This window comes from Falco peregrinus, chromosome Z, assembly GCF_023634155.1.
Source record: "Falco peregrinus isolate bFalPer1 chromosome Z, bFalPer1.pri, whole genome shotgun sequence".
Lineage (NCBI taxonomy): Eukaryota > Metazoa > Chordata > Aves > Falconiformes > Falconidae > Falco > Falco peregrinus.
This window is the reverse complement of record NC_073739.1, coordinates 65542376-65614464: the sequence shown is the minus strand read 5'-3', so window position 1 is coordinate 65614464 and position 72089 is coordinate 65542376. Positions and strand designations below refer to the sequence as shown.

General features: G+C 42.6%; 2 long non-coding RNA genes across 3 annotated transcripts; one reads left to right on the top strand and one right to left on the bottom strand.

The window, feature by feature from the left end:
* Nucleotides 1–17524: 17524 nt before the first annotated feature.
* On the bottom strand, nucleotides 17525–60937 carry LOC114013440 (uncharacterized). Its single transcript, XR_003556397.2, has 3 exons — nucleotides 60270–60937; nucleotides 58236–58380; nucleotides 17525–17962 (listed from the first exon to the last, which is right to left on the bottom strand). It is a non-coding gene; the product is annotated as an uncharacterized LOC114013440 (long non-coding RNA).
* A 2084-nt stretch (nucleotides 60938–63021) lies between these two features.
* On the top strand, nucleotides 63022–71817 carry LOC129782780 (uncharacterized). Of its 2 annotated transcripts, XR_008744890.1 has the most exons (4): nucleotides 63022–63532; nucleotides 65547–65651; nucleotides 65918–66248; nucleotides 66695–71817. It is a non-coding gene; the product is annotated as an uncharacterized LOC129782780 (long non-coding RNA). The 2 variants fall into 2 exon arrangements; XR_008744889.1 differs by lacking the exon at nucleotides 66695–71817 and having other exon boundaries at nucleotides 65918–66685.
* Nucleotides 71818–72089: the final 272 nt, after the last annotated feature.

Below are 72089 nucleotides of genomic sequence, written 5' to 3'. Positions count from 1 at the left end.
TTTAGGTTGATGACCCACAGAGCAGTGTTAGAGCACCCAAACTAGTCTCCCCTTAGGGAAAAAGCAAATTGCCTGATGCACTCCAGGACTGCATCAGAGTGCCTTCCAGCTGCTCTGAGGTCTTCAGTCCCTTGTCTCTAGTTTGAGTAGAATTTCAGGCTCCTTTTTTTTTTTTGTTTGGTTTTTTTTGGTTTTTTTGGTTTGTTTTTTTTTTTTTTTTTTTTGTAGAAATGCCATAGGAAGTAAATATATCATGCATGTGTAATGTTTGGTGTGTACTCAAAGATACCTCCCTCTTACTTTCTGTAGTCCTTCTGCATGAGGTAACCACACTCTTCCCTCAGTGCAGCGCTCACTTTAGCTCTTGTGGTTTCCTTGTATTTGGCTATTTCTGTCTGAAATCACACTGCCTCAGTTGAGGTTGCTTACTTATTAGACAATGGCCTGCAGAGAGCCTGGACCATCATTTTCCCAGCTCCTCCAGCTCCCTGAAGGTTAAATTGGTTTCCTGCAGCAGTTTGTACTTCATTATGTATTCCACATATAAGGCTATTTTTTCTCATTATGAAGAGTCATTTAGGTCTCCAAATTCACATGGTTGAGTTTTAATCTTTAAATCAGTCACACATGCATCAAACTTGAATGGTTCAAATTATGCTGGACTGCACACTGGAAAACAAAACAAGACTGCTAAAAGAATTTCTACCCCCATGCCTGCCCTGTCCTCCTCCCCCTCAAAACAGGGCTCATCAACTTTGACCACTAGATTTTCATATCAGAATCTCTTTATATCAGATTTTTTTCTTCTTCTGGTTTCTCTGTCAAGCATCATGACAGCTGCAACATTGCTGAAGCTGATAGTAGACTAGTTACAAAGTAGATAGTAGACGGAGTTACAAAAAAGAAACAAACTGTAACTATTTCTGATTATTCCTTCAAAGAATGCTTTTTTTTGCAAACTCCTCTTGCAAATCCAGAAGAGTGAGAGACTCTATAAGGTTCATACTTCTGTCATACATATTGCTTAATAGGTCCTCAGGGGAAGGGTGATTACTACAGCCATAGATTTGGTTGCACAGCTAGAAATGTATTTGGAAAACATCATATCAAAACATAAATTCACCAGGATTTTGGCACAAAGAAAAATTCCACAAAATTTCATTTTTATATCTACCTATTCCCTATAAATACATTTAAGTTAATGTCCTGTTCTTCAACATTTTTGCTAATCTTTAGTTTCAATTCAAGATTAAAATGCAAAAAAAATTTTTTTTAAAATAACATAGTTAAAAATGTCAAAAAATGCCATCTATCCCATAGTTTTCAAGGTTTCCATATCAGGATTGCTGAAGAAATACTCACACATTTATAACTGTGTGCCTAGTGAGGCATCTAGATTAATCAGTTTGAGGGTGTAGAAAAACCTGCAGAAATATCACCTAAGTCTGCTTTGTGTTACTGCCTGAGCCATTGTTTCTGAAAAATGAATACAAAATGAGACTATATGCATGAAAAAGCATGCCCAGCAGGCCAAATCTGGATGTTGATAGCACAGTTAATTTTACACTAAGGTTACAACATCTGATTAGCATACTGTCTATCTCATACCAATCCATATGCAGAGACAGCCATACCATGAATCCCACAGCACAATTTGCATCAATTAGCCACGTTGCCCACAAGCCTCGTTGAGAAACCAAAGACTGAACAGATTTGGAGAGTGAACTGTCTCTAGTCATCAAGGTGGTCCCACAAAAGCTGGCATGGCAGAAAGGTGTTCTGTGGAGGATCCTATATGCCTGCTGCTTTCTGCATTAAACAAGGATGCTGTGTCTGCCTTTGCTAGGCAAGAGCCTGTTACTGGTATACACACATCCTCTGAATATTTTAGTGACTGGCATTTCTGCTTTAGAGCCCACTTTATGAGGATGTTGCAGGAAATTTGCAGAAATGAGATTTCAGAGTAAGAGTTGCAGAAATGTACTACAGAAACCCTATTGCCAGACCGCCGTTTGTCTGATCAGGAAATATATATAGCAGGGTTGTGCAGTTTGAACAGCTTGCTTTTCAGTGCTCCCAAAGAACCGGTTACAGAAATAGCTATGGCTTCACAGCTATTTGCCACAAACTAGTTAGCCAGTAATTTAAATACCAACTGAATTAGTGAAAATCATTACCTGTGCAGTGCAGAAAGGTAACATTTCCAAGATTAATAATTTCCTACAAATTATTTGGTCTACATTAGTCTGTTATTGAACCACTGCAGTTATCTTTTCCTTCCAGGCTAGTTGCTCCCTAATTGCAAGCTGACCTTGAGGTATAGAAGCTAATGGCATCAGCTACACAAAAGCTAACACAGGCGCCCAGAGTGGTGCATCACCAGCAAAACAGAGCTGTGGTTATTACTCAGCTACCGCATCTCAGCCCTGCTCTCCTGACCGCAAGTCCATTCTAGCACCTTTGCATTGGAAACAGCTACTGCTCTTTATTGATCGAGTTTCTATTTTGGCTGCACATGAGGAAGCATTAGAAATTACATGGCAGAGGTAGTGTTTCATTAGCCGGTGGAAGTTCAGTGTGAATCTCTCTTGGCTCAACGATTAGCCAGCCACATTCCTCACTCAGCTTTAGGCTCTCTTTTCTCCAAGATGTGACCTTTATTTAGGTCAAAGTAAGAAGTGAGAGTGCCCAGTACCATGACTCAGACACAGGCAACCTGAATCTCACTCAGATGTGGCCAGGAAGTGTTACCTAAGTATTATTAGGGAAAGCCTTAGCTTTTATTGTCCGTGACCACAGACTGATCTGGTGGCATTAGCTGTTGCCTGGGGAAATGGTTATTCAGTAGAAAGTGTGACTGTCTGCCCCTTAACCTGCATGTCTGCCAGTCACTGAAGACCTTTGGACAGCCAAGTTCCTGTGCAGGTGGATGAGAGACTTCATCCTGCATGGATTTGAAACCTGAGGTCAGGCTTTGCAGATGAGAGCCTGGCAAGGAGAAGAAGCTCTGGTACACATCTCCACAGGTCCGTCCGTCCTCCCCAGGCACTGGAAAGGGTCATGATGACAGTCTGACAAGGAAGGGAACTCGGGTCTGATGAGAGTCCAGCAAAGCCATGTCAACAGGCGCCAGGGGAAGCACGGAGGAAACGGGAGCCAGGGCAGGAGAGGGGAGCCAAAGGCTTTGCTTTCCTTTGCAGAGGGAGTGGATATTTGGCACAGTCCAGGGAACAACTGGCTTTGGAGTTACCCTTTTCTGGGTTTTTGTGCACAAGGGAGTGAGTTAGACCATTTCCTTGTTTATCAGTGCCTCCTATTTCTTTCTTCTTCTGTACAGATAGAGCATTACAACAGAAAATACAAATTGTTGTGGAAACTCGTTTTTGAAAGATGAATTCTGGAAACTTGAGTAAGAACTGGATTATATTTTCAATTACTGGGGCCAAATCCTCTCAGTTCCTTCCCATAAATCCAGAGTAACTACCCAGTACAAGCAGAGATATTTCAGATACCCCTAGTGTGACAGGAAAAGTTGTGTCTGATGACATTCAGAGTCACAGCATTTCCCTAATAACTTTCAGTTGCATTTAAATGACTTTTCTAGTAGTCTAACAGGATGGATGTTGTTCAGGGAGTGATAAGTCGGTAAATATTTTCTTTGTTAGAATGAAATACTAGCCCTAGTGTTGTCCTCTGGGAATGTGGCACTGACAGGTGTTAGGGTTCAAAGATCAGAAAACAATAGCATTAACTTTGGAATGGACATGGGTTCCTGACCTGTGGTGTAGTGAGTGGAAAATTCACTCATCAAAGCCCTGGGAAATTAAACACCCCCAACTCTTCTGACTCTTTCATATTGTATTAGCTTTCCTTCAAAAGGCTCACTTATCCTTGCTTACTTTGAGGCAGTTCTGAAAATTTTGTTCTTGTTATTGCATCATATGGCTGCTTCTGTACGGGTTACTGTGGAACTGGGCTGTTCAGAACCTGAACAGATAATGTCCTGAAGGGTTACACTCGCAAACTAAGAAGCTTGTGTATGTATATGTGTGTGTGTACATGCTCATGTATGTGTGTGTGCATGTGGGAAGAAGTCATTCTATATTAAGACAACACACATGCTTTTTTCCTCCTTAATCCTGGTCTTGTTGCATATTTATGACCATCTGCCTGTACTCACGCAGTGAAGCTGTTCTATGATATCAAGATTATGACAACTCATCTCAACAGATGACTAGTCCATATATCACTGAAAGAAGGCAATCCTCACAATGTGGGAGCTGCACTGTCTGGTCATCACTGTTTCAGGCATTATACTTGTCCTCTAGTTCTTTGAGTTTTGCAAAAGGAGCACTAGTTATATGTTATTTATACACTCCAGTGTGACAACTTGAGGCATATCATGTGGTTCTGCTTTACGTACAACCCATATTTATCCCCAAATAGTGCCTTTGTATTTAAAGGCTATAATTTAGTCACCAGCATTTCTTTATCTGCAGCTGGAGTTTTCTCTTTTCCCTTGCAAGTGCGGCAAACTTATCCCTTGAAGGGACAGAGCGGTCTGAGATTTGAGTGCATGCATTTGTGTGTGTGGGTGAGCAGACAAAGTTCCCACCAACTCTAAAGACTGTACTCAACATGCTGTACATAGTCCAAACTTGCCTCCTTCCTGGCCTTTATTTGCAATTCAAGCAACAACAATAATAAAACAAACCTCAGTCAGTTTTCTCTCCAAACTTGGCTAGGGTTTCTCTGCATGAATCTCCTCTGTCCTAGCCCCTTGTTTGTTCTCTTTCAAAGAAACAAACTCTCGCATCCTAGCTGGAGCTAACAAGATCCACCTGTCAGCATGAGGCAGCTCTGTTTTGGTGCAGAACTGCAGTACCTGAGCAGAGTACAACTAAGCAAAGTTGTTCTCTTTGTGCAGGAAAGGGCCACCCAGTTACAGAGTTGAATCCAGTCCCTGTGTCTGGAGATATAGATACAGATACAGATACAGATATAGATATAGATATAGATATATAGATATAGATATCGATGTAGATATAGATATAGATATATATGTAGGTATAGATACACATACACACAAAGACACAGAGAGACATAAAAGGACAATATACAATATCAGAAAAAGCGTTAAGTGAACTAAGAATACCTCTTTGAGAGACAAATATGGAGAACTAATAAAATTTTTTTAGTTTATGGAAAAGGACTTCAGCAAGTGTGAGGATCACAGTTTGTAAGGCACTGTACAGAGAGAGGGTATTAGGTGCCATGGAGATATTTAATCAGGCAGAGTCTTAAGAAGATTTAGTGTCTAGGTGTTGAGGCTAGACAGATTTACACTGGAAGTAAAATGCTTATTTTTAATAGCAGGATTAACATATTCTCAGTTTAATTTACTAACTTGTGTGGTAAATGCCCTATCATATAAAAACTTCTAGCTCCTCAAGAAGCTGTGTGTCTTTCATGCAGAAATTTCCCAGAAAATGCTGTGTAGAAAGTAGAAATCCAAACCAGACAGTTCAGAAGTGCTGCCCCTTGCATTTGAAATGACAGCAGGTCTTCCCCACCACACTCCAGAGCCAGTAACATGGAATATCCAACCAGCAATATGACATTGCTCCTTTATTCCAGCCCACACCCAGTATTTTTATTACTGAACCTGCTCATTAGCCATATCATACTCCTGATGATATGATAGGACAAAAAGGCTGAGGTCAGTATGTTAATATGCTTCAAGGACAGGTGCCCCGGTGCTGCCCCCACTTTGAGTGTGGTTTAGAAGTGAGCATTCCCAGAAAACACCAAAGAAAGATCAAAGGTCTTCCTTATCAGCTGGAATGCTTGGTGGCTTGTGTTAGCATTTTACAACTTTAACCCAACAGTGAGGGATGAAGTGACAGGTCCTGTCATTGCACCCAGGCATTTTCACTCTGTGACAGAGTTTTGACATACAATATGGACAAGGCGGTAGGGAATGAGGGAGCTGCGTGCACTGACCCCTTTTCTGAGAGATTCATTCCTCTCAGTGCTTTAAAAAAAAAGAAAAAGAAAAAAAAAGATAAATCCTGACTTTACACAAGGTATCGTGAGCATGCCTTCCCACTGCAGGTGTCCTGGGCAGCCTTATTTCATGCTCTGTCAGAAGGACGTGAGGCTTGTAGGAATCGGGACGTGTGTGTGAAGTGATTCCTGCCTGGCTGGACTCTCCAGGACAGGGAACTCTCTTCCCATAAAAAAGACTGTTCATTACACATTAAGCTTTAATTTAGCAGAACAATTGCTTGCTTTTTTCAGAGGAGAAGAACATGTTCCACGAACAAAGACTGCCTATAACCATTAACTTTGGCCCCACTAAGCAAGAGGTCAGGTTTATTTTCCATACACTGCCTGCGAGACCTTTTTTCCCTTGTTCCATTCTTCTGCTTTTCATGAGGTTACTCATTATAATTCATCCAAGAAAAAAAAAGAAGAAACAAATAATTTATTTGAAGCAAAGTTACATCAACATGGAAGAAGGAAATCAAACAACAGCAATCAAATTAAGGAATAAACTTCCTTCTTTGACCAAGCAGAATATGTTCCACGGCTATAACAGGACAGGATTGAATATCTGTCTAAGATCCTAGCAATTAGCAACAAAAAAGTATGAGAAATTCAGATTTGAGTTAGCTACAACTTGCTTTCAATATAGTATAGTCACAGGCAAGGGAAGGACAGAGGGTATAATTCAAAATTTTTGTCACAAAATTTTGCACTGAACAGCCTAGATTTTGGCATTAGATCGAATGACGAGTCCATTAATCACATTTTAAATAATCTTTGTGTTTACATTTTCCTTTTTTGATGAACATTTTGTCAATGACAAAGATATAAAGTCCTACATGAAGATTCACTCAGCAAAAGAAATCCCATAGACAGACTGATAAAGGTACTTGTGTCCAATGGACTGCAGTCTCGAGATTCCTGAGAAAACCTGTGGAAGGAATGATTATCTCACACCTGAGTATCTCCAACATCTGTAAAGACCAAGCTGGGCCAGTTTTGGTGTTGGGGCATATGAGTAGCAGCTCTAACTAAGCTCAGAGGCAGAAGGGCTCCAGAGGTCACCTTGATCTCTGGCAAACTTGACTCAAAAACCTCACTGCGATTACTAGAAAGACGGTAACATCTCAGAAACTCTAGTGTAAGTGAACCTGGGCAGCTACCTGGTTGGCTCAGACCTGTGCAGCCTGCAGGAGCTGATGCTCCATTGGTGGGTGAACTGTTTTATGGCATCCTCAGGGATAAGAAACATCCAGCTGTGGACATGAAAATGTGCTCGACTGAGGTGCTGACTGAAGCTTCCTCCTCACCTGGCTGGGAGACAGCCATACCAATGGCATTGCTCTTGTCAGAGAGCAGCATCTGGCCCCAGAGAGAAGAAGACAAGTGAAAGGCAAAGCAAGCTCCAGCCCTTTGCTTAGGCACACAAGCCTTTCCTTGTGTTAAGCTCACCTGAAAGAAGAAACATAGCACCTCTGCACCAAATAGTAGTTCATCTGTGCTAAACCACAAGCAAAGCCACAAAGAGAAGGCTGGGATAATGAAAGGCAATTCACCCATCACAAAAATCAGATATAGCAGTGGCAGTGAGAAGGTTGTTTTCTCAGCAAATAAACCATAACGCCCCAGCACACATCTTCCCCCCCAGAAATAGGTTCCCCTCAGCCATGGGGCTGTTATTACCAAGTTCAGTTTGTTCAGTTTTGTTTGTTTCTGTGGTTTGTTCGCAGTTTTTCTGAAAAGGATGTTAGCACATAGACATGTACAAAGTGGAAAAAAAAAAGTTTTGCTTGCTGGAAACCCCATGGCTAAGAAGAGCTAAAATGTCAGCTGCCAGTTTATTTGGACTTGACAAGGCATATGGCTAGACATGGGACACAGCTGAGACCAATCCTACTCCTTTCTTGTTATTATATAGATGCCTTTAAAAAAAGAAGAAGAAAATTGGCAGGGGATTGAACTGGGGAGGCCTAGAATTTCTAGACCTAGTCCTCTCTTGCCATTTCCTTTCCACATTTATCTTCTCCCTACAATCGAATTTGGGGTTTGCCTATAAACTCTTTTCCTCTACATTTTACAACTGGTTAAAATAATTTGGATTATTCCTTCTTCCCTCCCTGTAGCAATGTTATTCAAAAAGACTGGGTGGGGAGAAAGAGGAGAGGTCTGCCCAGTCCTTTGGTCATCTCACATCCCAAACCCACTTGTAGCAAACCCCGCTGTGTTCCAGTGGACATGGAGATGGTAACTTCAGCTCCTATTTCCCTACTCCTTGACTTGTGTTTATAGGCCTGGCTGGCTGGAAGCAGGGAGTGCCCTGGAAGGCAAGCTCTGTGCACTCAGAGGGACATGCCTGCAAGCAAACCCCAGGCTGGAGCACATTTTGTCATTGCTCACTGACATTATCTTAACTTCTTATGAGATCCATTACAGGAGAGACTCAGTGGGAAGAAGATGCTGAAGACCCTTAGGCCAATACAGATGGGGAATCCCATCTGCTAACAGTTATCAGGGCATTACTTTTCTCTTCCTAGATCCTCCACCACTGTGGCAGGACTAGGTTAGCTGCCTGGCTGCTGCTACCTTCCATGGGGTAAAGTCCTTAGCCATCACAATGACTGGAGCAAGGGTGGCTCTTTAGCTGGTGTTTGCCCAAACACCTGTGGAAGGAAGAGGCAGTTTCTGCCCCTGAAGAGTGCAGGACACAGCAAAGGTTCCCTGTATGTGGCTTCCACTAAAATGCAGGAGGAGATGGCGCCAAGGGGCTGTGGCAAGAAGGTTCCTCAAAACACTGGCCACCACAGAGTCCAAACAGGTACAGGAATTACAGGAGACCACCAGTTATCAGAGGCTGTGTACCTCAGTGGCAGTCCCTTGAAATTCACAAGGAAAGTTATTCTGTCCCAGATGTGAAAGTGAATAAAGAAATACAGCATTTCCCAGCAATATCCCCTTTTTCTGTGTGTACTAAACCAGCACTACCACACGAAGAGAGGAAAACATACTGTGTCTTTTTGAAGGATGTATCCAGGTGCCAAAGAGCTGCTGGCTTTCAGAGCCTCAGACTGTGCTACAGTTGGTCGCCTCTGCCACAGAGGAGCGCAGGGCTGGAGGCTGGGAAAGCATGGCTGAAGCAGTGCAGCAGGCAGCTGGTGTGTGACCTCTAATTCCTCAGTTAGAGGAAACTGCCTGCAAGAATGTGGGAGAAATTAGAGGAATTAAATTTGTTCTGTTAATGCTAGATCTGTTGATCTGGTTCTTTCAGGAAAGTGCATGGCAATTCCTGTAAACAACTGATGGTTTTAAAGGCCTTTAGCTAGAAGTTTGGTCAGCTTCCATCCCACGTTGCCTGACCTTGAGCCTTAATCAGAAGACCTGTGATTCATGACTAAACAGCATAATTGCATAAAGCAGAGGAGAAAGGCATCCAGACATAACTGGATTTACTCTAAATGTGAATGTTTGTGCATGTACTGATCAGCACCAGGATAATAAGGTGGTACATTCCAGATCTCTGTATACATTAGTGCAAAGCAAATGGCCCCAGGTGGTTTCTGACACGAACAAAATCCTGCTCTCAGTCTGGAACTGTTAATTGTTAACTACTCAGATAGGCTTACATTCCTCTTACTTCACAAATTAAACCCACTTGTCATCTGTTATTGATTTCATAGCCTTAACATTCAGGGAAGGAAAACAGACTGGGGAACAGAAAAAATGAAATCTGTGTCAGGATGTGCTCTGCTGTGTGTGCCATGTAATAAAAGAGCTACAAACATGCGATTCTTTTGGCATTGTCCAGCCTCCTTGTCCTTCCCTTTGGCTGCAAAACAGCAGAGGAAAAAAGGGTTGTATTTTGCAGAGGCAGATGAGCTCTGATGGGAAAGCCTTCCTCCCATGGTCCCCTGAGTGCACTTCCACTCTTTCTAAGCAACACATATGCTGTTGCTGAATAACATGGCATAAATCTCAGTGCAAGTTTTAGTTTGGCACTGGGATCCACCCTTCTGCTTCTCCATGCACTGCTCATGTCAGGAAGGGAACAGGGGGTTTATTTCCCGGTAATTCCCCCCACTTACAGAGCAGCCTTCACTGCTGGGTGTGCTCTCTCTGGACCCTGGGGACATTCCGCAGATATCTGGCTTCTTCAAGCAGAAAGTTTTGACTACAACACAGATGCTGCTTTTCTGCCAAGTGCTGCAACATCTGAGAGTCAGGATCCAGCCCATGATTTCCTTCAGCACATTTTTTTTGAACATTTTTGGACACATGTAACTACAGAGTTTCTGCATTCAGGTGTAATCCAACAACCTGCCACCCAGCAAGTGCAGACATCCCCCCTGAATCAATTGATGGACACAGTAATGCCCACCACTTTTTTACTTTCATGAAGTCCAAGGACCAACGTTCAAGTCCTCAGTCCTTTACAGCAAAGAGGTAGGACATCTGCCTCCTGATGGTGCAGCAATTTGAAGCATGGCCTCTCCTCTCTGCCCTTATGCTATTGTAATTTCAAGAAATGCAGGCTTTACTCCTTAAAATCCTATTTCTGTAGGGAGAGTGGACCCAAAAATGCATGCTACCTTATGTGCTAATTACAGTGTGTTATTAGCTGCAACAGTTTGGAGACAGCTTCTGAGGTTGCATTTGGTGTGTCATTACGATTCGTTGGAATGCAGCATTTATCAAACCTAAATTCAGTAGGAATATCCCTCTTTTGACGAAGCAGGTAAAATTTTAAGGTACTGTGTACACATCCCAGCCAGTACAGCATCAAGGGAGGAGGGATAAACAAAGTCAAGTCAAAGAGCTAAGCAAAAGTGAAACCAACACTTCAACCACAGCCATCACAGTAAATGTAAAGGCAGCAGAAGTGCATGATCAGAGAAAAAGACACAATTATATGCATAATACTACCTGGCTGCTTAAGCTAACTTAGTAGCTACAATGCCATCTGCAGGGTTTCTTGTAATATATGGGGTCAATTTTTTTGCAGACCTTCCTCCTTCTTTGAGGAGCCTTGGTATGGGCTCATATGTGACCTCCTCCAGTCTGCCTTGGGGGGCAGAGGCCCCAGGAGGAGGGCAGGACTAAATCACAGGTCCAAACTGGGGGTCCCTGCCCTGGGGTTGCCTGTGTACGCCCCTGATGTAACCACAGGGCTTTCAGTAACAAAACTAGCAAGTAAAACATCACTGTAACAATGCTTTAATATTTTGAAAATAATTTACCTCTGAAAGGAACTAAATTAATGACATGGAGAGGGTGTTGCCTTCTCTGCAGCAGGAGACCCTGCATACCTATGCAGCATCAGATGCAAATGAGTAATGATAAACTGTTGAAGAAGAGGAGAATTGGAAGTTTTCAGGATAGTTCAGGGAACTAAAATCTCTCTTTCAGTTGTGAACTATTTCAGATACTCACTGCTTTGGATAAATTAAATTGGAACCAAATTTATTTGGTTCAAGATCACTGACCAAACCTGACAAAAGTCATGTATCTTTCTGAATGCCTGCCATCCACAAGGAATTGTTATTTGGATTTGAACCTGGCAGCACATATCAGACTATCTGGTAATATTACATCGGGAATGAGATCAACGTGTTCGTATTCAGGCACACACAATGATGCCACCATTTCCTCCTCTGCCCTGCTGTCAGGGTCTGGTGAATGGCAAAACAGACGCACAAATGGCTCATAATAAGGGTCCATTACTATCTGGCAGACATCCTTATTTCTGCCTTCATTGTACATTGCAGGAGCAAGGTGTCAGCGCAGAGTTCTCAAGAGAAGAGGACTGCAGAGAAAGGTTATTAACCTCTATTGTGTCCTCCAAAGAGCTCCTCCCTCCTGAAGGTTAATTCACTGATTTCACTGTTTTGCACTTGCTCTGCTCCCAAAGGGGAAGCACACAGATGGCTTCCTAAATCAACAGGAACCTCATGAAAGTATGCATACCTTTGGAGACATGTCTGTGTTGCTCACAACTCCCAGCCATGCAACATGCAAATCTAAAGCAACCTCAATGTTGCCAATGTATAAAGTCCTTGACCTGTAAAGCTGGTAAATTTCACCAACTGCCAGAGAGCATCCAAAACTTAGATTTACCATGGCTTTGGACCGGTGACCTTGCCAGGCAGGAGAGTTTGCCATGTTGCTTTCTTTCCCAGGAGCAAACAATGAGAAAACAACTTGGACGTATCTTTTCTTCACCAGTGAAACCACTCTGTTGGTTTGGTCTGGGAGATGAAAGCTTCAGCAGTTTACTGTGGTAGGACTATAAAGTTTTATTAATTTATATTTTTTAACACACATTTACTAGCTGCTTCCTATATTTGCATGTGTTTGTATTTTCATACCACAGTCAAAGGGTTTTAGAATCTGCTTTATCTACTCTGATGTGCTGAACAAGGAAGAGGCGCTGGCATTTTTGTGGTGACACTTGTGAAGGCAGTAGGTGTACTGATGAACTTCTCCATGTACCTCTGACTCAGTTATTGTACAAGATGCACAGGGTTCACAAAACAACTTCGACTCCTTGTGTCAAGTGACCTGCTTCATTTGTTGCAATAAAAATAAATGCCACAGGAAGCTGCAGTGAGTGGTCTTGAGGCTGATGTGCCCAAATGTTTTGTTTAACAACAGGGCTCCTTTTTGGCCACAAAATTAATGTAGGCAAGTAGCTTATTCTGGTTTCTAGCTGTGAGTCCCTCACTCCTTGTGCCTGATTTAAGGCAGAGCCTGGATGCAGGACTGCCAGACATCCACTCCTGTAATTATTTTCACAGATGTTTACATTATCACGCAAGCCAGCTTTAGAACAGGCTGAAGCTAAAAGTGGCAGTGCCACCTCCACTTCTCTGGCTCCATGTTCCTGCCCTCTGCTCTGTGCCTAGAAAGTTCACTGAGGCAGAGTTATGTCTCTGCCAACCTCTGAACAACTTCAGATGCCAGCTGCCAGTTTTGCTGTACTCTACCAGTGATGTTGCTACTCCTCTTGATTTTTCAAGACAACAACCACTTAACAGGAAGCTTAATGATGCTGAAACAGAAAAGTCAGACAACAGAAATTAGGAGTTAGGACCCAAATTCAGTCTTTTTCAATCTTAATCCCCTCTGCACTTACAAGTCCCTTTTGTAGTGCTAACCTAAAGCGCAGTGACAGCTAGTGATCAGCAGGAAAATGATCCTGTGAAATGTAACATCAAAAAGTGTAAAAGTGTCATCATTGATCAAAGACAGAAGAAAAAGGGATCAAATCAAGACTGTAAAAGAAACCTGGTTTCTGACATTTCCTAAAATACCTGTGTTATATTTTATAATATTTTATAAGTTTATCTTTCTTTAAGCATTCACTTGTATTTTGTATAAGTCTGTTTAAGGAAGGATATGCTGAGAAAATACACATGAAACACCTACCGGTTTAGTCCGTTCTACATGCAGTGTCAGGGAATATGAAAAGTAAATACAGAAGAGTGTTAACCTAAAAGCAAGGGAGTTCACTCCTCCTGAGGCCTGTAGAGGCAAGATCACCTTCTGAGTCAAGGTAAAACTGCAATTATAAGGATTCTCCAGCACAAGATAGTTATTTTGGTTTTGGTCAATGCTGATTTTATTGCTAAAAATGTCTGGACTGGATTATGAAAGGCTGCATGCACTCACATGTGCATGTAAGTGTGTGTCCTCATACATGTGCGTATAGAAAGACCAGGAGAGAGTGAGCTTTCTCCTGTTTGCAAAGGAGTGAGTCACCGCCCAGAGAGGGTGGGAAAGGTGGAACCACTGCCCCAGCTATCACTGGAAATGGTGGGATGCCACATGAGTGTATCCTGCCCCAGCTGACTGTGGTGTGGCTCAGCTGCACTGTCCTGAGGAAGGCTGGTCTCGTGCACATACACACACATATACAAAAATAAACACACACACACTCAGTGCATGCCCGCTCTGGTCCAGGTCATGTCTTAAAGCCACAGTAGAGCTCTAGATTGCTAAGATGATTTAAAAAGTTAGTCAGCTGAATTTTTCCTAACAATCGCAGCTTATTCACTTGCTTCCCTTATTCACTGCCTGACAGCTGCCCAGACATGCGGAATGCTTAAGACTGTATGACTGTCACTTCCCTGCTTGGAAAAAGAAGTCCTGAGGAAAAGCTCTCTTGCAGGCTTGCTCCTCAGCCACAGTGCTGTCTGTGCTGGGAGAGGCACATCCCTGGGGAGGGAATGCCCTTACAACTTACTTTTGCTGTCTGTGCTGAACAACAGTCATAGAAAATACTAGCCTGGTCTGCAAGGATGCGACAGTACTCTGAGCCTTACTCTTTTCCTCGTACTCAGTGCAGGTGGAGTTTTATTTGTTGGTGCTGGTTTGTAATATCTGACCCATTTTCTCTCTGATGACTACCTACCTCCCCCCTACAAAAAGTGGGGTTGTTTGGTTTGGTTTTTTTTTTTTGTTATATCCTGAAGGCAACAACCAGCAGAGCCCTGCTCTGTGAAAATAGACCCAGGTTTCAACATGCATTACTTCTGTCCCATTTCAGAACAGTTCGCCTTCAGCCTACTGACTTGCAGCAGCTAGCCTGGGTTTGTCCAGTCATTTATTTAGATCTTAAAATGACAAGACCCCAAACACATTTATTGATTCAAGAGCTGCAAAACTTTGCCATCCAGGAAGGAGCTGCTGTTAAATGACTACTATTGCTGTACCTGTGTGGTGGTTTGGTTTCCATCTTGTTTTGATCAACCCCAAAGCCCAGTCCATCGCTTTTAGCCCTACACCAGACACTCTGCTCACTTGTGCCAATTTATGGGCATAACACTAGTGGCTTCATGGTGAAAAGCTATTCTGAGAGTTTTTGAAACAAAGCCTCAATGATATATGGCTGCCAAAGTTAGCTGTTTCGCAGCTGTAATAGCACACTGTAGGCTGCGTGGCAGCCAAGCTGTCTTTGTTACTGTATTAAGTGAGGTGTGAGTGCCTGGAATGCTACAGGCAGCAAGAGCCCATCGTGGGTGGCAGCTGCCTTCAGAGTCCTTGAAAGGATATGCTGTGATAACTTGATAAGGTGTTTGCATGTGTTAGAGGGCATGACATCCACACAAGGCTGGGTGATTAGAGCACAATTTTCTTTGGATGCAAGGTGTTCCAAACTGCATAGAAATTGGCGGAAAATATGAAGCACACTGTGTTTTTTCCACAGGGCTCTAATTATTTAATGAGAAGTAGTTTTTCTGCTAATGTCTGATTCAGTTAATGTGATTATACATGCTTTTAGACTGCACCTCAGCTTCCCCAGTCAGGATATACTGTGTTTTGTTAGAGAACCTGACAATCATGACATTGGGATGTGGGTGACATCCCCAGTCTGGGGGCTGGTCTCTGTAAAGCTGGTGTAAATCAGCAAGGATTTATTTTGATGTGTATTTGAAGTTATTTTGGTGTGAATAGGGGGTAGGTAAGATGAGTCTTAGACATGCTGTTCTTATTCTCTGCAGCTATGTCGACCCAAACACTCCAGATACCATGACAATTTGATCATGGCAAATGGCATTCTTCTGGTTCTCCCTGCTCAAAACTTGTCCGTATGTTTCTGGAACAGAGTTTGCACTTCTGCCAACCACAAGTAAACCCTTTTATATAAAGAAAACACACACAAAAAAGTCTTCTTGTAATAAGATGTCCCACTTCTGCTTGTCAGCAGCAGAAAGCCCCATCAGACTCAGGTTCCACTCCACGACTCTTGTCAGGTTGTTATGGTTCTAGTTCATTGCTACCAAGCAGGGAAGGTCTCTTTTACACAGTGCATAGGATCCTCTGTCTAAGGGTTTATGTTAGCGTGCATGAGGGTGATTCTCCCCTTTGTCACATCAGTCTGTGGAGCTATGTTAGCACAGGGGGGTGAGGCACAGGACCCATATATAGTGTGAATAGTGGCATTCCCTGGAGAGGGGTAAATGGCAAAGCCAGCTTCTTTAAATTGCCTGTAGTCAGTCAGAGGTACTGTGGCTGCATTTTCTAAATAACTGAGAAAGCTGATTTTAACATGGGTCTGTTTTTCAGAAATGAGGATTACACCATATGACTGACTGGCATGCCTAAATGAGATGTGTATCCCATAGTGATAGAGTATTTTAAGACTGCATCCTGCCCTTGATGAACAAACTCAATACACATGACGAACAGCGTTTGGCCCCATTTCCTCTTGGTGAAACCTCACACCGTACGAATACAAGTTCTCAACGTTTTTTCCCCTTATGATTCATTTGTCTAAATTCCACTGAAGTTTTTGAGTTATGAAAGCTTAGCAAAGAAGAAAATGAGCTCTCAGTGATTCTCTTATTATGAAGGATTAAATGACTTAATTTTGTAATTAAACCAAGGATACAAGCCAAGTATGTCTGGTTCTGAGATAAACACAGATGCTGAACAAGTTATCGATGTCAGTGAACCATTTCCATGGTAGGAACCTGAGGTGAGTGATTTGAACTGCAGTACATGTACCTCATACCAAAATCTGCAGTGCTTAACCTTGACAAGGCAAAAGCATATAGTATCTTGCACGTGACTTCATTTACGTTTCCGATTATATTAAGCAAACAGAAAATACAAAATCCTTCTCTCCCTTCCAAGAAGTCCCCAGTAAGAGAGAAAACTGTAAATCCCAACCACTGGTAAATTTCCCTTTTTGTCTAGCAAAATTTACAAAACATTTCTTTCTGTAGGACAGGTCGATCAGGACCAGACCAACTGCAACTAGACTAAATGTGCTTCAGGAGGTCTTAGTAAGATACCAGTAGAGATCCTTGGTCTGCAGTGTGGCACCCAAATAAGTTATTGCAAGGTGAGGCAGGGTGTGAAGTAGACTCACAGGAGTGCACACGTCCATGTGTACAGCCCACCGTGAACACAGAGCACTTTACTCTTTTCTCACTCAGAGCAGGAAAAACTGCTTCACATTTACTGTAGGCTTTTATGGCACATGAAGCAAGTGGTGTGCTATAAATTCATGTCTTTTCTTATCTTCCAGCACCTTGTTCTTATGCCCATAACTTGAATGCCTTTCCTAGCAGTCCCCTAATCTCATTACTGAGTAACGTGGTGTATTGGGTCCCTGACCCCCAGGTTATTTCAGGATGCTGCAGAGTGGTTGCAGCTGGAGATCTTGAGCTGCAAAAGTGAATAGATATTGAACTGAGGTTCGATATAGATTAGAGGTCAAGGAACATAGGGCTAGATTTCAAAAATTCATTCTAAAGAATGCTGGAATTCAGCATTTCTTTGGACCAATGATTCCATTCTGCATAATCAAATGGATTGTAGTTGTTCAGTTGCCCTTAATGAAACTGTTTTCATGCTTCATGAAATTGCTTTTGTTTTATATGTGGATAACCTGGTAGAGAAAAGAGGTATGTTCCACTAGCATCTTCACATCATAAGCACAACAGATGTGCTGAAGGTTCAGATGAGCTGAGAGCAAGTTAACTTTTAACAGGTGGTTTCTAAATAGACTATAGACTTAAAAGTTACACCAATGCTGGTCTATTGATACACATTGGAACTTGCAACTCCGGTATAATATACCTCAAGAATTGAAAAATCAGGGTGTACTGAATTCCATCTCTTTTAATAGCTTCCTGAACTGTGCATTTTTCTTGTGTTTCTAGCTGAATGCCACATATTTTCAAGTTATTTCTATTTCTACTTGAACAGAAAACCTGAGCTTGTAGGCTTTGTTGCACAGTCTTGCCTGTTGCATGCAGAGTGAACGAGTGGGTCAGAACTACATCAAAACTCACATGGTTGGTTGTCTTTTATTTCTTTTTTCAGTAGCCAGGAGTATGATGGCACAGGCAGATGCTGAGTTTCATTTCAGAATCCAGGGTCACTGGCTGGCAGCTCTTCTAGGGCATTCATCCTTGAATTAATGAAACACCAAGACATGAAGTGGTATTTTTGTTCACTGCAGCTGTTGCATCATCATCATCATAATCTATTGTTGTTGTTGTTGTTATGATTATTATTATTATTATCAACACACAGGAGCAGTTAGTTTTCTTCTTAGTAACAGGAAGAGATGGTCTGAGGAACAGCAGTTCAATGAAAGTTCAAGTGGTTACTCACCTAACATGCACAAAAGATCTGAGATGTGGAACCACTTAGATATAGTAGTTAGACCAAGAAATCAATGAGGAGGTGATGAATCTTGGATGAATATTAGATTTATGTGTTAAGCTAGCCATCCGGGAGCTATTTAAACAAATTCAAATCATTTTGTCAACAGATGAAGATAGCAAGTAATCATTCATGGTATGGCTGCTATTCAGAGAGCAGTTGGGTTCCTGTCCTGCCTGTTTCCCCTGTCACATGGAAAACTTCATTCTGAATTTGTGTGGGGAGGCGTGAGCAGAAAAATCAGCCTCCTGGGAATTTACGTTTTTTAATAGCCTGTGAAAAGGGGCTGCTGGAGCCCCTTTTGTGACCCTCCACTTGTCTCCTCTGATGGCTTTCCCTTGGCCTTGTTCCCTGACTAAGCCAGGTGGCTGTGGGAAAGACGGTTTCATGCAGCTCCAGTCTACATTTAGACATGGGTACAGAGCAGAAGTGATACTATAAAAAGTTTCAACTCCAGTGAGAAGTTCAAATCTGCCGCTCATCCTGTAGAACCCTCTAGAGTGCTGCCCTTCCTCCTAAGCCCCCTTTTCCCCTCACACACAGGCAGGAAACATTTGCAGACTCTGAAACTGAGGTCACACCTAAGCCCCAGTGACTTTATTTTGCAGGCCCTTCATGGGCAGTAAATAAAGTGCTAATTATAGTTTTTACCTCCAGCTTTGTCAGAAAAGCACATGAAAGGACAGGTGGGGTCTGTGCTACAGAGGGACATCAGAGCTGGGCAGCTGGGGGATCAGCAGAGTGAACCTGTGGAAGTCACTGTCTCAGTGCTCAAGTGGTACAGTTCTTGCATATAGGGAAGAAGCAGTAAAAAAAATCTCATACACTGGGAAAGGACTTCAGAAGGGATACTCTTTGTTTCCCACTCCCCACAACTGCTTCTTCAAAAGGAGGAGAAAGGCTCTGGATATGACTGGCTTGCCCAGACTCTGCTGCTCAGTAGGTTCCTGCTAGATTCATTTCCCCCTCATTCAGCAAGTGCCACATCTACAATCTACACGTCTTTTAAATATCTCCAGGGACTTCCCTGGGCAGCCTGTCCCAATACTTGACAATCCTTTCAGTGAAGAAATTTTTCCTAATAACCAATCTAAATCTCCCCTGGCACAACTTGAGGCCATTTCCTCTCATCCCGTCACTTCTTACCTGGGAGAAGAGATTGACACCCACCTCAACACAACCTCCTGTCAGGTAGTTGTAGAGAGCAATGAAGCCTCCTCTCAGCCTCCTCTTCTACAGGCTAAACAACCCCAGTTCAAGCTGCTCCTCATAAGACCTGTGCTCTGGACCCTTCACCAGCCCCACTGCCCATCTCTGGACACACTCCAGCACCTCAGTGTCCCTCTTGCAGTCTGGCCTCACCAGTGCTCAGTACAGGGGGAGAATCACTTCATAGGTATCATAGAATCACAGAATGGACCTTAAAGAGCATCTAGTTCCAACTCCCTGCCATGGGCAGGGACACTTTCCACTAGACCAGGTTGCTCAAAGCCCCATCCAGCCTGGCCGTGAACACTGCCAGGGATGGAACATCCACAACTTCTCTGGGCAACCTGTGCCAGTGCCTCACCACCCTCATAGTAAAGAATTTCTTTCTAATAGCTCATGTAAATCTGTCCTCTTTCAGCTTAAAGCCATTACCCCTATCACTACATGTCATTGTAAAAAGTCCCTCTCCAGCTTTCTTGTAGGCCCCTGTAAGGTACTGGAAGGCTGTTATAAGGTCTCCTTGGAGCCTTCTCTTCTCCAGACTGAATGACCCCAACTGTGTCAGCCTGTCTTTATCTTTGTAGCGGAGATGCTCCAGCCCTCTGATCATCTTCATGGCCCTCCTCTAGACCTGCTCCCACAGGTTCACACCCTTCTTATGTTGGGGGCCTCCAAGCTGAATGCAGTACTCCAAGTGAGGCTTCATGAGAGCAGAGCAGAAGGGGAAAGTCATCCCCCTTGACCTGCTGGCCATGCTTCTTTTGATGCAGCGCAGGATACAGTCAGCTTTCTGGGCTACAAGCACACATTACTGGGAGATGTTGAGCTTCTCATCCACCAACGCCCCAAAGTCTTTCTCCTCAAGGCAGCTCTCAATCCATTCTCCACCCACCCTGTATTTGTTCTTGGGGTTGCCTTGGCCCAGGTGCAGGACCTTGCACTTGACCTTGTTGAACTTCATGAGTTTCACATGAGCCCACCTTTCAAGCCTGTTGGGGTCCCTCTGGATGGCATCCCTTCACTCCAGTGTGTTCACTGCACCACACAGCTTGGTGTCATTGGAAAACATCCTGAGGGTGCACTCGATCCCAGTGTCCATGTTGCCAACAAAGATGTTAAACAGCACTGGTACCAGAACTGACCCTTGAGGAGCACCACTTGTCACCGCTCTCCACTTCCCTAGTCCTGCTTGCCACACGGTTTCTCCTACAAGCCAGGATGCTGTTGGCTTTATTGGCCACCTGGGCACACTGCTGCCTCATGTTCAGCTGGCCACCAACCAGCAACCCCAGGTCCTATTCCACTGGGCAGCTTTCTGGCTGCTCTTCCCCAGGCCTGTAGCTTTACATGGAGTTGTTGTGACCCAAGTGCAGGACCTGAGACTTCACCTTGTTGCATCTCAAGATAGCATAACATTGGCCTTTACATAATCTATCCGGTGTCTGCCATAATGGTGGGATATATCTTGGAGAGCTGTGAACAGAGTGGGCAAACAGAGCATGGCATGCTAGCCAAGACATGGCATGGCAGTTTGTGCAGCAGTTCACGAAGAAAAAACAGTCACCCCACCAACTAAAGAGGTGAGTTCAGTTGGTGGTCATGAGCCCTTCAGAAGGAGCTTAGCTGTGGTATCCACTTGGCAGAAAGCTATGTGCTCTGCACTTGCCAGAATGGATGTGGCAATCCAGACAGAGGAGGACAGTATTGGGCTTCCCTGTGACAAGCTGTGGGATGACATGGGGTGCTAGCAAGAGCCTTCAGCCTGTTGATCTGGGATATTCTCGGTACACTGCAGCACACTTGAAATCTTACAGAGAAAAGTCAGGGGCTCCTGAGGGGCCAACAGGGAACCACCAGTGAAATACCTCGAAGGAATTAAGGGGTGTTCCTCTAAGAAGGTGATACAGCTGACAGCCCAGCTTGAAGTGCCTCTACACCAATGCACACAGCATGGACAACAAACAGGAGGAGCAGGAAGCTACCACACTGCTAGAAAACTATGACTGAATTGCCATTACAGAAACTTGGTGGGACAAATCTGATGACTGCAGTGTAGCTATTGATGGCTACAGGATGTTCAGAAGGAACAGGTGAGAAGAAGGGGTGGAGGGGTTATCTTCTACATCAAAAAATGGACAGAGTGTCTCTGAAGAATAGTTATGAGCAGGCTGGAAGCTTATGAGTAAGAATTGGAGACCAGAGAAACAAAAGGAATCTTGTGGATGGTGTTTGCTACAGATCGTCTGATCAAGGGGAGCCTGTTAATGAAACCTTCTTACTCCAGCAACAGGAGGCATTGCTCTCACAGCCTCTCACCCTGCTGTGGGACTTCAACCACGCCGACATCTGCTGGAAAAGTAGCATGGCAAGTTGTAGGCAATCCAGGAGACTCCTGGAGTCCATTGAGGATACTTTCTTAAGCCATGTAATAGACAGACCTGCAAGAAGGGATGTGATACTGGACCTATTGGTCACCAACACAAGGGAGCTAATTGGTGATGTCAAGATCAGAGGCAGCCTGAGCTGCAGTGATCATGCATTGGTAGATTTCACAGTCCTGAGGGATACGGATCAGGCAAAGGAAAAAGTCAGGACCCTGAATTTCAAGAAAAAAACTTTCAGCTGTTCAAGGAGTTAGTTAAGAAGACCAAGTTACTCTACAGCTTATTTGCCTCAGTCTTCACTGGCAATCTCTCCACACTTCTCGAGTGGATGGACTACAATGCAGGGTCTTCAGAGTCCCTCCCACTGTAAAAGAAGGTCAGGTTCTTGACCACCTGAGGAACATGAACATACACAAGTTTATGGGACCTGATGAGACGCATCCCAGAGTCATGAAGGAATGTTAGTTGCCAAGCCACTTGCCATTGTATTTGAAAATTCCTGACAGTCAGGTGAAGCCCCTGGTGGCTGCAAAAAGGGAAACATTGCTCCCATTTTTAAGAAGGGTAGAAAGGACAACCCTGGGAATTACCAACCTGTCAGCCTCAACTCTGTGCCTGGGCAGATCATGGAACAGACCCTCCTAGAAGATACACAAAAGCACATGGAAGACAGAGAGGTGATTCAAGACAGTCAGCATGGCTTCACCAAGTGTAAGCCTTGCCTGACCAATTTACTGGCCTTCTATGATGGAGTGACTACATCAGTGGAGAAGGGAAGAGCTATGGCTGTCATCTATCTGGACTTCTGTAAGGCCTTTGACACAGTCCACCACAACATCCTTCTTTCTAAATTGGAGAGACAACTTTGATGGATGAGAAACTATTTGGATGGTTACATCCAGAGAGTAGCGGTCAATGGCTCTGTCCAGATGGAGATCGGTGACAAGTTGTGTCCCTCAGGGGTCCATACTGGGGCAAGTACTGTTTAATAGCTTCACCAGTTACATAGACAGTGGAATCAAGTGCACCCTCAGCTGATTTGCAGATGACACCAAGCTGAGTGGTGCAGTTGACATGCCTGAGGGATGGGATGCCATTCAGAGGGACCTGGACAAGCTTAAGAGGTGAGCCCATATGAACCTCATGAGGTTCAACAACGCCAAGTGCAAGGTCCTGTACCTGCAACCCCTGGTATTAATACAGGCTGGGGGGTGAAGGAATTGAGAGCAGCCCAGTGGAGAAGGACTTGGGGGTACTGGTGGATGAAAAGCTGGACATGAGCTAGCAATGTGTGCTCGCAGCCCAGAAAGCCAACCGTATCCTGAGTGCATCGAAAGAAGTGTGGCCAGCAGGTCAAGGGAAGTGGTTCTGACCCTCTACTCCACTGTCGTGAGACCCTCACCTGGAGCACTGCACCCAGCTTTGGAGTCCCCAGAACATGGCAGACTGTTGGAACAGATCCAGAGGAGGGTCATGAAAATGATCACAGGAATGGAGCGCATCTCCTGTGGCACAAGGTGTAATGGTTTTAAACTAAAGTAGTTTCAGACTAGAAATAAGGAAGAAATTATTTACTGGGAGGGTCATGAAACACTGAAACATGTTGCCTAGAAAGGCTGTGGATGCCCCATCCCTGGAAAGATTCAACATCAGATTGGATGGGGCTCTGATCTAGTTGAAGATGTCCCTGCTCACTGCAGGAGCAGTTGGACTAGATGACCTTTAAAGATTACTACATGACCTTTAAAGGTCCCTTCTGGCCCAAACCATTCTGTGATTCTGTGATTGTAAATATTACTTTTTGTAGCAAAGATGGTACCTTTTGTGTGCCTGCCAGAACTGGTGGTTGATCACAACTGTAATGATGCATACAGACCAGGATGCTGAATTTGCTGCTACACGCTACAACTTTTTTGAGTTGTGCTGCAAAGCCACTTGAGTTGTGTGCCCATAATTTTTAATTTAGCTCAGATGAATGTGGATTTGTTTCTAACTGCAGAATTAAACATGATGCATTATGAGCTCTTTAGTAATACAAATGTGTTAAATGGTCTCTGTAACCCAGAAGGTTAAACACTTGCCACCCTCTTGACTGGAAGAGGACAATGCTGAGAACTTTCAGAGGTATCAGGATTTAAAAGACTTAATCCAGAAATATTGAAGGGGTTATTTGGAAGATCTGCTTTGGTTAATTCAATGTGTATGGCATTGTTGCTTATCCAGCATCTCCCTGTACCTCACCTTCTTCTGCAGCATGGCCACCACTGGTATTAATCTTTTCCATCTCGTGGGTGAGTGTTAAAGAATGTGGTCAGGGGTGAAGGACTGCCAACATGAATGAGGCTGTAGAAGTTTTACTGTTCAGTTGCAGACTGACTTTTAAACTGACTTTGTAAGTGTGTGGGTGGTCCTGGCTCTGAACGTGTCTAAGAAAAAAATGTTCCTGTTCAGAGGCAGAATGAACTTGCATCCTTGTTTTTCCTAACACATTTCAGATATGTGGCATCAAGCACCACAAGCCAGCTACTTTCAGATGTCACTGTAGCATAATTTACAATAATGCAGCCAGACTGATTTTGCTATAATCATTAATTGTGTAGGACTGTTTGCTACCTTCCCTGTGGACCTCAATTATTTAAATATTAGAGGCTCAGACTGCATTCTAGATTGCAATTTTGTCTTTCAAACAACAGAGAGACCAAAATCAGTTTTAAGATTCATCATTAAATATGGTGAATTATTTTTAAAGCAGCTGCTATCACCAGAAGACACTTAATGGGAGAACATCCAAGCAATGGTGATCTAGGCAGATCTGTAGGACACAGATCTATAAATTCAGCAAAAGTGTTTCAGTCTGTTTGTACTAACAACTGGTCTAACACTGATCTTGTATAGGCTGATACAAATACATGAATCCTTATGGCTATGAACAGTAAGGCTTTAATACTAAAATGTATTTAGCTCTCCAATTGTAATTGGTTATTTCCAGCTTTCCTTTCCTTTTTTGAAAACCTTATATATGAGAAAATAGCAAAGCTGGCAACAAAGTTTGGTGTCTTTGCCTTTGGAAATACGAATATTGAAGTGTAGTCTTCTGTGTGAGTCCTGGCACCAGTAATGGTAACAGGCATTTCAGGCAGCTATGACTGTGCCCAAACGTGTGCTCACCTTCCCTCAGTGAGTGTAGCAGCTGTGGAGCAAGGTGTCAGGGATGTTACTGTGGACACCTGCACTGGCTTCATTTGCCACTGTTTTGACAGAAAGTCTCAAGTGTCCCTGGTAATTTGAGAAGTGACAATATTGTTCCTTATGGCCTTACCTGCAAAATAACTTTAAAAGTAACTTAGAAATACTGCCTTTACAAGAAAAAAATTCTGGAAAAGTCTGAGGAAGTGGTTTTATGAGGGACATTTGGACATTATGTGTAAAAGGGACAAGCACTGTAACAGTTTCTGTAGCAGCAGTCAAAGAGGGGATTTCAGTTTTCTGAACCTTGGGAAGAAGTAATTTTCTCCTAAAGAAAGACAAAAAGTGACGATAAGAGGGACAGGTTGTTGTAGCTCTAACTGACCAAAATGTACTGAACTATTTCATTCTTTTTGCCCCAAAAGAATTTTATTCCACTGTCACAGTAATTTTGTTTTATGACTAAGGTTATCTTGTTAATGAGCCTGCAGTTTGGTTTCCAGTAATGAACCAAGTCTCGCTCAAAGTGATGTCTGTAAAAAGGTAGAGACAAGAATGCACACAGCTGGGAAAATTTCCACTAAGATGTCTCTCAAATGTTCATTATAATTTCTCATTACTCTTCCAGGCCTACTTGCAATACAACTGTAAAAGATAAATAATTTCCCAAAGGCATGAAGTTGCTGTTCTATTTTGATTCCTCAACCATAGTACTATTTTCGGGAGAGCTGTTTTTGTAGAGTTACAATCAAGAAATAACACCTTCCTTTGCCTCAGATAGGACTTCACTGGTGTTTGCTTGGGGTAATATTAATGTGCTGGGTGTCAACTGTTCTGTTCAAATGGTTCACACTGCTGTTCAGCAAATGTGGAAGAATTCAAGGTGTTTTGGAAAAAGGGAGATACTCACCTCCCTATAACAGCTTCAACAGTGAAAATAAACTTTGCCTTCAACTTCTACTGTGAACTGAGACAGGAAAAAGGTGAAGGAAAAGAAAGAGACCACAGTTACTCAAAAAGAGAACAGCAGACTTGGAAGAATGACAAAATGACACTTACTATTTGTACATAGCATTTGGAAAAAGAAACAACAACGACAAAAGCAAAAAGGCAAGAAAACAGAGAATGTTCACAGTTCTGCACTGAATAGTTTCTTTGTCTGGCAGCATTCTTACAGGAACCCACAACTACCCAGGCAAAAACCAATCTTGACATAGCTGTAAATGCAGTAGCACTACATATTTTTTAAAAAATAAGGTCTGTCCTTTTTGCCATTCCCATTCCCTCAAAGGGAATTTCTTGTGTATTTGTTACTTTACTGACATTTTCACTTTCTTCTGATGCTGGGTGAATGACCCTGTTTCATCAAAATAATGGTTGTAAGAAAGGGTGCTTGCAAATGCAGTATTTTTAACCAAGAAGAATCATTCTAGTCATGCATAACAACTCCATTTCAATTTAAGGAATTAATTTTCATTAAGAACTCAGTTTATATCAGACAAAATTTTTCACTGTAGCTGAGTGGTTTGGTTGTGATAGCATTCACTACTACTGAGTGGTGTTGATCTAGGGAAAAGGAAAAGACATTCTTTCTTCTGTCATTTGGATATAAGCAGTAACAGAAAACAAATATGTCACTAAGTTACACCCCAACAATGAAATAAGTGAAGCTCCTCTTTCATATTGCTTTGAGTGCTTCAACGTAAGAGAATAAACTGATACTGAAAATCATAAAAATTCTGGTGTCCCTATCTGATATTATTGTACAAGCAAGAAGTCCCACAGCAAATCTAGGCAGAGCCTTGCTAACAGATGGAAGAAAGACAACGAGGAAAATTCTTCTTGTTTAGAGATAGGAACTTCTGTTTATTGGTCTGGGTGAAGATAACCTATTTAAAGATGGCACCTGGTAGTTAAATATCCACAAAGACTTCTGTTAAGACACAGCTTCCCTAGGGACAAAAGTGTGCTTACTTCCCATAGAAAGTGAGGACAATTTATCAGCTAGACATGCCTAAGTTAAGCAAGTTTTCCCTCTGTCTCAGGCTTTTTCACAGGAAGGACAGGAGAAATATTGTCTTCACAGGTAACAATTCTAGTTGTCTTGTTACTGTACATACGTCACTGTGCTAATAGCTCATACAAAAATGTGTCGCCAGAAGCTGCCAATCTGAAGGGGCCTGGAGGGAAAGCTGGAGGACACTTCATCTTCACACAGCCCAAAGAAGCTTAGTCCTCAGCACCTGCAAGTCTGCATGTCAAACACGTAATTCTTTGTTTGCTGCCCACCCTAGAAAATATGTGGTTATGCAGATGCAAAATTAATTTATTACTAATAACAAAGAACAACCAAGTGGCAGTTTTTGCTGCAACTTACCTCAGCTTCTGCAGAGGAGCCCAAGCTAGCCCTGAGGGACCTGATTCACACTTCTGAGCCCAGGACCCCATGGTGGCCCAGTGCTTCCCCTGCCCTTCGGGACCTCTCTGCACCACACTGCACCATGACATGCAGATGGTCTGTGTCTGCTCCAGGACTCCCAGCTGGCAGTAATATCCCACAGCATGTACCAACATGTCTGAGCATGTTTTCAGATGTTAAAGAACAGTATCTAAACTAGCTTTACTGCTATATGCAGGACACAGATAAGCCTGCCTCTTCAGTTCCTTCTGCCACTTACTCTGTAGGTACGTAGTATAAACTGCAGCTTAACTTAATCAGGAGCAGCTCCAGCATGATGTGTAGGGGGCAGACAGATTTCCTGAGATGCTTCTGCCTCTGCCTTGCTGCACTGGTGCCAGGAGCAGCCACAAGAGCCCACAGGGGCCCTGGCTGTCTTCCATACACTCATCTTTTCATACATACATTGAAAAACTAACAGTGGCACCAGGCACAGCCTCAGAGGGCCTTTTTATGTCAGGTTCCTGCAAGGTTGCTCTCCATTCCCATGGCACATTTTTTTTATGGTTATGTTCTCAGCATTTCCTGAGGCAGTGGTAGTCCTACCCTTAGAGTGGCCTCTGCTGAAACACCATTTTGTAGTACTGTATTGCCATTGCCTTGAAAGCCTTCTCAGGCCTGTCCTTTAAGCTGGAAATATTCTTGTGTGCTGGTCTGAAAGTAGTGCCTTTAATTGCCCTCAAATTTCTCCTTGTGAGGTACAAGGTGCCTCCAGAAAACTGCTGTACAGGGATGGCGGAGCAGAAAGTCAATGTGATAATTTCACAGGTCTGAGCAAAAAAGGAAAAGACTGTCAAGTGAGAGGTGCTGAGTACCGGACACTTTGTTATTTCCCCAAACTGGGACAAAAAATTTTATTCTTTGATGCCTTCCTCATGAAAGAAAATAATTGTTTCTAAAAGTGGTATCAAAATGGCTACCTTTGATTTTGCTGTTTGCATCTGTTGCACAATAACCACTCTCAGGAAATTTTCAGCCAGGGCTAATCATTGATATCTCCTGTTGATTAAGGACACTTTGACTCCAAGTCTTTTTTAGGTTTAATACACTTTCACAAATGCACACAAAAGAGCCTAAGTCCATGATTTGGTGCTTAGGGGCATTTCATAGTAGCGAACCATCCCTCCACTTCTCTTCCTGAAGACTACAATTTTTTCCCCTTGTTAACATTTGAGCCTGTGAGCAGTTTGGAGGTGGATGCTTCTCATACAGGCCAAGATTTCCAGGAAAGACCAAAGATTATGGAGGTCAAATGACAGATACTTTAAAAGGAGGGGACTTTCAGTGGGTGTTCTGCACTTCAGAACAAGCGAGGTGGCTACACCAAGGCCACAAAACAAGAAAGCACTATACTTTATTCAGCTTCTTAAATCTTGGATGATCTGTTGCAAATCCAAAACAAATCCCCAGAAGTCACTTGGCTATGCAGAACTAGCTGAGGGAAAAAAGGAAGGCAATTGGACTGTTTATTTAAACTAACACCTGCTTTTCTTTTTTTTTTTTTCCCAACTTTTTATTGAAAGGAAACTGCTGCAGGGAGGGACCTTTATCCTGAGGATCCTATCACATCTAGTGTTGCACACAAAGCTTAGGCTGGAAAGTGGCAAAAACAGATGCAAAATTTGCAATAATATCAACCCATGACCTGTCACTATTTTGCTGACAGAGAGAAAAAGAGCTGCTCCAAGAGGAAGTAATGCCTTTTGCAGTCAGAAGAAGAGGTAGTTGACACCAGTCCTGACCAGAGCAGAAGTTTGCTTTTAGCCACAACTAGCTCCTCGTAGGAAATGGTGGCATTTTGCAGGCCCATCCCAGTGCAGTGGAAAAATCTGATCCTGCTTGGAGTGTGTAACAGCTTTGTGCTGTTTCTTAATGTGAGTCAGGCGCATCCAAATTTCTGGCATCAGCTGAGGTTCCCCCAGAAGGTTTATTCTGAGCTCCCTGTGCAATGAAGTAAGAGGGGTGCATATGTCAGTGTATTAAAGGTTCTGCGTGCTGTGAAACCCAGTTAAGGAAGTTTCTCACAGGCTTCCCATGCTCCAGCAACCCCACAATGGCACAAAAGCCTGGTGAGAAGCATGGCTTTGATTTCAGCTGACAAGTAATAGAGCTTTAAGTCAAATTTACCTCTCTTTAAAGCATAATTTAGCAGATTGCTGTTCACTCTTGTTATTTCAGTGATGCAGAACAGAAGAGCACCAATTCAAAGATCAGGAGCTGCCTCATTATGAACTCTTACTGAAACTGAAAATACTCCCTAACAATTAGATGACTGCTTAGATGCTGCCATATAGATAACAAACAATGGAGTACAGGCAATTATCTCTCACACCGGTATTGATAACACAGACACTTTCTGCACACCTTGAACTGCTAATAATTCACTATAAGCTCACACAGTTCAAGCATGCCTCATTGGATCTCGATGTTGATTAAGAGGATATCATCTAATCATCAAAATATGTTTTTCCACTGAACAGCTTGATTGATGAACATGTTTTAGAAGATGATTACTCTCTGTCAAAAAGCCTACGGTTTCAAGTGAAAAAAAAGCATGTTGCATGAATTTACTGATATACTATAATAAATATTTCTAGATATGTCTGGTTTTTTTACATCCACTCCTTTAGCACAAATTGAGGTAGAAAACTGGAATATCAGCACTGGACACAGTGAGGCTTTATTCAAAACCAGAAGTAGCTAAAGAGGAAAACTTAGTATGCTGCACTTTTGTATGTCTGAAACCAACTACACATAGGTAAATTCTTACAGTTCAGGATCCATTTATATCTTAAGATCTCTCCTCTATCTGACAACAGGGATATCAGTTGGGATCGTGGGTTCAGGACATAGGTGCTTATTGACCAGAAAATGCATATTTGACCTGACAAGGAAAGGCTAAATTTTCTCACAGTAAAGTGTGTTTTTTTAATAAATCATCTAAGTTCCTTGAGAACCATGATTAAGGTGATTGTTTGCCCAGAAAAAAATAATACTGCCAGAAAGACTGAATTCTAATTAAAAAGAAGCATTTATGTTTGCATTCCAATGAATTTATTCCTCAGTATTGCTTGGTTCTCACCCAAGAAGAACAATAAGATGTATTGGTAGATATGTTAGTCAACTCCGAGAAAAGCTCAGGTTTCAGCTACGCCCATTTAATGGTACTTGAGGATCAGAATAAACCAACTAAGATGTAATTTTATAGTAATGAAATGTTATTTTTGTTGAGAGTAGAGCAATCAATAATACACGGGTTTTAATGGTCAGTACTAACTCCCTCTGGCTTCTTACACATCTAAAAACTATCAAAATGCCGAAGCCACTCATTAACAGTTCAAACTGAATGAATTATTGACATGAAGGAGCAATCCATATTATTAACCGCTGCAGTTAAATGCAACGAGGACTGAATCCTAATGGTTTACCCATTTAAAATGGACAAATTTAACAATTGTTTATTTCCAAAGCTTGACCAACAGTGAAAAGTTCAGATCAGCGGCATTTTGGCATAGGCAGAAGTTGATTTAAAAGCTGTTAACAGGATGCCAGACATAATATTTCACTGTACCTTGTACAAACACTATTTTCCCTAACTGCCATAGAGTAATTTTAGAATTAAAAAACCAGCCTCCACAATATAAAATGTCAAGAAGGGCAGTTTATTATTGTTACAAACAAGTTATGAATGTGGAAACTCAAGCATGATTTAAATGACTGTACCAATTCACAGCAGAATCCCATCCAGAAATGTTCCCTTGTTTCAGCCTAATGGTCAGGTAAGCGGATTTGTATTTCTCACTACCAGTATTTATTATTCATTAGTTATCTTTCTCACCTACAGCCTTCCAGAAGTATTCAATTATAGCGACAGAGAGAGAGAAGAAGTAGAATATGCTGACTTCCATTGGTATTCCAGTCAGTGTTACCAGCTTGGTCCAGATACAACTTTCATTTCCTACCTGTTGCTATGAAAGCAGAGAAATGGTACAACACACCTTTTCTATTGGAGTAACACAAAAGAATATTCACCAGAGCACTCCATCAACAGTGGAATGTCAGTCCATCTGGAAATTTGTTTGCCATGTGAAAGAGGGACAGAGAAAAGGATAGACGCATAGCAGGCAGATTCAAAAAAGACCTGAATATCATTGTTTCAGAATGAACAGTGCAAGAACTAAGCTCCCTCCCAGGAATTTGTGCAGCCAGTACTTATGCAGCAGATAACCTCAGCTGACCTTTCTAGCATTCAAAGGGTAATGGCTTTGCTGAGATGAACCAGTATCGAACAATTTTTCCAGTGTGTCAGGCAAAACAAACTCTTGGTTGACACTATCTCTGCTGTCTTCCTTCACCTTACGTAGCTGTGGCAGAAGCATATGAGAGACCAGTTGCAAGCAAATGCTTTGCTAGTTTCGTTCGGATTCCATTACATCCTTCTTTCATTATATCTGAACAATAACTTGTTCTAAACCTGCCTGATGGGGGATGGGAAAAGTGATTAACCTTTAAATATTTGGTGTCATAGTATAATTGGTGTCCCCCTTTCCCCCTTCATGACTATTTCAAATGCATGCTATTAAAATCTCTTTATTACCTCAGGATTTATTTCTAACTTATTCTAAACCAAACAGTTTCAGAGACAGGTAAGTTTCCCAGTGCCAACAGTGTAGTTATTTCTCACCTGTTTGCAAACCCCAAGAACTTTAAAGCAGAAGAATTAATAGTTAACTGCCTTCTAAACCTTATGTTGCCTAGGATATTACTCTTAGCAGATGTAGAGTAATACATGTTTCATTACAACACAATTATCTGAACTCTGGCTCGAATCAAGAAACCACTAGTTTTCTTACGGCCTCAAAGAATAAACACATTTTCTTCTGAAAAAAAAAAATAAATGTACATATTGCTCAGCTTCAGCTAGGCCCACGATATGCCTTCTATATTTTTATTACTACTATTTTTGTATTTTGGGAAATGCCCAAAACAAGCGCTTCCATCCCTGCATTGGTACAGTTTTGAAGTGATGAAAGCTGACTCAACTGACTTCTGTGTATAGGGCAAATTAACAGGATCACACCAGAGAAACATTTGATCTACTATAAATTTAAGCATACCCACTGTGCCTCATTAATAACTGTTATTTGATATGAAGGTAAGTACAAGCTTCCTGACCCTGGAAGCCCCTCTAGAAAGCAGTTTCTGTGAGAGCTGAGCCTACTGAACCAAAGGTTCCCAGGTCCTTAGCACATCACCCTTCCTCTGTTGACAGGTGGGAGCTGGGTGCATTAAGTGGGACAGGACACCTGATTCAGCATTGGACTGCAGCATAGAAAATGTAAAGCCTCGCCGGCCCCATCATGCAGCAGCTGAGGGAGCTGCAAAATGGGGGCAAGTGGAGGGTCTCTGATGTCAGCCTGGCATAAAAACCATTTCCCTGATACATTGTTTTGGTGTACAGGATACTGACTCCCAGCACCTGCTGCATGCCTGCCTTTTCAGACTGTGCTTCCCCTGCTTTGCTAGTCCTCTCCCCAGCCCCCTCTTCCCCTCTGTCCTGCTTTTCTTTTACCAGGCCAGATGCAACTTACTCTTCTCCACGCAAGGACAAACTGCACATCTGAGGAGACAGTTGCTCCCTGCAGGGTCACCTGCAGAGCCAGGAAAACAGTCCACTGCAGAAGGGACACCAATGCTCTGTGTAAGTATGCCAAAATGCCTCAGAAGATTCTCTCTTCTTCACTTCTCTGCTGAACTAATTACATGGCTAGAGTCTCTTACTGTTGTTCTCGGGGAAGCCATGGAACAAACTAGACAATTGAAGCCACAGAAGTGGCAAATGTCCTGTGTCCTATTCACCTGCTCTTCCTGCCCTAGGAAGGATGTGGGTTGATCTTGAGAGGAAAGATATCAGATGAGTTCTGTTTCTTTCTTTTTCCAAAATCAGCTGCTAAGTGAAATAACAAAGTGTGCACAGGAATACTAACAGAGCTTTGTTTTTCCTCCTCATTAAAAGCCAGCAGCTGCTTAGTGTTTCACAGAGCAAGATAAGAAATGTGACATTTGTGGCTATTCACACGCATTGATTTGTTTTAGTTTATTATGTTCTCAACTGAATTTCTTAGTGCTTTGGAACTGGAAAAAAGCCCAAAGAATATCAAAATAGTGAAATTGCTAGGAAAAAAATATCAAGTAAACAAACTGTGAGTTAATAGTTCTTCTTATAAAGTGGCTTTGCTGACAAGAGAATTAAAGCAAGATGATGTTGGCAAACAGGATGTTGTGTCAACTGTGCAAACTTTTTCTGTGCTCATATACAATCACTTAGTAGTTGGATAGGATCTTCTTTCTACGTTTCATGGAGAAACTCATTTATAGGTTGAAAAGAAGATGAGTTTTTTTAAACTGCACAGTATTTAATCAAAAATCTTTCAATATTCCAAATAAGGTTTTCTGTCTGCCTCACAACTATTTCCAACTCTTCTTGATTTTTCAGAGATTTCTTATTTTGTTGGATACACTTCATTGCTTCCTTCTTCAGAACAGATCTATTCTGCCCTTGGGCTCTGCTTTATTATAGATTGTTTGGAAAAAGAAATAAATAAAGACTGGGGGGGGGGGCAGGAATGAGAGAAGTTGATATTGTCCTCAGTTATGGTTTGATTTGTCTAGCTTCATAAATTTCTTGAGACCCCTTATAGTTTAGTTATCATCTCTTGAGAAGACCCTTGCTGATCATGGCTCCATCTCCACCAGTGAGGAAAAAATATATTTCTATGGATCTCCAACTAAACCCACTTCCTGAATCATATGGGCAGTGCCATGAGTTACCACATAGCGAATGCACAGTCTCTATATTGTTTTGGCATATATGTAGATTTAATGGGAAAGGGAAGCTGAGGAAAACCTAAAAAGATCCCATCCTCCTTCCATTGTTTCCTTTTGCCCTATTCCTGTGCTACCTTCTGGTCATATAAAACAATATAAAAGCACATCCTCTCTGCTCTCATGCCAGCCTACTCATGTTGTAGCTGTATTTATTCAGTCCTCATGTAACAACCACCTAAGTAGCTTGTGTCCAAGGTATATCACACAGAGCAGACTCAAGCCTCCTTTTATCTTTGAATCAGTAAAACAAACATTTCTGTTTGAAACATAATCTATTTTCCCCACAATCAGAGTCAGTGGAATTAGAGTGGGCTGGAGACCAAAGTGAAAAAGGAAGATTTGCTGTCATGTTCACAAACTAAAGAAAAGCCAATATTAGGGTAACTTCTGAACAGTACACTTGCAAGGGGTTAGGCAATCACTGACTTTCATGGAAAGGCTTTTGTGGTCCCTATGTCACAAATGTCCCCCAGAAGATGAAATGGGTTCATATTGGCCGAAGAGCCATGAGGAAAAGTGTGGCTTCCAGTTTGTTTACGCTTAGCACAGAAAGCTGTTTACAAGGATATGAACTGAAGATGTTTCCAGCAACGCTGCCCTCTTAGTCATGAAAGAATTGCAGAGCCCCAGACCTCACCGGAGCTCTCTTCTTGGATCCTAGTTAACACACTTAGCCACTTTATAAACTCTGTTTATAAATTCCCTGTTATAAAAGCAGTGGTGCACACCAGATTATATTTCGAGAGGACTAATTTTCTACAAGCAAGACCATAGCATTATTTGTAGTCAGCTTTTGGACTCATGTTTTTCAATATTGTCTTCAGCATGTCAGAATATAACAGTACTGCCTATTATTTGACATTATGCCAAGAACAAAGGTATTGATATGAAAAAGGCACTATGTGAACTATTTTTTTGCTGATATACCACATAAACAGCCCTCCATAAAGCCAAGGGAGGGGAGCAGAAGAGACTGTTTACTTTGACCCAGTCTAAATGGTAGTTTTTTTCATATAGGAATCTATGTCTCCCACAACTTCTGCTGTGGACATGAAGGATGCGGGCACTGTATGTTTGTATTATGGTAGTGAATAGAGATCCCCTAATGTGGGACCTGGGTGTGCTCATCACTCATTTTCTCTACACCAAAGTGCTTCCATCTGATTGCAAACAAGATGCAGAAGTGATTTGATCCACTGCTAGGAAAACGCTGACTAAATAAGAAAAAGAAAAAAGAAAAAAACATGCACAAGGAGAAAGTGCTGAGGAAGGTGGGTTTATCATGTTATATTAAAGCTGTATTTTGCTATAATTCTGGAGACTGTGATTTGTCAACAAATATGGGATAGTCCCTGTTCTTGGTGAAAATCTTACCAGAAAATTAATTTACTTGAAAGAAAAGGTTACCTTTCCTATAACACATTTCACACATGCATAACATTTCTATCCAAATATCCCTATCAATAACTTTCCACATATTTGGGATGGACCATTATCCAGAAGGAAATTTCTTCTAAATTATGAACCTAAACACATAACTTCTTGTGTGTTCTGGTGTATTCTTATATCTACATGTGGGGTAAGCAGGTACTGCCTGAAAGCAACATGCAAATACAACTTTTCCATGTTAGCTTATCAAGCTCTTTGCTCGCCTGGCATGTGTTTCCATGGTCTTAGACTGAGTCTGGGAATGTTCTGTGTTACTCACTTGGTTGTGTATGTTATGGCCCTGAGTCCTGCTGGGAGTTCTTAAACCCAGAGAAACAGAGATGGAGATAAAGGGTGTAGCTCTGACTGCTAATAGAGCTTTTGATGTCAGTGGAGTGTGTCATACTCCAAACCAGCAGTTGTAGCTCAGATGAGAACAATTCTCAAGGGAAAGAATAAAGTGGTGGTGTGCCTCTACACAGGGCCAGGGCCATAGACCAGACAGCCACAAGTTCTCTACTGGAGAAGGTAGGTCCTTAGGAAATACAGAGGTGGTAAGTGCTTGGAGGAGACTGTATGTGGGGACACAGTTGTTTTATCTGGCATTTTGACTGCAGATGTGGCCAATCCTGATGCCTTTGATGGCTTTTTTTGATGAGAAGACATACCATATATTCTAATCTGATGAAGTTGTGTTCTTTCTTGGCACGGAATCTGTCTTCCTCCCCAGAATCTCACCTGCTCAGAAGACAGGATAAAATAGGTTAATTTCATATGAAGTCTAGAGAATAACTTGGTGTTTCTATTTATTTGCAATCTTGGGACTTTTCCTTTGGCTTTTCTATCTGCTTTAGTCTCTATGTACCGTAATTCTTGCTAAAGTACAGTTTTTACTTCACAGGATGTTCTAACATGAGCGGTAAAACTTCACTCCAGCAACTAAATTTAAGTCCATAAAGGAATGATTAGGTTTTATATATATACAAAACCAAAGCTTGAGTCCATAATGATTCATCTACTGTTGTACACACCTCCAAATTAGAAGTGGAAACATGAAATACAGGGAGCAATTAGTTGATGACTAATAGAGACTAATGATTTTGCTAAAACAAGACAAGAAGACAGTTTTAGTGTCATCTTAGTTTCAAGTAGACTTCACACATGTACGACTTGTCAGCTGAAGCTTGCTATGGAATGAATTATACATTGAAAATTAGTTGAGAGGTTTCTTGGAGGTCCTGAAGTGCATGTTCCTACTAAGGGTATTTGAGGTGGGCAGAGAAATAACCATTAATAAGTCCAATTCCAAAGAAAGTCTAAATACTAAGGTTAAAACAACATAAAGTTGTATTTATGATCTTGCAGATAACCAGAAACAACAACGTAGAAAGGAGTGAACTGCCATTTTTAATCTTAAACAAAGGTTTAAAACACCATCGTAACAACCATTATTTAAATGTCAGTGTCGTCTACTAATTTGATTAAAAACTTTATGGGAGTTTCTGCACATTCTTCTGTGATTGACATTTCATGTGGGGGCCTGGAATGAGCAGCGGTTTGGTGAATGTAAATTCTTTCCCATCATCTAAAGAAGCAAAAGTTGCAGAGGTAGTTGAGACCTTGAGAGGGAAGCAAGCCCCGGTGCTTTTATTAAAGCATGGAGACGGCATTTGAACTGCTGTACGTTCTGGTCCAAAAAGCATGTTACTGTCACACTTCAAATGTGGAGGGAGTTCATGGAGCATACAGAGCTTGGGATTGCATGGCTGTTTCCTATAACTTTTCATATGAAAAAGATTTACTTCCTAGCATGGTCAGATCAGTGAAACCACATCAGTGTGCAGTACCTGCCTACAAAGTAAGGCAATGTCAAGGAGGTACTACTAATAGGTTATATGTTACAGATGTCACAAGGTCTCAAGGGCATTGGCAGCACCACTTTCTGAATGTTCATAGCAAAAAGTGCAGCCGTGGAAAAAGCTCAGGGAAATTCCACAAAAATTACCTTCCTGAGAATAAGTAGTGAAGAAACAGGAGGGACTAAAAGGATTTCCAAGTAATCAGTACTATAAAAATGTATAGGAAATACAGACTCAGTGGCAGAGCAAACCGATCCCTTCACTGATCTCATGTGTTATGTTTCTACTATTTTCTCTTCACATGGTAGCTAAGGTAAAGAAAATCCTAATACATTGTATTACAAGGGAACACGCTATTTTAAGGCCAGTTTGAGTCTTTAATCCATGAGGTCTCAGCTTTGTCCCAAAACAGAATGAAAAACTAGCTGAAAAAAACCTTGAAATCGTCTGTGAAGTTGAGTTCTTTTCTAGCCAGCCTTCCTGCTCGTAATCCCTGTGCCAGGAGCAGGCAAAATGCTATGAATGCAAGAACAGATGGCATCCAGGTGATCTGAGAGCGAGGAGAACATAATGAATAGCTTGTCTGAGCCAAGTGAAAAACAACGGAGAATTTTAATGAAAAGTCACCCACATGTGCTCCTCCCCTCTTCCCTTTGATGTCTGGATGATGTGTTGCCATATTAATGGTGCAGGCCAAGACAGGTTCTTTTTCACAGGCTTCAGCAGAAGGCATCCAAGCCCCACTTCAGATGCCCCTTTCCTACAGTAAAAAGCATAACAGCTAAAGCAGCCCGGTTCTTCTGGGACTGCACCATGTCACAGACCATTGCATCAGACAGACAGTTAGGAGTAACTCTGTAAACAGACCCAGGAGAGATAGAGACCCACTGTCTGAGCATGCAGCGTGGAATTAGGAAAGCCAAAATACAGCTGGATTTGAAACTGGTGAGGGAAGTAAGGGGTAACATGAAAGGCTTCTGCAGGTACTTCAGCAGCAAAAGAAAGTCTAGGGAAAATATGGCCCCACTGCTGAGTGGGGCAGGGACCTGGAGAGTGAACACGTAAAAGGCTGGGTTGCTCAAGGCCTTCTTCACCTTGGCCTTTAATGGCAAAACCTGCCATCAGCAACCTCAGGTCCCTGAGACCAGCGGGAAAGTCCAGAGCAAGGAAGACATACCCTTGATGGGGGAAGGTCTGGTTAGGGAACCCTTGCAGAAACTGGACATATACAAGTCCATGGTGCCTGATGGGATGCACTCACAAGTGCTGAGGGAGCTGGCCAATGTAATTGCAAGGCTGCTCTTGCTTGTCTCAGGCAGATCATGATGAATGTGAGAAGTTCCAGTGGGCTGAGAGAAAGCAAATGTCACTCCTCTCTTCAGGGAGGGTGGGAAGGAAATATGTGGAAATAGAGGTCAGTCAACCTCACCTCAGTCATTGTGAAAGTGGTGGATCCTGGAAGCCATTTCTAGACGTATGAAGGACAAGAAGGTGGTTGTGAGTACTCAGCATGGACTTATGAAGGGAAAACCTTGCCTGGCCAACCAGACAGCCTTCTACAATGAGGCACCTAGCTTGGTGGATGAGAGGAGAACAGTGGATATTGTTTACCTTGACTTCAGTAAAGCCTTTGACACTCTCCTATAACATCCTCATAGAGAAGCTGAGAAAGTACAGGCTGAGTAAATGGACCATGAAGTGGGCTGAAAAGTGGCTGAACTGCCAGGTTCAAATAGTTATCCTCAGCAGTACAAAAGTGTAACTGAGGGCCAGTCACTAGTGGGGCGACCCCAGCAGTCAGTACTTGGGCTAATACTGTTTAACATCTTCATTAATGGCCTGGATGACTGGGCAGAGTGCACCCTCAGCAAGTTTGCAGATGGTATAAAACGGGGCGAGTGGTCGATACAGCATGGTTGTCATGCCATTGGGCGGCCTCAACAGACCAGAGAAATGAACAGAGGGCAGCTTCATGAAATTCAACAAGGGAAATGCGAAGTCTTGCATCTGGAGAGGAAAAATCTTGCACAACAATACAGATTGGGGGTCAACCGTCTGGAAAGTAGTTGGTAGAAAAAGACCTGGGAATCCTGGTGACTAACAAGCTGAACATGAGCCAGCAATGAATCTTTGTGGCAAAGACAGCCAACAGCATCCTCAGCTGCATTAGAATGAGCTCTGCCAGCAGGGTGAGGGAGGCGAGGCTTCCTCTCTATGAGCACTGATGAGACGGATGTGAAGTGCTGTGTCCAGTCCAGTACAAGAGACATGTGGGCATACTAGAATGTGTCCAGTAAAAGGCCACGAAGATGACTGCAATTGGAACACCTGACCTGTAAGAAGAGGCTGAGAGAGCTGGGGCTGGTCAGCTGGGGGAAAAGAAGCCTCAGAGAAACTTGTCAATGTGTATAAATACTTGAAAGGAAGGAGGAAAGGACACAGAATCAGGCTGTCATCACTGGTAGCCAGTGATAGGATGAGAGGCAATCAGTACAAACTGAAATACAAGACATTACAGTTAAGTATAAGAAAAAAACTCTTTTTGCTTTAAGGGTGATCAAGTATTGAAGAGGTTGCCCAAAGAGGCTATGGAGTCTTTATCCTCAAAGGTATTAAAACCTCACTGGACATGGTCCTGTATTGACTTTTGTTTGAGCAGGGGGCTTGGACTAAGTGGTATCCAGTGGGAACTTCAGCAATTCCGTGACTCTATAAAATGAACTGAAAGCTGTACAAATGAGCCTTGATTGTTGATAGATTGTTTCCAATTAAAATTGCTTAGCACCTTTGCATCTTCCACTTTTAAAAGAAAGAGATGTAAAGGTTCTTTCTTGAAATGGATGCAAGCAGTCTTGATACCAGAGGGTGTGTGTGGGGGAGTCCATCAGGAACATCAAAGGAGTTATCAATATTGAGTGTCAGTGTCTGAGGGCAAGTTTTGTTCATTTAGTCTTTCTGCTGCCTATTACACTACTTCAAATTCAGTTCCCTAGACTTTTTCAAAGAACAGAAGATTTTATTTAGTTTAAAATAAAACAAGTTTTTAAAATATTTTTAGGTCCCATAATCTGGTGACCTACATAACAGAAGTACTTTGATTCTATTGTTAGGACAGGCTGCACATGAGAGAGCTAAACAGGAGATTATCTAATTTTAAAAGGTGTATCAATTTGGTGCTTTGGAATAGTGGAGCACTCTCAGAGCAGATGGTCAGGACTTCTCACTATGATCCCTTGTTTAGAGGCATAAATCAGTTTAGAGGCATAAATAGAAGCATTAGACCTTACAAATGCTTTAAATGTTATCATTTCAAAGGCAGAATGAGGTTGGGGTTTGTTTTTTTTTTAAAAGAAGCCTTGCTGTAGTTGATGAAGTTATATCAGGGTAATACCAATACAAGAAAATATAGAAGATTTTGCATTTCATGAACTAATTTCCCAGCTGTCTAGTTTCCACCAAAGGATTTCTACTAAGTCAGTTGATAAATATCAGAATAATTCCAGAGCTTTAAAAAACTGAGAAGACACACCTGGCAGCAAAACTCTCTAAGTTTAAGAGGGTTAAAGTTATGAGCTGTTATTTTAAAATCTGCCTACTCCCACTTCAGTAATGCAGTTTTAGTGCCAAAAGAGAAGGATTAAAATGTTAGATGTCTAAAAAAGACATGATTTAATAATCATACGTAGAAGGAATAATGCATACATATTCCTTTACCTCACCCAGACTCAGATTCCCATTTTGGGTCCTGCTTTGACAAATAATCAACGCATATTTAATGTAGCAACCTCCCTCTTTTCCCTAATTAGTTCTGCCTAATCATATTCAGGGTGCGGGATTTTTCCCTAGACAAATCCAGCCATTTCCAGTATTTCATCAGGTTGGAGCTGATTGGCTTCCACGGAGGCTAGCTGCAGTTTCCTATTGCTATATTACCTTAGAGAAGACAGCAGAACAATTCCAGCTGAAAATAACTATCAACACGAAAGACAGGAATTAAAGTTTTGATACTGTTTGTCTTCCACGTTGTAAAATTTCAGAGGTGAGTGATCTGTGTAGAGAACATTTTCAGGATGCTTTAGTAATTAACAAACACATTCTTACATAAACCATTGTTTTTCATGAGAGATTGAAGGTTTTCCCTCATAATTGCAATCTCTGGAGAAAAATAACTAGAATCCCAGTTCAGTTCTCATTTAACAGACCACCAAGACATGACCAGATTGGTTTTAGAGGTGAAAAAGATTTGCAAAATATTCTTTTAAAAGCAGGAGGAGAAATCAGGTGAATCATATTCACTGGGAGATGTTTGCAGGAAAGAACAAAGTTTAATCCAAAACCAAACTTCCTCTGGTTTGGCAGGACTGACTTGCCATGCTTGGACACAGCATCTTTCCCTGAGGACTGTTTTTGGAGGGTCAGGATACTCTCCCAGCTGAGATTTCCATTCACGAGGCCACCAGGCAGCAGAAAAGGGTTGTTGAGGTGCGTGTATTGGCAGTCTCTTAGAAACCAAAATGGAGATCCTGACTACATGAGAGTCACATCCCCCAGATAGCTGGGTGGGGAACTGATACAAATTGCCAGGAGGAAGAACAACAAAAACTGAATATGGCCAGAGCTTTGCTTTTAAAGACAGAAAGAAAAAAAAAAGAAGGGGAAAAATAAAAAGAAACGAAAAAAAGGGGGTGAGGCTGTGTCACAGCTCTTAGTCCCGCCAGGATTGATATCACATATTCAAGCCCTTACAAAAATGAAAACATAAAATCGGGTAAGCCACCACTTTTTCTTCTTGCTATTGCACTACCATCTTGGTGACATACTTGATTTCCTCTTCCCAAACAGGTCCCAGAACTATACAGATTCCAGGTTTATTTCATCTTATCCTTGCTTGCAAATATTCCCATAACAGCAGATCAGCACATCTGACTCTTAAAAATAATCCATTTGGAAAGGTATTTTTCCCTCATGCTTCTGAGGTCACCCCTAGCACTCCATTATAATTACAGCATGATGGGGGTGGCTCTGTTTTCTGCTCTGTGTTTTCCTCACCGTACTGCAGAGCAGGAAGATGTAGCCACCTCTGTGGCTTTGGGATTTTGTGCTTCTTCAATTTATGGCTGCCCATGCATGGCAGGGTCATCCAGACCTTCCACAGCAGCGACAGATGCAATCTGTTTTCCAAATGAAGGGTTTGAAATAGTTGTATATGTGTAAAAGCACTTTAAAATGCCCCATATAAGGCAGAGTGCTGGACTGAAGGTTTCATGAAGGAAGTAACACAGTTTTCCCCATAAGGACCTGTCCTACAAGACACTGAATGCTCAGGGACAAATAATTTCAGGTAATTCCTGAGCAAGGGTCCCCAGCTTCCTTGACATTGCACACTGCAGACACAGCCTGTCATCCTACCTCCTCCCAGATGCCTGTCACACCCCCAGCCCTCCAGCCCTGGCAGCATTCTCCACCACTGAAGTCAATAAAATTGCAGGCTTTCATCACCTCCAGGGGGGTGGTCACATACAGGAGTCAGTTGAGAATGTGGCACATTTCACACACATCCTTCACGCTGCTCAGCGTCCCCTATCCTCTGGAAGCAAACTGGCAGCATGTGTTGACCATATCTCTGCAGAGAGACAGCTGCAATTTGCAAATGGTACAAAATGGTTTTACAAGTAGCTGCATTTTTAACATATCTAGCCTGAGTTTACTGGCATCTGTCAAGTAAGAAGGATATGGTATGTAAGCACACCGTGGACTGTAGGGTAGAAAGACTTCCATTTGAATTTTCAAAAAAAATGTCTCACTTTCTAAACACTATCAACAACAAGAAATAATAAAAATCCCCAAACTACTGCACCTATTTGCAGGGGGGAAAAAAATCTGCTGCAAAAGCATTTTGCAACTACTAAAAGCTCCAGACTAAAATGTTTGGCAAGATGCAAGGCCATCAGTGCATCAGTGCACTCAAGGAAACAGGCTCTGCAATTATCACCCATTAACCACCACCTAACAGTTGAGAACCAGTCCGAAAGTGTTTAGTGTGAAAGTAAATGAGGATGGAGGGATATGTGGGAATGAGATTGTGTGGCATATTTGTTTTGTTTTGACTTCTTTCCAGACATATTTCAGTTTACATAAATATTTGAAGGTTGGATCAGACAGGATTTGCAGCACAATAGTATTAGGAATGCCTTTGCAAAAACTGTGATATGTTCTAAATTAGCCTACAAGGAGGGGGAAGGCAAATGAAGCTTTCTCAACATATACATTTGAACACCACTCAGCATTTAATTATTTACAGACCAGAGTGATAGACTTCCCTGGCAGTTTCTGCTCTTTTTCTTGGTCTCCCCTCCCTCCCTGTGATTTGTTTAGAGAGTAACTGCATGTTTTTTTGATGACTGACACTATCTGAAGCTCCTTGCGGAAAGCAAGATGCTTGCCAAATGACAGAGCTCGGCAGCTCACATAGGATGTCATGCCACAAGCAGCCTCTCACTGACCTTCCAGTTTGGCTGCAGAAGGTTAAAGCTGCCTTTTGGTGCTGGGCACACTGGCCTCAGCGGGCAAGTGTGCAGGGAAGGGCAGGAGGACCCACCCTGAGCTCAGGCTGCTATCTGCAGGAGCAGGCTGGAGGCTCTCCCCGGCAGTGTCTGGTGAAGGCAGAGGCCAGGGAACCCACCTGGCACCGTGAAGGCTTTCGCTGCACTTTCAAGCACCTAATTTTCCAAGTAAGCAAGGAGGTTTTTGAGGAAGGCAACTTGGAGGTATCAGGAGGAAGAGCAGGATACCTGGAGCAGAGAGCTGCAAGGGTGAAACCTGTAATGAGGGAGTTTTGCAAAAGCAAAATACCATTTTTTTTTCTCTTATTTTCTGCTATGTAAATCTGGCTGAGCTCTGCAGAAGTCAGTAGATATATTCTGGATTTAGACAGGAGTAAAGGAGATAACAATCTGACCCCAACGCTTAAAAAGCTTTTTTTCTGAGAGTTGCTCAGGTCAGATTTCCTCCAGCTCTATACTGTCAGGATAAAACAGATTTTCAGATACATCCTGTTGAAAATGAAACACACATTTATTTAAAGCAGCTTTTAAATTAGTGCGTGCTCATTAAATAAAAGAAAGACGAAATGTAAGAGCCCGTTGCTGAGTAAAGCAGGAAAGGGCTTCACAGTGAGATTTGATTGTTTACATTCAATGAAAGGAAAAGTCTGATTTGGAGTACTCAGATTTAATCTTGGTGCAGATTAAAATGGTGCTATTGTGTTCTGATGGGCTGTTTGGAAAGGTGAACTGAGGCTTTCCTAGGACTGTACCATTGCAGTATATACATGAGATTTACATGCAATCACATCAGACAGTCACACAAAATTGCAAAGTCAAAGTTCTCTGGCATCAGTTATGTTAACATTGTCTTTCAGGTGTTTAATTTCTACCTGCTGTTGTAAATCAGCTCTGAACTCTTGGTGGGTTTGTCTGTTCATTTCCTGAGGTTTTCTGTTTCCCCTGCCTGGCTGCAGAAGTCTGTTGTACTGTATCACTGATACGGTTGTGATTTTTTGGAGAATCTGTAACAGATTATTCCTAGCACTTGCCATCTCTCCAGTGGTCACAACCTTTAGGAGAAAAAGACTTCACAGTGAGAGTGGTGGTGCCTCATCCTTAAGGACAACCATAAACACATGCTGACTTAGCGCAACAGATTTCAACTCAAAAAGCGGGACTCGGTATTTGATTCCTAACAAAACAGAAATGTTACTGCTTTTTCATGACAATTTTGGTGTGCATATAACATGAGGAAAGGCACTGGAACGTGAGAGAGATAGAGCTATATCATTTAGCAACCCAGTAAACTTAGCTGACACTTTGGGGAAGAGGCAGCTTGTTAACAGACGTGCTGGAGAGTAGACCTGGGTTTCTGATGAACTGTCTACGCTGTTAAAGTTTGTTAGAGGAAAGACACATTAATCTAGGGTGGTACATTATGATCCTTAGCACTGATGTCTGGCTTTCTGAGATCAAAGCGACAAACTTTCCTGCCACTTGGTGCAAGTTTTAGAACTCTTATGACTTAGTTTCTTTCTTTGCATCATGAGTGTCTCAGCTTCCAGCATCTTGGGAAGATTGAAACACCACAAAAATGCTTTGAAAATGAAAGCAAAATAAAATGGTGTAGCAGCACCTCTGTGCTTCATGGGAGATTAAAGGCCCGTGCGGTCAAACACAGTGGCAGAAAGGACAACACCTGTGGGGACGGACAAACAACACCTTAAGAAGTGATCTTGCACACCTGTGACCAGCCAGTGCTCCAGTGACCAGAAACTGTGCTTTAACAGGTTATGGAAAGATTAATGCATACACCCAAGGCTTGGATTTTCATAGACAAAGCATGTAGCCTATCTGTGGCTGCATCCTTCTGGCTGACTCTGATGCCAGGCAGGTGAACCCTCTGTGCTCCTGCCAGTTCAGTTTCTTTCACAGCAGTGAGGGAAGATCAGAGCAGAACTCTTCATCGATGATCTTTTGGGTTTTAGAGGTTTTTGATGCCTAGAATGCTTTTTTTTCTTTTTCTTTTTTTTTTTTTTTTTTTTTTTTACTCATGGAGCACAGCAAATGCTAATTCTTTCAGTGCTGTGATGAATCAGACTAGAATACACAGGGAAAAACTGTTGCTTCAGAGAGGACTAGGGCCATCCTTGGAGATTAAGTCAGGATGCTCATTACTGACCAACTAATCTTCTCTCCACAGTAACAAACACAAAGAAAAGAAAGCTATTGCTTTTTCCCCCTGACATTCCAGGTCTTTTTTCCTCAAAATGACCATTGAAAGAAGCAACAAGGAGAGAAAAAGTGCAATTCAAAATGAGCAGATTTCATGCTGGTGGAAATACGCTTACGCTTTCAGCAGCTGAGAAAGCAGTGCGTGGCAGGGTAAGGGTGAATGCCCAACGCAAAGTAGACTTGAGAAGTAACATCTGGAAAACACAACACTCTGAACTAATATTAGCTACATGGGGGAAGTCTACACCTGTGACGAAAGGGGGATCTGTCTAATCTAAGCATCTGAAGCTTGCAGTTCAAGTCAGCGTTCATCTAGTACTCTGGTAGCTTTTGTTGATTCTTTCCTTTTAGCTCAGCCATGATCTTCCAGGGACGGTGCGTGGATCAGGGCTGCACAGCACTTGTGTCTTCCCTTGCACTTTGCATCCCATCAGGAGAGGTCACATCAAGTGAGACCGACCTTACAGGGACAACAGAAGAGCCAAGTGCCCAGGCTCGATTGCATCCAGCAGAGAGGCAGATGCAGGGCCAAGAGGAATTCTCGGGAGTGCCTGCCAGCAGCTCGGGACAACAATAAAACCACTGAAGCGGGGAGGGAGGGGCCTCCCAGCTGCTGGGCTGACTCAGTCCATAATGAGCATTCCCTGCACTTTTTATAAGCTTGTCTGATCTTCAGCCCAGCTTCGAGAAGTTCCTCGCACATGTTTTGTCCCAGCTATCGGTTTCTGCCGTGGTTTGGTTCTCTTTTCATGTGTGCTGTGAATATATAAACACATCTCTCAGCCAGTTTCACATCAAGTGAAACTTGAGAGAAAATACATATTAAGCATAATTATTTGACAAAAGGCTTTTAGCCAGACTCCCTTTGATACCCACTGTGTGTTGAGTAGGAAGGAGGCTCCTTGTCTGTAGCTGAAATTGGCAGCTGATGCTCCACGTGGTCTAAGACGCAGCAGCAGAAGCGTGACCAGAGTTAGTCAAGAGAAGCTAGAAGGGAGGCAGAATTTCTTTTAGTTAGTCCCTTTTTTGATTTTTAGTTTTTAATTCCCTTGGCTAACAAAGACTGATTCCTACAAGATCTCCATGGCATCTATGAACGCCTGTCTGGCTCCAACTTTCCCAGCTGTGTCGATGTGGGAAGTTCCTGGGGAAAGTCCCTCCTTGTGCTTGTGCTTTGAGAAGTGCCAGGTTGTGGACAGTGGGCATGCAAAAATAAAACCATGACCGTTTTTCCCTTTCATGCAGATTTATTTTTTTTCATACTCTCTCCCTTAGGAGTACCCCTCATGCGGGATTTAATGAAGAAAAACTTTCACCGTGTATTTAATTTTAGTCACTGGCTTCAGGTTCATTGACTTCTGTAGGACATAAGCACACAAATAGACACATCTGGTGCAGACAAACACCCAAGGCAGAACAGAGAAGTAGGTGGATTGTGGGTATGATCAGCTAGGTCAAATCCCACTGTCTTTTACTGAAATAGAACCTCAATGTTGGTATTTTTTTTTATCTTGCTTTCCTCTTTGTATTTTGTTCTAAAGGACTCTGTATAGATACTTCTTACTCACATGCTGTGTTGTGTCCAAGTATTTGCTGCTGCTAGCCACATTCCTACCTTCCCGCTGAGAGATAACACCCACTTCCATACTCTTCCTACATCTGGAAATCCCCACAGATGTTTGCGCTGCAAAACCTCCCTCTGTTCCAGCAGCAGAATGTCTGTTAGCTACACTGAGAATCAAAAAGTAAAATAACCTAGGAAGGCCAACACACATGGAGCGCGGTGCAGAAACAGGGAAATAATCCTCTACAGAGATGTGAATGCCTTCATTATGATGAAACACTCTCTGAGGCCAATTTATCTAAACACCGTTGTGCTTTTGAGTAATTAAAGAACATTCTTCAGTCACAGTGACTTAAAAAAAAACCCAACCAAACAGCAAATAAAAATGCTGCAGATGTCTCAAGGGTGCAACTACAGTCTCAGAAAAGCCAACCAGAGCCCCAGCTTCTCAGTATATACAAAAGTCAAGGTCTGCCTAAACGTGTCAAAATAAAAATATAAACATCTAACGGTAGGCAAGAAAAACCATACAGCAGTTATTAGGCCAGATTAGTCATGGTGAATTATTATTTGACACAGCTCTGAATGTGTCAGTCTCTCATCCTTCCTTTCACACGTGAAAGCCTCCATCCCCTTCCTTCTCAGTGCTCTGTTGGATTGAGGCTGGAATGGCTCTTTTTTCCTGAATTGGATTTGGTGTGACCAAGACAGTAACAGTCTCAGGAGAGCAGGACAACCCCCATCTTCTCACTTATTGGAGCTGCACCATCACACGGTTCCATCAAAACTGAATCCAAGCCTTGAAATTACTTTAAGTCCAGAGTCCTGAGCCAGACATAGGATTCTAACATCCTCCACAGACCATGATTAACTGGAAATGAAAAATGGTTCAAACTGCTCACTTACAATATGCAGCACGGGAATGCTGCAAATACGAACACTGATCATTGGAGTGCTTAATCAAACACCCTGGAAAAGGACATTTCAATTGAAAGACAAACACAAGATGGCACAGAGGCTCTGAAAAGTTCAGACATAGCTGCACATAATGAAAAGCTGTCACAGAAACGAAAGTTATGTTATTTGCTTTATTAAATATTCTGCATTTTTATAGTCTATTGTTCAATTTTTTACCTGATTTGTAAAATGGGGATAATGTTTCTACATTATGATTACAATTTTATAACCGAAGTCCTTTGAGTTGCTTGGCAACTAAACTCCGACAGTTTATTTCATGCAAGCAATTGACAAAACCAGGAGGAACTTGTAGTTAGAATTTGTACTTTGCAGTGAAAGACAGTAAGCATAGGAATATTTGTGCACAACTTCAATTAATATGCAACTTATAAAATTGTCTGTAGGAATATAAAGATCTCTCCTTTTGTTGAGTCATGTCTGAGGTTTTTTACCTGGGATATGATTGCTATCACAAAACCCAGTCATAATAAACCTTCAGTACTGCCAAGTACCACCTCAATAAGAGCCACCGAAAGCAGGCACACAAAGAAATCAGATATATTTATTCTGTATATCATTTAATCTGTTTCTCAGTGTTTTAAAAAATGAAACATTCTGTTAAAAAATAAAGAACAAGATGGCATTACTCCTATACTACAGTGTGTTAGTCCTACAACTTACATTATAGTAGGATCAGTTTACTTTAAAATAAAGTGTGTGAAATTTTACAAAAACATAGGGTTTATTTATCTCTGTGTTGCCACAACCATGCTTAGTGTCCCAGAATTTTAAGTACTGAGGTACCGTAGTTGTCTGTAATACCATGGCACTTAGTTCAGATATTATGCTCTACCAAAAAATAAAAAGCCACACCATAATTTCACTGTCAATGCATCTGCTTTGGAATCAGTCCCTGACCTGGAAAGCAAACTGAAATAATGTGGGAGAGGGAAAGGACTATTTTATCTTCCATTTTGCAAGTGGGGATGGGGGGATTTGGCTCCTAATCCATAGCTCAGTGAGTCAATGACAGCTCTTCCCAGTGACAGTGACTTGTTGAAGGTCATCCAAGGAACTTTTCACAACATTCGTCAAAAGCCCATCCCCCTCTATGGAAAAAAGAGCTTGAAAGGAGGAGAAAGACAGACTTGACATGCTACGTCTTCCGCGAACTCCAAAACATCTCATGCTCATGAAAGCTAGGAGTAAGTTTTATATTGCACTAAGTTGGTAAAAAGTTGTTGGGGTTCAAGTCAAGGCTTGTATGTAAAAATCCTCTTTTCTCTTAATGGTGTAGCCTCTCCCATTATCAGATGAACAAACAGATTAAGATGTTTGAGGCAGGATCTGCACAAAACGTTTTTAGATTTAACAGCTTCTCTTCTGGTCATGTCTGATCATGTCTCTCAAGTACATACATTGCAGTGTAACATCTCAGGCAGACACATGCAGATGTAATTTAGCCTTTCTCACATGGAGGGATCCTGGGCCAAGACAATGTAGAAAAGTTTGTTGTTTATATTCTTCTTTTTCTTTCTCTCCAAGAAGAGATCCTTTATTTTCAGGATAACTGAGCCTGCCTTCTAGATCATCAAAACTGCATTGTGGAAAGTTAGCAAATCACACAACCTGGTTCGACCTGACTCCAATGTTCAAGGAAAGAATTACTCTGAAGTGAGAAAAGTGAAAAAATCCTAAGCCTTTACGACTGGACAGCTGAGACTTGAAGGTCCTCTTGTGAAAGACCATCAATCTCAACAAATGTCACATATTTCTTTATTGCTCGCATACAGTTATTAAATAGTCATGTGCTAGGTTAGAGAACATCTAAAAATAAACCATTACTAAAACAGTTGGCAACTTGCCATTGTACTCTGAGCGCACGGCCTTCTTTTATTGTGTGATCAGCTTTGCAAGCCTAAGTAATACACAGCAATTTTTTCAAGGAGTAGCTATATCTCTTACCAAGATAATATTGACCAACACATAAATAAATTGCACAGCACCTGGGAGGGATCAGATCAAAACTAGCATTGAGAAACTACACTTCAGAATGATAAGAAAATTAGTAAAAAAAAATAATAAAACTATATCAAGACTTGGGGAATTAAAATCTTTAACCTTTGGCTGGTAGAATTTTTATTTCTTCCTGCATGCCCCACACTACATCTCAGTTTTAAGGATGGAGAGTTACTAAAAAACTAAAAAACAGGCACTGCAATAAGAGCAGATGTAACAAATTAGCAACTCAATGACAAACAGGTCATCAAGACTAGCTAGTATTCATCCAAGAATACTGAAGGAGTGTAGAAATAAAATTATTTGGCTGGTAATTAGCAAAAAAAAGTAATTTTAATTACAATTCATAGATTTAAATATTTTAAAATCAGAGACCTTTGCAATGAGCTAGTGTGATCCTTGAAAAGCACTAAAGATTTTTGTGAAATGTTTGCTGTGTCACATTTGTATCACTTGAGTGAGACATAGTGTACCTATTCAGAACGCAGTAGTCAGCATTCAAAATACTTGTACAGTGCATTAGCAATTAGACTTAAAAAGTATAACTATGAGAATGACACTAAAGAAATTGCTGTTATTCTGGTCTTTCTGTCACAGGAAAGGCAAGGCATACAAAATACTATAATAAAGAAAAATGGCACTGGAAATAATGAAAAATTTAATTCAAGTGAAAAGATATAAATGTAAACCAAGGTATTTGTTTACACAATAGAAGTTGCCTCCACTTGATAACCCAGAAGTCAAAAGCTTAAGGGATTCAAAAGCATTAAAGGCACTCCTCTGGATAGTGAGAATACCCTCAATTCCATTATAGATCATAAAACTTACTGAGTAAATACATTAGCAGTGTAAACATTTATACTTTGAATCAAAAGGGAATGAGGCAACACTTGGAATGGAAATATACTTGTGGCAGGTTGTTAGATAATGTTCTTCTATCGGGTTTCTTGTACCTTCTGATTTCTCTGCTGTTGATCTCTACTAGATCTGGATCAAAGGCATAGACGGAGTCCAAGGCAACAATTACTGTGTTCCTAATTAGGAAATAAGTCTTACATCAATTTCAAATTTGAGGATCTAATAGTGAAAGAAGACGTAGAAATTTATAAATGTAAAATATTTTCAATGCATATGAATAGCTTTGTGAATTTAACCCCTGCAGACACGAAGCAACTGTGATACTCTTTGGGGAGTATGTCCTGAGCTGAAACCTCTCTGAAATTCACATATTCTCAGATTACTCTTTTTTTATTTATCCCGTATTTGGTCATGCTGCTTTTTGCATCTTCACAGAACGATCAGTTATTTGCTTTTCAATAAAAGTAAAGGGTGTAGTTTGGGTTTAAACATTGCTTTGCACACTAGTATTTCTTCATGGCACAAAACTCCAGAACTGACTAAACCAGTTAACTTTCAACTGGAAGCCTGTCTGTAGTAAGGGGTCTGCTGACTGCTTGAAGATGTGTGAGAAAAGGGACAGGAAAGGCAAATTTACCCAACTGTTTGACAACAGTCATCTATGTGACATTTGTAATGGGGTTCAGGCCTGCAGCAGAAAAAAAAAAATGAAGTTTCCTACCAAAAGGAAGGTGATAACTACTGCTCTAGAAACACTAGGGTAGCAAAACTAAAACAAAATAAAACTAATCTCACTGTAGCAGAAAGTCAAGAAGTAAACATGTAGAGGTGGAAACGTGTTTTAATGCAATTTATGCTTTCTCAGAAACCACCCACTTGAGGTAATTCAACTTTTAGCAGTCAGTACCCACATATTCAAAGTTGGTGTGTTGGTATTGATGGAAAGTACTCATCCTCAGTGATTCTGATGGTCATAATTACACTGGAGAAAAATTAAATAATAAGCTCTAAACCAGTGTCTTCTACTGTGGCAAAGCTGAATTCAAAGGGCTGGTCTTTCATCAGGTTAATTTAGGGTAGGCCTGTTTTCATCCTGTCTTTCTGCTAGTGAGGAAAGAGGCGGGGAGGAGATGCTGGATATGAGATTGGCTGCTCATTTGCAACTTAGCAAGCCCATTGAAGAGCCCTGGGCTGACTCAAGGCTGGAAGGCCAGTGTCCTGCAGAAGAACCAAGCCACCCTTGTCCTACTGCCCCTGATGTGAGTCCAATGCAAACCACTGTCATAGCAGCGGAGTTTCACATGTTGTCAAGGCAAGACAGATTGCAATGCCTGTGTATCTGGGCTATGCCAAACTTCAAAGATAAGAGAGAGTAATTTTACATCATTAATCAAGAAGATCTACAAGATTAAACAAGCTCGCTGTCAGCAGCCAACATTATGGTTTAAAACATAACATTCTCTGCACAATTTCTGTGCTTATAGGAGGCCACAGAGAAGCTCTCTAGCCACCCACCACTCTAACTCCCATGCCAGGCACACTAGTTAGCTTAGCAGTCCACACCACTTCATCTCAGAGGATTTGCTCTCAAAAGGCTCCCAGGCTCCACAATTATCATAAATACTTGTAATAAGGGGCTTTTGCTGCATCTTTTTCTTCCACAAACTTACGATTTCAGTGTCAGAGACTTCTCCTTCTTCCATTCAAATCAACGGGACTTTTGCCATTCTTTCTAATGAAAGTAGACCCTAGTACTGTGTTACGTTTGATGATGATGGATTACTATTCCTTCCTTGCAAGAACAATAGTTTAGAAAACCTTGCTAATAAAAGCGCATGTGCTTAGCTATAAGCACCTGAACAGTCTTATTGGTTCCAGTGAAATTATGTAAATCCTTGAAGTTAAATGCTCCTCATTTGTTTTATTCTAGTCAGTCTCTGGAATCCTCCTCTGTCAAGTAAACATGTCTTCTGTTAGAAGACATACAAACTTGGTATAATGTAGATATCATCAGCAAGCATTTGGCTGATCTGGCTTAATGATACAAGTCCTGTAACTGATTATGTGAAAAATAAAAGTTCAAACATATTCAATTTGCAGTATACCTAGGTTTATCATTTTGGGCTTTTACAGTAGAAAAAATAAAGCTAGTGGTGTTTATATGGAATACGATTCTGGATGGAAGTGCAATGTATTGGGTCATCTACCAAATATAGGAAACATATGTTATTCAACATGGTGACTCACACAATGTGTAATGCAGTCTAAAGGGTATATTCTCCCCTGTGAACAGACATAACTCTCAATAATGCTAATAATCCCATAAATCCCAAAGGGTATCATCTAGCTGAGAGTATCTGCAGCCTTGTGAACTGTGCAGACTGCGCAGGGCCACAGATGTCAGCTCCTCATCACCAGCCCAGCCCAGCCCAGCCCCACCCCTGCTTGCCCTAGGACAGCAGTGGTTCAGTGGCAAGCAGCTACAGAGCTGCCCAAGAGCAGAGCCCATGCTGGAGCTTCCCTCATAAGACCCTGCAAGAGGCTTGATGTCACTGAGGAGTGATATTCTGGGACTACACCAGCTGCTTCAGACTTTACTGGAGCTGCATTTCTGACTGAAGCTTCTCACTGAGGAAAGCAGAATTACATGTATGTACTAGGGAGCACCAAACTGATGGGCCTACCTGGAACTGGGCTGGGCGCTTGGGAGAGGGACGATTTGTGGTACATGCCATAACATGGGCAATGACTTCCAGAAAGGGTAATATTTCCCCTTTTGAATTACAGAATAACTACCCCAGTTCTGGAGTGGTACAAGACCACAAGCCAGTGTGCAGCCTCAGGTGATCAGTAGGCATCAAGGAATTCCTACAGTATTGAGCTTTGCACTCTCCCTGTAGGTGAGCTACAGGATACACTGATGTCATTTTCTTCTGGGCCAGAATTGCTCAGAAATTATAGCGCTCCTGTAAAAAACAGAAGTGGAGTTGGCGTGATCTGAATTTAGCCACATTTCCCAGCAAAAGCAGACATCTATTTTCATAACACCCGCATATACACACTTCTGTGAAGTTGCCTTTCAGTCTGATCTCAGTAAGCTTTGGACCAGTCTTGACAAAATAATGAATGTATCCAGAAAGCCCTGCAAATTCTGTGAAATGAGGTCTTTGGGTAGAAACAGGAAAAGTTTCTTGGCGCCTCAACTGTGAGCTTTCACAAACTATCTGGAAAGCTACATGAGATACATGCTCACTGCATCCATACTGCTAAAAGAGGTCCATGAAGGGAGCTTAGTCTCTTGATACCTGTTTATCCACACAGCTTATTCTTTGTTCATCCGTTAGCTTTGCTTTGCATGGCCCCAGCCAGCTTTCTCTGACACGATGCCCAGCCTTGACTTGGGAAATAGTTTGATTACCATAGGTAGCGTGAAGGAACTCTTCTCACTAGACTTGGTTCCCCCCAGCCTATGCGTCTTTTAGCTTTCCCAAAGGCATTGAACCATCACTGTCTATATGCTCTACCCTAGAGCATGCACCACATATACTCAGTTTTATACTATAAACCCCCCACATTTATGTGAGCTGCAACAAAGTCTGACTTTATTTTTAAACAGTTTAAAAAAAAATGTAACACAGTACTAATAAGAATTATTTCTTAGGGACTCCATGCTATGCTGGCATGATAATTCTGCTCCAGAAGCAGCTACCGATGTAGAGTGAGTCACTTTCCTTTACTTGTCCTCATGACCAGGAATGGTTTACTGGCTCCCTTTATTCAGCAGTATAGACCTATACACCAAAACCCAGCCCCCACTAACTCCGTTGCTTGTGGGAGCCATTGGTTTGGTTTAGTTTTCCAGAAGAACTTCAAGTTACCCAAGGAAGTGGCTTTGCCAGTGAAGAATAGTTTTGCCAGTCTGGGACTCCCAGTATTGCTAGCAGCAGTTTCCAAACCATTTTTGAGGTTTACTGTCTGTGGAAAGAGCTAGAATCTTCATCCAGAATGCTGAAATTAAGTCAATGCCAAAGGAACCCCTCTGAACCCAAGAAGTTGTGCCAGGACCTGCTGGGTGCCTTTCAGCTCAACCCCTCATTCAGAGTTAGTATCAAGTACCCCCAGGAGTCCCTGCCTTGCACACAGTATGAATTGTTTTATCAAATAAAGGCACTGCTGGCTGATAACTGGACAGTTAATTGAAACCTTGTCCAGCCTGTGTCCTCCCCTAACACCTAAAGCCTGTTGAGAAACATCTGAAGCCTGTGACATGCTGTTGCTTGAGAGCTTCCACTGAACTGGCAATGCACCTGCAGTGTCCCTGTGGGGATAACTGGCTGCCTCTCAGGACAGCTTTCACTCTGGGTGCTTTGGGGAGCAAAAATGCCTGGGAAGGTGGGTTCTGGTGTTTGTTTTAACTTCCTGAGGAGTTAAAAGAGCCATTCCAGCGCTAGCCAGAATGTTGATTATAATACCACAATTTTCTGTAATTGGGTCTCATTAATAAATTCCTCAAGTGTTCCCAAAGGCAGGAGAAGTAAAACAAGAGCCACAGGGATCAGAGCAACAGGGAACTGTGAGGATTCCCGACCGTGTTGTTAATTCCACTTAATCAGCTCAGAGAAGCTCTGTATTCAAAAGAAAATAACCATGACTCACAAAACACCCCTGCCAGAAGGGAATGGGATTCTTTCCATTTATAGTAATATTTTCCCCAATTTTTGTCCTTTCTTTCATTCTGGTTTTAAGCAGGGAAAACAACCCTCCCTCAGGGCACCCCGAGAACCCTCCATGTTCCTGGGCCTTGGTGCAGGCTGGAAGAGCTGTGCTCCCAGGGAAAGACCAGCGCAGGTCCCACAGGGCTTCTGGGAGACCTGTTCTGCAATCCAAATGTGCCAGAGGGTTTTTCCATCAGACCCAGATCGAAAAAACTTTGAAGGCAGTCTCAAAGGCATAGTGAGGCAGATTCAAGATTTATTGTTGTTTAAAGAGAACACAGATAGTAGCAAACTTCCAGAGACAGAGCAAGCCCCGTTCCCTGCCCTAAACTGCTTGCCGTGGAAGGTAGACAAGTCAAAAAAAAGACAAGACAAATTACAGAGATAATTATTCAGGTCATGAGAAAAATAGGGATTATGGAGGATGAGAAGGCAGGAGGGCTTGCCAGGAGAAGGGAGCTTTCTGAAGGGGCATGAAGGAGCATCTGAAGGGACAGATGCCCCAGTACTATACAGAGAGCCTTAAGTCCTGGACTTTAAAAACAAGAAAGGCAGAATAAGGGTGGAGAAAGGTAGTAGAATGCTTTTGAGAAAAAAAAGTACAGAAGAAAAGATTTGATGGGAGGAGGTTTGCGCAGAACGTGGAAGATGTTTGAATATTTAAGAGTGTAAGAGTCTACAAGCAGTCTGTAAAGCCATCAGAGCTGCTGCTCAGGCTACTCATAACTGTGTACCTGTACTTCTCCTTCTCCTTCCTTCTCAAAACGGAAGACACAGGGTGAAGGTACTGGTTACTGCTGTGCCCGGTGTGGCCTGAAGGGACCTGAATATGCCCTCGTATAGCCTGATACCTGGGCATGTTTAGCTAACTGAGAGTCACATGCAGAGGTGTCTGCATATCTGCAAGGGAAAGTCCTCGCTCCCCTTAGTACTTCTGTGTGTGATTTATCTAGTAAACACACCACAAGGAGTCATTAGGGCAGCCTGCAAGGAGGAAAATCTCCCCCAAAACACATACCATCTCTCCTGCAGCCAGCATGACTAAGGAAAATGTGCACTGCCATGGGCAGCAGATTTTTTTCTTTAGACATGCCACTTAAGGTTTTCCAGCATAAATATCTTCCTTGAAACGTGCAGTTTTGGTGTTCTGACAAGCAGCAGAAGGGGAAATACATGTTACAAATGAAAACAGCTCAAATCACCAGCCCCTATTTCTTTCTCTTTCCCTGTTGCAGCCTTGCTCCCTTACTTGATATTTGGGAATCCTCTAGACTCAGAGTCTATTTACTTTATTTTATTTTTATGAGTGTTCTTGAATGTAATGGAAGAATAAACATTTCAGTTTTCACAGCCATGTGGCTTTTCATGGGAGCTTAGCTGCATCCACTGTGTTTACAAAACAGAGCTGCGTCATTGCGTTTGTTAATTTGATGATTCTTGGACTATATCATTTTGGCTGCCAAGCTCTCTTTTAAATGTAGAGTTTGTTATGTTTTCATAGGCCTCAAGAGGAATTTCTTGATCAAAGTTTTAGAGTCAAACAGGACCAGCCAGTTTTATAGGTCACAGAATTACCAAGTTGTCAACAGTTGCAGACTACTGGTGGGAACTCTGTCACAGCAAGGAGCCTGCCCTGCATGTCCCCTCCTGAACCCACACCAGCCTCCTGGGGGTTGCACTCTGGCAGGGAAAGCCAGGGTGAAGCCCTTACCCTTGCCCAGGTGTGTCTACACTGGGGTCTGGAGAAGAGACACAACTGGTTGGTATGGAAGTCCCTCTTCCCAATCTTCATGAGGGGCAGAATCTTGGTGGAGGGTTGATGACAATACAGACCTCAATCTCCAAAAACCTGGGAGCTGTGAATTAAGATAATACAATTTTCAACTCTAGGCACACAGGAAATATGAAGGTAGGACAAACAACACCTGCAGGTAATGGGGAACCGGTGAGGGGGATGGGGGGTGCTGCACTGGCATGAGGAGGAAGGTATGCTGGCCTTTGGTGAGGGGAGAGTAGGTGTACCATGGATATGGCTGGTAAAACTTGGCTGGAGATGCAGGAGGAGAGTATTTGGCTCAATGCTCAGCTCAGCCAAGGAAAACAATGAGTGTTTCCTTCCAACTTCCATTTATACACATGTAAGCAAAAGCACACAAGCAGTCCTCTGTGTGCTGTGGCTTCTAGAGAGTTAATGGCTGACAGAGGGGTTAAGATGAAAATTATGGTAATGGATATATGTTGCAAGATGTGGTAGGGGTAGGACTGCTGGAAGGGATAGAGGTGTGTCTTGCCGTTGTATGAGAGATTCTGTGACCAGCAAGAATGGAGCTGTCAAGGGGTTTTGGTTAAAAACCCTACCTAATGTTTCTGCTCTGCCAGCATGGGTGCTCTGTAATTATTTGTTTCAGTCCTGCAAAGTAGAAGGCAAAACTGGAAGATGTGCACAGAATTTCAGCAGGTCTTTTACCTACAACTAGGCACAAAAACATACCACCTGCACAACCTGGGAATAATGACAGCTCTCTAAAAGCATATTAAGAAGAAAATTGCTTCTGCTTTTAATCACTAAGAAATTTACTGGCAAAGATATGCATTAATACAGTGCCAAGATTGCACACTTCACAGTATTAAGCTCAGCAAAACTTAAAACTTATGAAAACCAGGACACATGTTAAGTGTCTTAGCTTTGTCCCCTTTGAGCAATGCCCCAACTTGCCCATTGCACACATCCTGCCTTTGCACCATTCCCACGTGCTCCTGGGCCGTGGCCATAGGAGGCAGAGAGAAGAGCTGGACCCCAGTGGAAGGTACCCACAACTGTCCTGTCCTCAAGTATTGAACCTGCTTCCAAGAAACAACATCAAACTTACTGCATATCCCATCTCTCCTTACCAAATAATAACAATAATAATAAAAATCAAAATCAAACAAACCCAAAAAGCTGTCCAAGGCCAGACTCCTAGTTAAATGTCTTTAACTCACAGATTTCTGTAGTAGCCCACCTTGCTGCTGATTCTTTCCATGGCCAGAAGACATCACAAAGCAGTAAAATTATGTTGTTGTACTTTCATCTTTTACCTTTAATCACCCACATGGAAGGGGTGATTAAAGATGTAGCTAATTAAGAGGCCTGGAGGAAGATTTGGTACCTTCACTCAGATCTGCACAGCAACTCTACAGCCATGGCTGCTGCTCAGGGCACCCCCAACCCACCACCAACACTGACCTTGTAAGCCCTTTACTTCCTCCCTGCTCTCTTTCTAAAAAAAAATTTAGAAGACAGAGAAAAGGAAAGAAACAGGGACTAGCTTTACACTATGAACTGAACACTGTATGTATACATGCACCAGAAGCAGAAAAAGGAATGGAAAATGGAAAAGGGAATGGAAAAGGGACGGAGAAGAATCAGGGTGGATCTCCCATGTCTTGACCCTTGTGAATAGTCTCCCTGAAGTGGGGTGAAGTTGATATCTGAGTTAAGGCATATCCACATGAAATGAGGTTTTGACAGATTTTGAGGGCTGAATATTTAGCCTCAAACTGATGGTCAGGTAGTACATGCACTAAAAAGAGTGTCTGAAAGGAGAAGGGAAAATACCTGGTGGTATCTCCTGTGTGCAAATGGAGTCCCTGAGCATGGGAAGCCTTGCACAGGACCTAAGACCAGAGCTGCACTAGTCACATTAAATGGGAGGAAAAAAGGGGGGAGAAAAACAGTGAAGCCAGAGGAAAGTATGCAGTTTACCTTGAGAAACGGTGGTTAAAGGAGTCCTGCTCTTCATAAGCTCCAACAGGTCTGTGAGCTACTCCTGCCATGTGAGACTCAGTATTTCCTTGCACTCTTCCCCAGGCAGCACAGCTGGGGGCTGTGTGCTATCTGGACCTCTTCATTAAGCCACAGAGGAGGCTATTTATATACGGGGCAGGAAGGGAAGGCAGGAAGAAATGTGATTTCCTTTGTTCTAAGCAAACCTGACAACCCAGGCTGGGCCCGCCTTGAGCTTAGGACACAGCCTGCCAGCCTTACTGGCATATCTTCACCAGGAGCCTACGATCCCCTGCACACGCACAGCCCTCATCAGTGAGCAGAGAGACAGTGGTGCCATTGAGCAGCCCTGAAAGTGCTGTTGGCTGCCCAGCTCTTCCTTCCTCTCCTGTGAATGCATTATTGACAGTGATCACAGAGCTGAGGGGCTTGCAGCCTGCCTCGTGCATGGAGGCACCAGCTGTGGCTTTCCTGGGATGTTACTGCTGGCACCAGCCATCCCTCCGATGTAGTGAGAGGGAGAAGAGGAGGGACTTTTGGACCAGGCTTGCCATTGCATTGCACTCACAGCTGAATTTTCCCTTGGGATAGTGAACCAGAGACCCATGCTTCACAGGAGCTTCAGCACCCAGACTTCAGACTCCTGCTTGGCCACCCCAGAGCAAGTAAAGCTGTTGCCTGCAACATGCAATGTCTTCCCACATGGCACAGAGGCTATCTATCTGCCTTGTTCACCATGCCTGGGAGGAAAGTGGGGCTGACAGCGGGGCTTGTGTGGGGTGTTGCAATCCTGCTCAGCTCCTGGGCATGTGTAGCTGGGGTGGCCCTGGGAGGCACAATGGGACAGAGCAAAGAAACCATGAACAGTGGTTGTGAGAGGACCTGCAAAGCAGAGGCCTTGCTTCAGTAGGGCCACACCCAAACCTTTAAGATGATGGAGAAAACCTGGATTTTCTAGGGACTGGGAGAGGACAGTGTGGACTTTGCTGCAGCCCAGGAAGACACTGAAAACTGCCTCACCTGAAGTGGGGCTTGACTTCCTCTGCAAAGAGTGGAGATGTGTTTTAATCTATCATCTCACACAGCAGGGCTGAGTTTTCCCATTTAAAGACCATCTTCCTTTGGTTTAAAATGTGATGTTCTGATAAAGCTAACCCAAGAGACTGGAAACCCATGGTAGCTTTTGGCATGCTCAGCTGTGTGACAGCCATACACCAAGGCTCTGGCCAATGCAGTGTGCCATCGCATATTGTGCTCTTCGACCTTTAGCACTGCTCAGACAAAAGTGTTCCTGAGATATTTGGTCTCAGACATACGTAGCAACAGATGAACTGCCAGGCCATAACTCAGCCCCTGGCTTGTTCCAGCATTAAGTTGTGGTCCTTACTTCACATCGTAATGATCTGGCATGATAGTGCACCCCTATGGTTTGGAGAAAAGGCAATTGTTCCCTGTCGTGGTTTAACCAGGACATTCCTGAATCCCAATGAACAGCTTACAGAATAAGGAAATTTCGCCTTTGTGATTCCTTTACCACAATACAAAAGTGCAGGTGAGGCATAGCTAGCGATCTTGCTTCTTCATCTATTTCTTTGCTACTAGAAAAAAACCAAAGTCCATTGGTAGTTAACTAGGAACTGCAGAGTAACAGAAACTACTGCCCAGAGATCTGTTCTATCATTCAAGCCAAGTTCACCAATACATTATCTAGGAAGACACAAAATCTGTAGCAAGTTATGTAAGGAGTCAGTTAAGATTCAGAACTCAAAGAATTAAAGAAGTCTCCCCGGAGCACAGGAATAGTGCCATATTTATCTGAAAAATTTAGTACTTGCTTTAATCTGCAAGCTTTTTGTATATGTCTGCCTCTTAAAATTGCCAAGGGCTGCTGTGCCTTAAAATGAGAGGTGACAGTGAAAACTGATTGAAAAACAGTGGAGATGTTGTCCAGGTAGGAAGAAGGACAGCTTGTAAATCAAGTTCATGCCTTATTTGCAGGGATTATGTTTCTTCCCAAGTGTTAAAAATATTTTCTGCTTCTTGATTCTACACCGAGGAAAGTGCATTGGTCTGATCTGCAGATATGCAGTTCTCAGGCTGGGTTCTTTCCCACCAGAGGCAGGTATGTGCTACACCCATCCCATAATTAACGCCTGCTCTGGGCCTCTTGTGGAGGAGGATTGCAGTTTGCCAGCATATTTGAAACAGCTCTCCATGACTTTGGGAGTGCTCCCATGAAAGCATTCTTGCTTGTTAAAACATCCAAAATCAAATATGTGCCTGACAGATAGAGGATCATCCCAGCTAGAGATGAAAAATGCCTTAGATCAGAGAATCCATCCCCATGCTAAGGTAAGATATAGCTCTCAACAGACTCACATATCTTCGTTATGCTTCTTGATTTCTCTGCAGGATGCACAGCAAAGGCTTTTAACATCAATCCAGAGGAGGATCTACACAAGAGAAATTCTAAAACAGCATCAGGGAACAGTATGCTTTTTCCCCCTCCCTCTCTTCTTATTTCCTCACATTAAACAATTCATTGACTTTAATTGTATTTGCCTCAGGGAAAGAAACCTGGCAAATTTGAAGACCATTTTTATTATTAGTTAGGTGAGTTTACTTGCCAAGCGTACTTTCCCAAGTTCTCTGAACATCCTACTCATCAGTCATTAACAAAGGCCCCATTCATGGGAAGGCTACCAAACGGGTTTGCAGCATGGTTCACAACTGGCCCCAGGGTGAGAGCTTTCAGACCCCCTCTCTGCCTGCTGCTGTGGCATCCAAGGTCATCTACCATTAAAGAGGATGCTTAAGCCTTGGTAAGTGGAGGAAGACTGCCTAAAGGAAGTCTGAAGTGGAATTGCAATGGCTTAGAACAAAATTGCCATCCAAAAAGTCCCTGTTCTTAAAGACAGCTGCCTCTGTTGTTTGGCGAGGCATTTCCAGTGTGTATCAAGTGCTGCTCCCTCAGGTGTCCATCTCTGAGGCGCGTCATGCAGTCCCTTCTGTGTGCAGCCAGCAGCTGCTCCTTCCCTAACTTAATAGCCCCCCAATAAGAGACACAGGTTCAGTTCCATCTTCAGCCCAAGGAGGCTTACTGTCTGTTTCCTGTTTTCCCAGGGAATGCTCCGAGCACCAAAGCGTGGAGAGCGGGAAGGCATTGTCCCACCTTCTGGCTGAAAGCTGGATCCAAGAGCTGAAAACAAAATTAAGTCCAAGAATTTTATAGAAGAGGAAGGGTGAGTCGGTACTGATCAGGAGACGAGGCTTAAATAAGGCTTTTCAGGATGAAGGAGGGATTCGGACTGGGTACGAGTGCTGCTGCCTCAGCTGTGCAGGTGGTGGTGGGTCTTTCACCTGGAGAAGCCCCCATCTGTCCCCAAAGGCTCCAGGGCTGTGCTGGACCCCAGCAGAGCTGCAGAGGCAGCCGCAGGGCTCTGCTGGCAGTCACCCCTGGGGCAGGGGGGGTGTCAGGGCTCTGCTGGCAGTCGCCCACGGGGCAGGGAGTGGGTGTCAGGGGGTGCCACAGGGGCACGCTTCTCTCTTGCTCCTCCTCAGCAACCCACGGACCTGCTCAGAGAAGATGTTTTAGGTTGAGTGCAAGTTAACTTTTGCCAGAGCAAAACCTTTGCCTCACTTGTTGACCCTTGCGGTCCAAGACCAAGACTGCAGGTTGGTGCAGAAGTGCTTGGATCTGGCAGAGTCCGGCACAGGCGAACGACCAGAGGCTGCTGCTGCAGCAGGCTGGCAGGGATGGTGGCTGCCAGGCAACGTCCTGGAGGGGCCTGGGAGTGGAGGCAGAGAAGAGCTGTGGAGAAGGTAGCTGAACCCTCGCAAGGCGGTGAAGCCTCTCTTCTGCTTTGCACAAGTGCGGAAGCAAAGCTGCGTGGAAACTTGGCACCAGGCTGCTGGTGGTGCCATGTCCCCTCTGCTGCCTGGGGGTAAAAGATCTGCTGTGCGCTTCAGGAGTGCTGAGGGGCATATGGCCTGACCCCGGGGCCCGGAGCACCGTGCTGGTGAGGAGTCTGAGCTAACAAACCTGCATGGAGACAAGGGTAATGGGGAATGCGGAGCCTGACAGGAGGACCATAAGCCTTCACTGGCTCTGTGCTGACAGGGGCAGGGATCTTTACAACACACCGACCAGAAATCCTGCGCCTCCCATATTGTCTTGGATTGCCATGAACAGGATGGTCCCAGCCACAAGCCTTCATAACAGGAGTGCATATTCTTAATTAAGTGCTTCTGGAAGGAATTTTGCTGAGATTTTCTATGAAAACCTGATGGAATTTTTGATGTTTTCTGCCCCAGAGAAGTCCAGCTTGACTGTTCAGAGAGTGTGGACTGTGCAGTCTGCCCCTTCTGCGCCCTCTCCCCGTAACACAGGCTGTGCCTTAAAACCCACAATATATCCTTTCATCTGAATATAATGCATGGGGCAACGCGAGATGGAGCTGCTGGTGGAAGAGGTCATGAAGTTCCACTGCACTAGCATTTTGAAAGGGAATCCTATTAAAGAAATAGCCCGTGACACGGCTGCAGAGAAAGGTCCTGCACTCTGTCAATGTCTTGGCATGGAGTTAGCAGGGAGTATGGGACTGGACACAACTGGAGAGTGGGCTTTTCTTGGCATTGGCCACAATGAGTGTGGTTGTCCAAGGAAAGTTTGTGGGGGAGGTTGAGGGGATAGAAGAAGACAGACATGTTAAAGGGAAGTGTGTTCCTACATAATGAGACATTGTAACATATGTGAAAAAAAAAAAAAAAAAGAAAAAAAAAAAAGAAAAGGGTCCAGAGTGATGAAAGGATTTCCCCAGAAAGAAGGTTGAGCAGAACATAGTTTTGGCTTACCATTATGGTCTATTGTGCCTTTGTAGGCATGGGACTCTTACACTAGACCAGCCCTTGTGTCAAAGCTAGCTGTGATGCCTGAGTTCCCCAAGCTGCTTCTCGTCTGTGAATCAGCTTTGGTTTGTTTCTACCCATGCAGCTGCTATTTTTTATTTAGTCTAATTTTAGCGTATCTACCAGCAGCTGCAAATGTAAATGGTCCCATTTGGTATCCAGCGCATCTGAACAGAAAGTGGCCCACGTGACGTATGTTGGATTCCCCCTTTCTTAAAAACCAGACAAGTAATAAACAGTTTCTGCAAAGTATGATATTTGACAAATTGTATTGCACAATTTTATGTTTTTTTCCTGATAAATCCTGAACTTAAATTGTAAAGCTCACACACAAATATCTCCTTGCAGAACTGGGAAACAAAGGACTTTGTCCCTGAGTGCAACACCAGAGCTGGAGACTGAAGCTTACTGGAAGCACAGAAACAGAGCAGCAAAGCTGACCTCCTGCAAAAGGTGGTATTTTCACATAATGGTGTGTTTGTTTCTGGGGAAAGTAAATGAACCATCTAGGAGGAAAAAAGGGACAAACAAACAAAAAAAGCAGGTAACGATGGTAATGAACTGATGGAAAATATTAAATTTATATCAGCAAGTAATAGTCTGCCAGGTTCAAGACAATTTTTAGGAATACAACTAAACTGTCTGGGGGAATTGATATATCACTAGGATTCTGATATATTTTGATACATTTTGAGATATATGGTTTGTTTTCCCTGCAGGTTCTCCTGCTTCCCTGCCCACAGCTGCTCCCAGAACCCACCGCCTCCTGCAGCCCCAGTGCCCAGCTCACACATGAGGACCAGTGTGAGCTTGGTTCCTGCCTGTATCAGTATGTTGTTTGTGGCCCACCAAGGTTTCACACACATTGGTTGAGTACTACACCCAAACCAAACCAAGACAACTGAGACAAGAAGCTTGCATCCATTCTTGAATCACTGTACCTCCATCAGAAAACAGAAAGCATTTTTGTTCCCCTTGCCGATACAGCAGGCTGGTCCTTTCCAGTCATGCTCTTTGCTGCTCTGTGCATACTGTGAAAGAAATTCAGAGGTGGGTATCTTTTTTGCTCAGCCAGACTTAGATGTCTTAGCTGCTGAACAGGGTCTCTGACTTGGGTTATTCCTTCCTGTTCTTAGAACAGAACAAAATGAACAGTGTAGGTTCATAATCTCAAGATTATGCAGCAGAAGGCTTAATGTTTGCTTATTCAGGACCATACTTAGAGGTCTTGCCTTCTACCAAATATGTTTTCATTTTCTAGCCAGGGATTAGGCAGTGTGGGGTGGCTATACAGATCCTCAGATCAGTCCTATCCTGCCCTGGTAGTCTTCTCCCCAACCTATTATGGTCCCATTCATCAAAAGAGAGACCAAACCAGTTTCTCTTTATTTTTGTCTATGTGCTCTGAGACAGACAAGTTGGGTGGAAGTTTGAGATTAATAATTAATTATTAAAACATCAATACAATAAAATTATCTTATATTTTTTCTTCTTAGTGAAGTTTCATGTTGAGTATTTGAAACCAGCAACCCAGATGTGATTTCGAAGACCACTGGCAGTCTTTGCTCATTAATCTTGCTGAATCATAGAATCGTTTAAGTTGGAAAAGACCTTTCAGATCATCGAGTACAACCATTCACCTAACACTGCCAAGTCCACCACTAAACCATGTCCCATTAGTTCATAGGAAAGTCATGGCTGATTTGCTTTAGTGCATTCCACAGATCAGTATCTCTTCAAGACAAAACTGGTTTATTTTCCATGGTTCCAAAAACCAAAGTCCAGATGTACAGCCAGCAACAGCTGCTCGTAGCAGAAATGAACCAGTGATACATATGGGAAACATAAGACCTTCCTAAACACACAGTGGTCCTAGATTTTGGGGAGGGTGGTATTGCTTGTTTGGGTTGGCTTGCCTGAAAGAATGCACAATCTGCCAGCATAACAAAGATTCATCATCCTGATTAGGCAAGATTTCCTAGCACCATCTCCACAGCCTCTTCATTCCTACTAATCGAGCATCTGGAACACAGGCTGCCAAAAAAACGCTGACCTATCAGATTCCAAAACAGATTTTAGGAGACTTATCTACTGTCTTAAACAGATCTTCTGATAAAGCTCCCACTCTACAGCAGCAGGTTTGTTGTAAATTCCCACAGAGGTTCATTTTATAATGGAGGCATATTATTTTATTAAAATCAAATTATCACAGAACACTTTAAAAACGTGAATTAAATTACTAAGCACGCCTGCACTGAAGGTAAGCTTTATTACTCGAGAAGTGAAGATCTGTTACAGTTGAGTAAGGCCTAAGACTGATCCTTGCAAGGATGAACATTGCACCTGGAAAAGACTGTGCCAGTTGAGGGAAGTGATGACAAAAATATTTTTTAGGTGGGTTGATGGAGAATTCAGTACCTTGCCTGAGCACTGGGTTGAGCAACGTTGTGTTTAGCCATCACTTTAGGTATCCTTACTGCCTGCCTTCTTGTTTTCAATCACAGATTACACACTCCACCTGCTTCTCCAAATTATATCTGATGCCAGGAGTAAGCCAGATCAGCTTTGATGATCCTCATGCACTTAAGCAGCAGGTTGATTTTTTCATGTAGCATTATTTTTTGATTCAAGTTTCAGTATCATTACAGGGTTGTCAATACCTGTCAATACTAGAACCACTGTACTGAAAACAGTCTTCTGAAAATCAGCACAGCAGAATCAGGCCTTTGGGTATAAACCTTTCAGATCTACCACCTTGTCTTGCACATCACACTATTTGTACGATGAAATAGTGCATTTTATTGTCAGGCAAGGAATCCTATAACCAAACTAGTTCGCAGTCTGAGAGAGAAGAGGTAATGCAGGTCATTGGCAATGGTGCACACTGCCCGCTTCGCTGTCATCACCATAAAATTCTGACATACATAAACGTTGATATAAAACCTCCCTGTCATGGCAGCCACAAGCCAGCCACAGCTTCTAACCTCAGTGCTATGATGATGTCCAAAGGCAGCTGAGAAGCGGCAACACCTGCACACATTGCAGAGTACAAACACCTTCCCAGCTTTGCCAGCTTTGCTCCTCTGACAGGGTGCTGCAGCAGGGATGGAGGAGCCTGGGGGCATCTCTCTGCTGTCTCCTGGCTCAAATGCCCATTTGAGCTGCAGCCTCTCTGTGGAAGAGTTTCCTATCAAAGTTGTGGGTTTATTTCAGAAGCACAAGGGCTTCATACTGTTATTCATACCACAGTAAATAAAATACAAAGCACTGTGAATTCATGTCTGAACTACCTACCAGTCATTCTTGGTCAGCAGTCGGGAGATGACATCTCTTGCTTTGATGGGTCTCTGATTTTACTCTCAGATCTCACTTGCCATTTCAAACATCCCTGTTCCCTGTGGTTATGCTTGTTTTCCACCCAACCTTTTATTTTAAGTACAGGCAGCTAAAATGTATGTTCATGCTGTTGGAATTATTAGTGATTCCTGGTCTTCAAACACTGAAAAAGTTATATTATTGCAGCCCTGAACACTGCTGCATATTTTCACATTTTACGTGCATTTTTTTTCTGAAGTATGAGTTGTTGCAAGTATTTGTCATTAGACATACGCAATATCCACATGTATTTAGATTTGCTCTATGGATATTTGCATAGCTATAAACAATGAGTACCATTTAGGGTGGCAGAATCATATCATTCATTACATATGACCATTTCATATTTTTTAAATCTCTGAACATAACTCTGTTTCCTGGCTTATAATAAAAAGTTATAATGAAAATGCATCCTCAAAAGCATCATATTTGTTATACATCATTCTTTCTTTATAAAAGTTTCAGTCAAGCAGAAACACTGAACACACTGGATACTACATGGTTTATAGGGATGATAGCAAATGGTTAATAATAACTGCTTGTTATTCAGCTGTACATCAACATTACTTCCATATACTATCAGGCAACTACCTAAAAATAATTTTACCTGTCAAAATCAGATTACTAACAAATAGGGGAAAGTACTCAAAAAGACATTGTGAAATATTCAAAAAAGTAATTTTACTAGTTCCATGCTAACATCATAACTGAGACAAAGTTGAATCAATCTACTTTTCCAATGTAATGTGCTATTTATATAAGGGGGCATTGAAATAAAAGACAATGGAGAAAAACACTGGATATCTGCAGAGGTGGATATACTACTTTGTAGCCCTCCATCAGCTTACTTGAAAGCAGGGATGAGGAAATAAATGTGAAAAAAACCCCAATATGAATAGTTTGTTGGTTTATATCCCTTTTATTAGACATATAATTAATTGTATTAGCTAAATTGCTAGTGAGCTGTGCTCAGGCTTTGCCAAGGGGAACAGCTCCTTGCTGAGGCTCCTGTCCCACTGGCCATCAGCCCTGCTCTGCAGAAGAGCGGTGCAGATTCAGAAGAGGACAACTGTGGAGTCTGAAATCACTTCTGAAAGTGATGTAGCTGCTATAGTTAGAGAAAAATCAAAGTCACCTCTTGCTTAAGCTAAAAATGTCCACCCTGTAGTCCTTTTAAACTGGGAGAGCAGCTGCCCCCACCGCTTCCAACTTTTTGTGCTGCAGGGGCCATCCTGCCTGGGTGCTGATCTCCTAACCCAGAGCGCTAACCACCTAGGCTGCATTTTATTCTCATGCACCACCCTAAGCCCAGGCTTCAGGCACGTCAGGCTCAGCCGACTGGCAGGCTGGTGACTGCAGCTCTCATAGCTGGGCTGAAAGGCCTTAGGAGTTGAGGAGCGATGGACCTCGACAAAACTCTTTTGTCTTGTTTGGTTCCTCATCCTCTCCCTCGTCTTTGTTGATGGAGCTCCCACGTGGGTGGGATCTGAGGGCAGTGCCCTGCCCTGTCAGCCCAGGTGATTTGTCTGGGGGTGACAGGGATGGGGCTCCATGCCTCATCCCTCCTGCAGGATTCATCCTCCCCTTTTGTGCCTCCCCAGAAACTCAAACAGCAAAGCGTGCTCACAGGTGTTGGCCTGGCTGGAGCCGCATGGCTCACCTTGTGTCACCCCACGCCTGCAGCACACTATCTGGACATACCCCAGCACTGCAGTGGGGGCACCCAAAATTGCATTCACTGCATTCACTGCATACAACTGTACCCTCCCTGCCTCAGTTTCCCCACCGTTTAAAATGGTGTTACTAACTCGCACAATGGGCCATTATAGTTAATGAGCAAACATCTCTGATGTGCTCTGCAAAGAAAAGGCGCTGCATGCTCTTAGAGCTGAGTATACTCATATCTTAGAACAAAGCTGTTATAAGAACACAGAACTTGTGCCATGTACAGTAGACATTTCTAGCATAGCTTTTATTGAGGTTAATATAATATTCATAACACTGCTAAAGGACTATTTGTTGGACTAAAGGATTTTGCTACTGGCATTTATCTATAGAAAAGTTTTTCTGTTTTATGCCCACATACTAGCATATAATTATAGTAATAAAGTCTAGTCCCTTCCTTGAAGTGACTGCTGCCAGTATTATGAAATCATGGCAATAGCTGTAAAAATAAAAGAGGTCACAACCCCTACACACACACACACACCCACTCTGTAGCTAATATCAAATAGCTTTGGTGGGAAAATGCAGACCTTTAAACTTTCTCTACCAAACTCAATGCATTCTGTATTTAACTTATCCTCTAAAACAGTTTGTGTTATAGGAATTTGAAAACTGCATATAACCATGGAAAAAGTCTGTACTTAATTAGCTACTGAGTCCAGCTTGATTTAACCAAAATAACAACCATTTCTTTGTGCTAACTATTTTTAATGATATGCATTACATGCATCAGCCTGTCCTTATGCCAAGGCTCTTCGAGCATCAACTCCTGCTTCATTGTTCTAGTTTTGGCACAATGAAGTATCAGGAAATGTCTGCACAGAGGTGCTTTTTCATGTCCAGCAGGGCAAGAACATTTCATTCTCAGGAACAAAGCCAATTATCTCGAAATTGTAGTGGCATCAAGCACAATACATTACAAGCTCTCAGGTGCCTCCTGGGAAGGCAGCACAGGGAGCTGGAGAAATGGCAAAGGCAGGTAGGAAAGGCTGCTATCTGTGTTCTTTGTGAGACTTTTCTAGGGTCTTCTACAGCAAATACCCCTTCTTCGCCATTATATATAAGCAGCAGAAAAAAAGTGTTAGGGGATTTGTGTTAGTTGCGCGAGAAGGAAAAGCAGAGCGAGTACAACCTGAGCCCCACGTGTCACAGCAAAACATAGAAGGCAGCACCCACATGCAGCACCCAGGACGAAGTGAGTCTGGCTTTAGCTGCTGAGCATCTTCAGATGTAAACCTGCACATAGAGGTTTTTAGTGCCTTCCTTTTAGGATGCTTACACTGAAGCCCTGGTTTCACAAAGTGTTCGAGCTGCCCTGCTGAAGGAGCTTGAACTTCTTCAGGTGTTCAGAGCAAATCTCCAAAAGTCATGCCCTGCATGTGAGTGCATTTGACATCACTCATTACTCAAAAAATTGCAGCTTCAGATTTGGCTGTGGCCAAAGGAAGACAGAATTGAAAGTACAGTCAGAAAGTAAGAACAGAAATTACAGATAAATCAAAAGCATAAGACTGCTGCATTTGACAGCCTCTTCCTGTTCCCTAAACTTCATAGTTTGAAGAGTGTCAGAGGCATACAGTGCAGACAGTTGAAAAGCACAATTCCCAGCACGGCCCTGAGTGAGCTGCCTTGTTTTGTTTTCATAGCTGAGGCCTTTGGAGCCAGTGGGAAAAGAAAAACAACAACAAAACTCTCAGTTCTTCACTCTTCTTTGCTGGAAGTGAAAACTAAGGAAACATAAGCAATGTAGAGAGGGAAAAAGGTGGCAGAAGTAGTTTACAGGTTGTCAAA